This window comes from Rhipicephalus sanguineus, chromosome 3 (assembly GCF_013339695.2).
Source record: "Rhipicephalus sanguineus isolate Rsan-2018 chromosome 3, BIME_Rsan_1.4, whole genome shotgun sequence".
NCBI classification, from domain to species: domain Eukaryota; kingdom Metazoa; phylum Arthropoda; class Arachnida; order Ixodida; family Ixodidae; genus Rhipicephalus; species Rhipicephalus sanguineus.
Window position 1 is genome coordinate 27,163,307 of NC_051178.1, and position 72,089 is coordinate 27,235,395.

Genomic DNA, 72,089 nt, shown 5'->3' on the forward strand with positions numbered 1-72,089 from the left:
TAATACTCATAAAAACTGAACAACTTTTATTAGATTATAGTAAACCTTTTGATTGTGTGTGACATGCATAACTAACTGCGAAAATTAGAGCTGTGATTGGCAATGGACCCATGACGACATGAATGACAGCCTTCCTATCCCACCGATCACAATATGTCCCGAGCCCTCCTGGACTCCATCAGTTCTCCCACAGGTATCAGCAGTGTGTCCGCTGTTATTTTTTATTTTCATTTTTATTAATGACATTACAAATAACAAGGATTGCAAATTGAACTGTTTGCGGATGAGGGCATAATATGCAGAAAAATAGGTACTAACGAGGACCACGTTCTACTCAACAACACAGTAGCAAAAATATCCGAATGGTGCAATAACTCGCAAATGATCATTAGTACAAATAAGATCGTGATCGTCTGCATGAGAGGTTGCAAAAAACACATACCGATACCTTTTCGCCTGCACACTTAAGGGCAGCCTCGTAACTAGACCTCAACAGCAAGAGTATGTTGTTTTAACAACAGCGCCTGACCTTAACTGGACACCACCTATGAACAGTATTACCTCTCGACCGTTACGAAAAATTTTTAAGAGCGAAGCTCCTTAGGCCCGCACTCCTCCGCACCATCGAAGCTCCCTTCTCATCGCTTTAGGTTGCAGTGGCCGGTGATTTAAGAGGACATATTTAGGCCTTGAGCGATTTGGTTCTAGCGCACCAGAAATTCGAGGTTAAAAGAAATTAGCTCTGTGCACAACTGGTTATAATGGTCGTCTTCACTTTTACCACCTTTATCGTAGATTGTGAAATGGCAATCGTGATTCTAGCGCACTACGGGCGCTTTGTCAAAGGTAGTGGCAGACGCCCTCCCCATCCGGCAGCGGCGCGAAAATACAAGAGAGCGCGCGGCGTTCCGTCGCCACCGTCGAGGCTCCTCGCAGCATCACCGCTGGCACCACTCTCCTACATGTCTCCCTCTCCCTGTGCTGCGCGCGCCGCACACAGACTCGCTCGGTCGTTCCCGCCACCGAGCATAGCGGGCGCTCTCCCCACCTGCTCCCCACCGTACCGCCTTCATGAAAACCAGCAGCGAGATCCGGCGCATAGCCGTTTGCGTCCCATTTTTAAGGAGCTTCGCTCATCGGTTGTATTCGTACACGGAACAACTGCTGATTTTTGTCTCATATGCAATTGGAGGCTGGCGTCAACTTATGCGAAACTGTTAACTGACACAACATTTGTGAGACCACTTCTTGAATACGCAAATGTGTCACGGTTCCCGCACACTAATGCATATAAACTGGAAAGCATCCAAAGAAAGGCAATGGGATTCATTCCCAGAAAATGCCGGCGCAGCGATTCGCCTACTCATCTACTAGCACAGTCATGGCCTGCAACCTTGGCTCTTCGAGCAAGTCGCGCTCGTCTAAAACGTCTGCATCAAATAGTACACCACCGACTAAAGTGTATGCTTCTGCATACGCAACTTTCTCTCAATTTCGCATAGCTCGTCCTTATCATCCGTATGAACATAATAAATTCTTCGGTAATAGCGATACTTTCCAGTATTCCTTATCCCCCCTTCTGGTACGCGAATGGAATAACCTGGATGCACGTATAACTAACACATTAGAACAGTCTGCATGTGTTGAGTTATTGGAATACAAATTAAGTAGTTAGGAAAAAGGTTTTACTTCATATATAATTCTTAAATATTCCATTTTCTTAACTATGGCTAAAACAGACTTCTTTGTTTTCTTGCTTTCTTTTGCGACATTAACACCCCCATACTCAGTGTAACATGAATTGTACTATTGTTGTGAGTTGCCACTTCTCAATAACATTATTGTTGTCAATATGGCCTATAAACCCCTTTCTACTACTGGCATAAAGAGAAACTTGTTGATGCTTTAAATATCTGTTCTTTCTTTCGTACTTGTTCAAATTGAACACCCCGTTGTAACTTTAGTTTATTTTACTGTTGTTGATGCCTTAAATTTTTGTAATTGCTGTGCATGTGTACATTAAACATCGATTTCTATGCAATCTTATGGCCACCTGTTATCCTCTCGAAACGAGACTGGCAGTATTTTAAATAAATAAATAGAGAAATAAATAAATAAATAAATAATAAACAAATAAATAAATAAATAATATCATTGTTAAAAACAGCACATAACTAACGTGGACTAAACGACGAGGAAGAAACACAAGAAAAGGGCTGATTGTGTTTTTCCTCTTCGTTTTGTCCACGTTTAAAGTTCCATGGTGTCTTCACAACGTGACAGAGCAATGAATCGCCCAAATATGCAACCTTCTTTTTGTCGTTTATCGTTTATTTTTTGCGTATTCAAACACAGATTTTGTTAATACTTATGTCGCATAAACGCACGAATAGACGTCACACCAGACTTCAACACGTTACAGAAAACAAGCGTCAGATTACAATTACAATTATTTCCTTTAAAATGTAATATAGAACAGTCGTCAATTAAAGCCCCAGAAAAGTGACTGAGCAAGTACAGAAATGTAATCGATTAATTTTGCGTTACTTCAAAGTTTACACAAACTACAACGAACTCCTGCACTTGCATTGTAGCGAGAATGCTGGAAGGCATACTGTGGCTTCTACGATATAGTGTTGATAACTTTCAACAGGAGTCGTTTATCAAAGTTGTCGCCGCTGATTATTCTACGTTTCTTCATTATGAGGTCAGCTATTACACTGAACGCTGTCTGAATACATGCGCTGGAGAGAAGGGCGGTACTATCATCGTAGGAACACTTTGCGCACCAGGACGTAGTGGCGCAATGCTTCGACGCTAGTGTTCATGTCCTCTATGAAGCGTCGCCCTTTGTGGATACTGGCACACGGGTAAGGCGGTCTAGATAAGGCCAAACAGAAGGCGAAAGAATAGGCTCTGTAGGGACAACCCGTCTGACAGGACGGCGGTTCCCACAGAACGGTCGCATATATTTCGGGATGAGATCTGTCGTAGAAGATTGGTTACAACTTTATGTTGACAAAAAAAGGCAATTCATTACCGGTAATCAATAACATAAAAATATAATTGAATTATCCAGAACGTTAGTGTTTCGAAAACAAAATCGAATATATTAGAAAATTTCAAGAAAAATTCATTCATTACATGTAATCGATTACTTGCGACGCGTTACGTACAACTCTGCAACACCATACTTTTACAACCTACTTATCACCAGATACATTCCACAGCCTTTTAGTTAGGACGACAAGGTACATTTAAAGTAACAGCACCAATATGTCAGAGAGGGAATCACATTCAATATGATAACCTAAGATTTTGTTAGTGTATGCATTTTGAGCCTCGATGACAACCAATAAACATGCGGCTTTGCAATTTTCGTCAAACTTTGTAAATACATCTGGAGAGAGCAAAGGTGTTTAACCGTCGTGACAATTGCACTCTGTGGCATTTTCGCCACATGGTGCTGGAGCAACATGCATGAGTTACTTCCTCATTTTAACTCCATTACTGTGGCTGCTGCAAGTTGTTCGCTTCCAAACTTCTCTGCCACATTCACAGATTCTTGAGGTAAAGGAGAAAACGGGGAAAACGACAAGGGATGCCATCTCCTGCGTTTTTCTCCTTCCGAGAAAGAGACTTTGTTTACTAATTAATTATTTTTATAAGAATTTACTTACTTATTTTGTTAAGTATGCCCTTAGGCTGTACAAGGGGGAGAGCTCACATATACAAGCACGGAACAGATGATAATGTTCTATTCATTCGCGATGCCAACCTGTATGCAGGTGAGAGCCGCTGATGATAGTTGGCATCGTGAATCGGTACAACATTATGGGCTGTTACATCTTCTAGAAGTTTCTGCTGCACACAGTAGAAACTTCAAAAACATATTCTCTAAAACGGTGTAGGAGATGCTGAAAATGGCCGGCATTTGAAATCACACTTGCTCTCATGAGTGGGTGCCAGAAAAATATTTAAAGAAAGGCGCAGCTACGCCGCAAGGGCGAAGCGTGAATGCGACAGGAACAAATTGGAATGTCACACAAAGAATTAATGCGGAACGCGGTTCGCTCAACAAGCCTATACGTTTTAAAAGGCGTATTACTGATGCTGCAAAGAATACTTTATGCGTGATTGTAAAGGACATTGATTGGAAAAGCGTGTACAACGAACATAACGCTGATGCAGTTTATGACTTATTTTTTCGAATAATAAAGGAAAAGTATGACGAGGCATTACCATTACAGCAGATGCAGAAAAATAAGAATAAAAGGTACCGAAGACCTGTGATGAATGGAGCACTTCGCAAACGAATAAAGAAAACAAAAACTGGTATCATGATATCGTGCAATCACGAAAACCAGAGTTATTTGTCAAATATAGAAACTAACGAAACAATCTGAAGTCGGACCTACAGAAAGCGAAAAGTGAATATTAACAAAACACTTAAAAAAAGATTTATAATCATGAAAAAAGTCTGGGAGGTAGTGAACACCCTGACTCGCAGAAGCAAACAAACAAGTAATGAATTCAATACAGCTGCTCCAGACCTTTCAATTCTATCCGGAAAGGCTTTGGCAGATTCTGTGAACGATTTCTTTGTTAACACTGGTGCATATAGAGTTGTTAATGGAGATAGCTGTGCAAATTTTGCAGTGCATATTGTTCCACCTAAATCGTCTGGGTTTTTGCAACCGACTGACTCCGCAAAAGTTACACGGATTATAAATAAGTTGAAGAATAATGTGGCAGCTGGTGTGGATGATATAAGCCCTGTAAAAGTTAAATATATTCGCCATAATTATGTGGTGTTCTTGTCCACATTATAAATCTTACTCTTATAGTAAGAGTAACACCCATCTATAAAAGCGGTAGAAGGGATATGCTTACGAATTATCGCCCTGTGTCAGTCCTACCGACCATATCAAATGTCTTTGAAAGCATCATACTTAGTAGGCTAATATCTTTCGTAAATATAAGCACAACATATTTACCAAGAGTCAGTATGTTTTTCAGACGAACAAATCAACGGAGCAGGCACTGACATTTATTAAAGGTAAAATAATAACGACTATTGAGCACACAAAATACATGCTCGGTTTGCTTCTGGACTTTAAAAAAGGCGTTTGAGCGCATTCATCATGATACATTCTTTAACAAACTGTCAAGCCATGGCATACGGGGGATGGCGTTAAGCCTAGTTGAAAGTTACTAAAAAATCGTTTTCTAGTAGTCAAGGTAAATAAGACCACTTCTTCCAAACTAATGTTAAGACAAGGTGTTCCGGAAGGACCAATTCTAGGGCCCGTTTTATTCTTCCTTTATGTTAGCGATTTCGTAAATATCCGTGATTCTCCTGAATTAATCATGTTTGCGGACGACACAAACGTATTCTTCGAATCGAAAGAGCCAGAAACGCTCGAATGAAATGTTAACTATATTAATTGTCATCTATTTCATGCTGGTTAAGGGAAAATCGGATGCAGAAAGACGCAATAAAGACAACATACGTCATATTTCTTGCTGTGCATAAAATGATAATTAGCGAGCTGAGAATTACGTGTCAAGGGGAGTCTATTTGTAGAATCGCCGCACAAAAATTTCTCGGTGTAATACTTGAAGAGCACCTCAATTGGAATGCACATATCAGTAGTCTAGCATTGGAACTGGCAAAATGTGTGGGATGTTCATACATCTTATGTCCCTGTGCAGCTAATGATAACTATGCGCTGTTGCACTCAAAAGTATGCTACGGAATTTTAGTATGGGGAACGACAACACAAGGCAACTATAGTAAACCAGCAACATCAAAAAACGTGTGCTACGCTGCTTCGAACGATATATATGGGCAACCCACGGGACCTAAGAAGACCACCATTATTTCTAAAGTATAATATAGAAAGGTCTGAACAATATTTTATTTTAAAGCACATCAAATATTACATCGTGAAAAATCATACATTAATAACAGCAACAGTAAATCAACGTACTACTTTTGAGGTCAAAAGCGCCACGTGCCAATAACACGGACTAATTACGGAAAGCAATCTTTGAAATATTAAACCATGTCGCTTCTTAATAAATTCGAACAAGCTTTGGACCTCGACGTTAGTCAAAACCTTCTGAAGAAACAACTAAAAAGCGTGTTGATAAATAAAGCATTCGCTTTCAGGTTATCTTATTAAAATCCATGTTACTTCGATTATAGTGTATATGTATGCATTTTTTTTTGTGTTTGATGACCTGCCATGCATTTCTTTAGAAGCAGCATTAGAGACGTGACTTTGGCTAGTTGGTGCGTATTAACTGCAGACATAACTGATTAGCGCAAAAAAACAACAGACAAGGTAGAGATGATAGACAGGACGAAGAGGGCCCAATATACTAGAAAGCAACTATATGCGCTCCGTCCTGTCTGTCGTCTCTACCCCTCTGCAGTTATTGCGCACCAACTAGCCAAACTCACGTCTCTAATTCTGCTGCTTTCTAGTACATTCGGCCCTGTTCTTCCATATGCGCTCTGTCCTGTCTGTCGTCACTGTCTCCTCCGTTGTCTTTTTTTTTTCGCTGATCAGTTAAGTCTTGCATAGAATCACTTGTGATTTTGCTTTTCTTTGTTCTGAAATATTTATTTATTTATTTTCGACACAAATGTTGTATTAAACGAAGTCTACATAAGCATGCATTCTCTCGTTTTACGTATTGCTTGCTTCCTTCTGTTCAAAGGAACCATTTCTAGTTCTATCCCAAGGTATTCTTTCAAATTGTCGGTGAGCGGTAAACTTATCGATGTTTTTGCACGTCTTTGTATCCTACATATAAACATTTTTTATATGCTGCGAACAATCTACTGTGTGTTTGTTGTTTAATCTTTTTGTAAAACCGGTACAGAGGCCTTCTCTCAGGTATTGCTATACCATTAGCTTCTGTACCTTTCTTGGTGTAATTCAAGAAAAATAAAGCATCAGAATCTGAATCTGAATCAGAAAGGCGAGCACCTCAGTCCTTTACCAACACGGCTGCTGCAGCGAGCGAGGTGACCTTCGTGCGGTGTATGGCTTCAACGCTAACTTTGCGATGAACCATAACCTGTACGAAGCTATGAGCCATCTGTTGAACCCGTCTCAAGAGACAAGCGCGCGAGGACCGGCGAATCCACCTTTCAGGTCAAGGTACAGAGCCAGAGACCTGCGGCCTAACTTCGGCGAAGTATGTGCGGCGCGCGCGACGCACATTAACGCGAACGCTTTGGCCCTTTGCGCCCTCTAGCGGTTGATAGCGGACAAGCCTCTGTCACGCTGAAGAACCTCATAGATATGCGTACCACCAATGGTAAATGGTTTATATATATACCTAGTCGTTAGCATGTTTGAGGATGTACGCCTTCGTGGCCGAGTAGTTTAACGCATCGCGCCGCGGAGCGAGGTGACAAAGTACGAATCCCTATTGGCGCGCTTCAGAAAAACGTTCATTCGGATTATTTTTTTTGTGGGTATATAACAACTACACATATAGGGAATGGTACGGCAGCGCCGATGTCGATGGCGAAAACTCGCCGAGAGTGTTCATATAATTACGATCGCAATAAAATAGTAGCAACTTTCGATGACGAATAACCAACATGGCGCCAAACCAGCGCAAAGCGTCGGAACGGGAAAAGAGGTAAGTGTATAATTAGAGTAATTAACTGAAAATGCGCACGTTCTTGGTACAGGAAAAGTCCATTAAATCCACCCGTGCTAATTCGAAAAATCGGATAATTCGGACGTGTTCTCTGGTCCTGGCAAGCATATGCACAGTTTATGGCATCATATACACGCAAATTCGGTCACATTTCGCTGCAACTCGGATAATTCTGACCATCTCCTCAGCGCGCCAGGCACGAAGTGCCGCAAATGCCGATGCAGAGAAGCGAAAACGGCGTTCGCGAACAACCGAAACAGTCACAGGCCTTAGGAAAGGCGCGCTTGCGATCCACAATCTTACCACTATGAGGTTGTAGGCGAGCGTTTCGTTTTTGATTTTACTTGGCACGCACCAACTGCGTGAGCGCTATCTATGATCGCATCGATAGCGGCTGGGGTCAAAGTTGCGACAAGCACTAGTTTCGTTTTCTCCACGTGGATTCAGAAATGTCTAGTCGCCAGCCATGATTGTCAACTGTGCAGTAGCCATCCATGATTGTGAACTGTGTGGTCGCCATCCCTGACAGTCTTTCAGAGAGTCAGATTTATTCAGCAGTAACGTCGATGCACAGTAAACCAGTTTACAACTTTAAGGGAGTTTTTCCGTGTCTATAATCAACACTCTTATGCCTTAGGAAAAAGGCGTTTTCCTGAAACAAGGCACACCTACCGTGGGATGTTGCCAATCGTCTAAGCACCGCTATATCTGACAAACCGTGAAAAATAAAGCCCACTATTCAGGCAACATTTAAGTAGGGTAAGGCGGGGTAAAACGCAACAAAATATGAAAATATTGAATATATTTTTTTTATTTCATTCGTTACCATAAAATGTCAACACAGAAACTTGCTTTTGGGTACAAGGTATAAGATACTTAAATATGACCATGCTGCGACTGTTGAAAAAATTATTTTAAAAAGAAACAAAAAAATGCACCATATGTCTCATTTTGCCCCACCTGCGGGGCAAAACGAGACGCTGCGTGAGGCAAAACGAGACAGCGTGAAAAAATTTTATCCTTTCAGTTCTTGCAGTAGAAGCACTTCAAATTCTTTCCGTGGACCACCACGCTGTCTTCATGCGCCCATTCTTTGCCCTCCACGCATTTAATCCACACAGAACCCGGCGCCGTGCTGCTCTGAAACTCCTGAAAAGCATTCAGTGCTTTTTTCATGTCGTTTTCCTCGCAGGAAACTCTAGATGATATTCTCTTGTACGTCCGCACCATCCTTAACAAAAAAATATCATATATAATGAGCGTAAATAAATGGTTTACTTAACAAGACACTCTCTAAAGCAATTCAATGCCTTTTTGTCGCGTTTTGCCCCTCTCACATGCCGGAATTTCAAAAAAAAATTGCCCTTTTGCCCACGGCACCAAATGAACTAAACTTTTGGTGGCATGTAGCTAGTAGTATAAAGTAACAACATAAATACTTGCGTTGTTGTACTGATGCGTAGTAGCTTCGTGCACGGATCCGAAAATTTGGCCGAGCAGCATTTCGCCCCTTTTTGGAGGGTCACGAACACACTGACATCAGCCGCGCATTTTTTTCCCGCGCGAACGCCGTCAGCAATCATCAACATTTAGACATAAAATGCACCGATCCTTCTCCGGCAGCCCAAGGAGCCGCCAACCTTCCGCGGATCGTCATTCGAAGACACGGAAGGCTTGCCCTAAGCCTGCGACCGAGTGGCCGTTCTCACTGCCTGTACCAGCGAACACAAGCTACGGCATGTCTATTTCGCTTTGGAAGACGCCGCTCGGACCTGGTTCGAGAACCAAGAGCGAAGCCTGACAACGTGGGGCATTTTTCGCGCCAGGTTCCTTGCCACGTTCACGAGCGTCGTTCGTGAAAAGAGGGCTGAGGCTCTGCTCGGGACCCGCGCGCAGATGCCGAACGAAAACTTGGCACTCTTCACGCAAGAGATGACCAGGCTGTTCCGCCACGCAGGCCCTTCCATGCCCGAAGAAAAAAAAATTCACAGCGTATCCACGGGTGAATTGTGAACAGCTTGGGCGAAGCTGCTGAAGCAATCATGGTTACACCGTGAAATCTTCAGTGGTTTCGCCCAGCAGCGATCAAAGCGATAGCCCAGCACATCATCAAAGACGTGACAAACACTGTATATATTTAGACAAGAAATTTTATTAATCGTACCTGGTAGCTAGACGTGGCTTCCGTTCCCCTTCATTATAACGGCTTTATGGTCGCTGAAGTGATGGATCGGTGATGGGTCGTAGTGGGATGTTTGCAAAGACGAAGTAGTGGGCAGTTTGCAAAGGATCGATGATGGGTCGTAGTGGGATGTTTGCAAAGACGAAGTAGTGGGCAGTTTGCAAAGGTGGTTACGCCGGACAACGGAGAAGTGACAAGGTTAGAGTAAGAGGAGCTTCGCCCCTAAAAATGTTCGCCTTCTCATGCGAGGAGTCAAGCAGGAGCTCTTCGCTGGGTTGATGCGGAACCCACCCAAGACAGTCCAGGAATTCCTGTCGGAGGCAACGACGATCGAGAAGACTTTAAAAATGCGCACTGGCCATTACAATCACCGTTCAATCCAAGACAGCACAGCTGTTCACGCCCTTGGCTCTGACGGTTCGCGCGAATTGATCCGATCAATCGTGCAAGAAGAGCTGCTTAAGCTTGCACCTTTTCCTCATCCAGAAGTGACTTCGATCGCTGACGTTGTGACGGAGGAAATTCACCGGTCACTGGGTGTTCCTCAGCAAGCACCGCCGCAGCCACAAGCCTTGAGCTACGCTGCTGTATACCGACGCACCTCCCCCCTTCGCGCCCAGGTCAAGACGCCGCACAGCCACAGTTCGGCCGCCAGACGCCGCCGCCGCCACCATCACCGACGCCCTACCGTCCTCCTGTCGCCCAGCGCTATGCCCCGCGCTACGGGCCAAGCAATACCAACGTTTGGCGCGCCCCTGACAACCGACCGCTCTGCGACCACTACGGGGAGGCCGGCCACACGTACCGCCGCTGCGAGTACCGACAGATGGGGCTACGCCGATTCGCCGTCAACGCGCCGCGCTCGCAGCCAGGCAAACAGCCTCGCGACATCGACGACTGCCTCACGGGAACACAGTGGCAAGAACGGCGACTTTCCCGCTCGCCGTCGCCCGACCGCTACATGTCACCGCACTGCCGGCAGTACACTGGCCCAAACCGGGGCCTGTCGCCTAGCCCGTATCCGGGAAGCCAAGGGCAGCAACCGATGGAGGGGCGGTTGCTGTGCGACGAAATGCCGAAGATCCTCCGCGGCGCACAACGACGACAACCCGACAAGACCTGCAGTACACGACGCGAAGCAGGCGAAGATCTGCCGACGAGACGTCGCGGACCGCAGAAGACCTGAAGACGCAGCATGGAAGCACCGCAACAAATCGATGCAGCCGTGATCTGACGCCGCGACCTAACCGCAAGGCAAGGCGATGGACTAGCGACTTCCACGTTCTCATCGACGGCCACAGCGCTCTCGTTGACACTGGGGCCGACTATTCCGTCGCCAGTGGGCCATTCGCCACCAAGCTGAAGAAAGTAAACACCGCTTGGAGTGCACGCAAAATCCAGACAGCTGGCGGCCACCTGATAACGCCGATTGGTGTTTTCATGGCGAGAGTCACCATCAATAAGCGGACTTTTCCTGCGAGCTTTGTAATCCTACAAAACTGCTCCAGGGATATGACAGTTGAAATGGACTTCCTAAGTGACCACGTCGCCGTCATCGACCTGAGGTCTGAGTCGATAACACTAACCCCAGACACAGCGCTCCCGCCCCACGCGATGCCAGGGAACCATGCATTGAATGCGATAGAAGTGCAGGCGACCGTTCCGCCGCGCTCCAGCGTCATTATTTTCGTCGGCACCGAAAAACCTGCGAACCTTGAAGGCGTCATCGAGCGCGATCAGCACCTACTCCTGAACCGTCGAATTTGCGTCGCAAGAGGTATAGCCGAGCTCCATGACAGTAAAGGAAGGGTACTGCTGACAAACTTGAGCCACGAATATAGGCACCTCAACATTGGTACGACGGTCGCATACATCGACGAATGTGTGGCCGCCAGCAATGCTTTCCCCCTCTTCGATGTTGCCGAACGTGCTTCGACGAATCGAGGTCCCGAACCAGATTTCGACGTCAACCCCAGCCTTCCGAAGGTCAAGCAAGGCCACCTCAAAACCCTGCTCCTGCAATACAAGGACTGCATCTCGTCGTCGTCAAGAATTCGACAGACCCCAGTTGCGAAATATCGCATCATAACAGAAGAAAGTGCCCGACCAATCGGTGAGCGCCCGTATCGAGTTTCGACGCGAGAACAGGAGGCCGTAAAGAAACAGGTCGAGGAAATGCTACGCGACGACTTCATCGAGCCGTCCAAGAGTCCGTGAGCGTCACCTGTGGTGTTAGTGAGGAAGAAGGATGGGACACTACGTCTCTAAGTCGATTATGGTCGCCTGAACAAAATCACGAAAAAGGACGTGTACTCTCTCCCAGGTATAGACGACGCCCTAGATCGACTCCACAACGCGAAGTGCTTTTCGACAAGACAAGAGAGACCGAGAAAAGACTGCCTTCATAACACCGGTCGGCCTGTTCGAGTTCACGGTCATGCCCTTCGGTTTTTGCTCGGCACCGGCGACTTTCCAACGAGTCATGGATAAAGTATTAGCTGGCTTGAAGTGGTAAACTTGCCTTGTTTACTTGGACGACGTCGTTGTGTTTTCCTCGAACTTCGACGAACACCTCCAGCGCCTTGAATCCGTACTGCAAGCAATCAAGAACTCCAGGCTTACCCTGAAGACAGAAAAGTGCGGCTTCGCGTACTAGGAGCTCTTGTTTTTGGGTCACGTGATCAGCAAGATTGGAGTGCGCCCAGACCCGTAGTAAACAGCTGCCATCGCTGCTTTCCCGCCACCGACCGACAAGGCGGCCGTGCGCCGATTTCTCGGCTAGTGTGCCAATTACAGACGCTTTGTCAAAGACTTTTCACGGATCGCCGAGCCACTAAAGCAGCTCACTAAGACCGACTTCGAATTCGGGTGGCAAACAGCGCAAGTCGAAGCATTTCATGAACTGAAACGACGCCTGCAGACGTCTCCGACAGTTGCGCATTTCGACGAATACGCCGATACGATACGGAGATTCACACCGATGCAAACAGCGTTGGACTCGGTGCCGTCCTTGTGCAGCGGACGGACGGACTGGGAAGGATTATCAGTTATGCTAGCCGGTCGCTTTCTAAGGCAGAGGCCAACTATTGCACAACAGCAAAGGAGTGCTTCGCCATCATCTGGGCTACGTCATAGTTTCCCCCTACCTCTACGGCAGGTCCTTCAAAGTTTTGAGCGACCATCACTCCTTGTGTTGGCTAGCTAACTTGAAGGAACCTTCAGGTCGCCTCGCACGGTGGAGCCTAAGACTCTCGACATTACCGTCGTGTACAAGCCCGGAAGGAAACACTCCGACGCCGACTGCTCGTCTCGTGCCCCCTTTGACCCACCACCGCCCGACTACGAGGATGATGACAGCTTCTTGGGATCCTTAAGTGCCCACGGCTTCGCCGAACGACAGCGAGCCGACCCGGAACAATGTGGTTTAGTGGAATACCTAAAGGGCAGGACCATCGCTGTCCCGAAAGTATTCAGGCGAGGATTGGCGTCATTTTCTTCGAAAAACAACGTCCTCGTAAAGAGGAACTTCTCTCTTACCCGAGCCAGTTACCTTACTGTTGTACCTTCGGGACTGCGACCAGAAATTCTGCATGTCCTGCACGACGAGTACAGGAAAAGTACTACTGGCCGCAACTTGCCGCCGACGTCACTCGCTACGTAAGGACGAGCCGAGAGTGTCAGCGACGGAAGACATCGCCCACAAGATCAGCAGGCTTCCTTCAGCCGATCAAGCCTCCTCGGCGAACCATTCCAGCAGATCGGGATGCACCTTCTGGGGCCGTTTCCGACTTCAATTTGCTGAAATAAATGGATCGTCGTGACTATCGACTACCTCACCCGCTACGCCGAAACAAAAGCCCTGCCCAAAGGCAGTGCCGCTGAGGTAGCCAAGTTCTTCATTGAGAGTATCGTGCTTCGACACGGCGCCCCAGAGGCTCTCATCACCGAGAGATGTGCGGCGTTTACGGCTGACCTAACTCAGGCGATCTTGGAATACAGCCACACAAGCCACCGCCGGAGCACCGCGTACCACCCACAGCTCAACGGCCTGACCGACCGTCTAAATAAGACCATCGCCGACATGCTGGCTATGTACGTCGACGTCGAAAACAAGACGTGGGACGTCATCCTTCCGTACGTGACCTTCGCGTAAAACACGGCCGTACAAGAAACGACGCAGCTGACGCCATACAAGTTGGTCTAAGGACGGAGCCCGGCAACGACGCTCGACGCCATGTTACCAAAAGTGACCGACGAGGAAAACATCGATGTGACCACCTACCTACAGCGCGCCGCAGAAGCACGACAGCTCGCCCACCTACGCATCATGAACCAGCAGAAGACTGACAGCCGCCTCTACAACCTTCCATGACGCCACATGGAATACCAACACGGTGCCCGTGTATGAGTATGGACGCCAGTACGCAGACGGGACTTCGTGAGAAGCTTCTTCGACAATACTTCGGACCATAAAGGGTACTTCGACGCCTCGGCGCACTCAACTACGAGGTTGTCCCTGACGGCATTACGAACTCTCAGCGGCGCCGTGCGCGACCTGAAGTCGTCCATGTCGTGCGCCTCAAGCCATATTGCGCGCGTTAGTAAATCTGAGGACTGTACTTTTGCTTTAATATTGTACTGCCTTGCTTGTGCTTATTGTTTTATGTACTATCTTGCTTGTGCTTATTGTTTCTTGTACTTTCTTGCTTTATTGTTGTTATGTATTATTGCATGCATTGCCCCCCCCCCCCCCGTCTTCTGTTTTAAGCATCGGGACGATGCTTTTTCAGAGGGGGGCATTGCGACGTGCGTTTCTTATTATCACTTTTGCTGTATTCGGTTTGCGCCCACAAAGACTGCCAGCAACGCTCAGCGCAAACCGCGCCTCATTGTTCGAGAAGCTTCGCGATTATTGTAGATAGTCGCGATTCGTAGATAATCTGCAAAGCCAAGCTACAATAATCGCTTCGCGATTATTGTAGCTTGGGTTTGCAGAGTCTAGAAATGCGCATGTTGACAGCTTGAGAGCAGGGAGTACATTGACGATCTCTTTATAAGAAGACACAAGGCTCGCGCAGTGCGGCGGCAACGGCACTCAAGTATTGGGGCCATCACGTCCATACGAAAGGAGAGTGACGGCAGGTGAAATACAACGCCCCAAAAGCTTCTGAATTGTGACAACAAAAAGGGGGGAAACTTCTGCTTAAATTGTCTATCGACACGGGCGGTAAGGGTGGACGAAATGGCCGCCAATCGGCTGCTTTAGGGATCTTGCTCATAACAGCTTACACATTTAGGATATTGACGATGCTGATGCGGTGTCGATTACGGCAAGCAGTTTCGACGATAAACAATAGGGAAATGCACCTTCAAGCGACGAGTTTGGAAAAATTCATTTCGCATACTTACGCTGTAATAAAGTGACTAACCTGCTGCTCTATTAGCTCCGGCCAGCCGTTCCGACAAGAAACAATGACGAAATGCATTTTTGAAAAAGGCGCTTGGTAAAATTTATTACACACATTTTTCTCAATGTCCATCGACAATCATGTAACAGGATACACTAAATAAATTCAACCATGCGACATCGCTCATATCTTCGGGTCACAGGAACTAAAAGCAAGATTTATGGCATGGTGAACAAGTGTGTCTTGTTTGAACAAAATGTGTATTCAGGATCAATGAATGTGCCAGCGATAACAACGGAAACGAATACAGGGTCTTGTCTTTAATAGTATAGATGTAAATGTATATTCTGCAAGTTATAATGCGAACAATACCTTTTCCGACATCTTGTTAGCTGCGCTGTTGCGAATAACTTCCATCTGCAGCTTCGCCAATAACTCTAGTGTTTATTTGAGGAGTGGAATGAATAGAAAGTAAAAGTAGTGCGAATGAAGTGGAGGGACACTGGCATGAATGATTGGGCTGTCGTGCTCTTCAAAAGTCTGTTTAGACAAAAGTGGGCTGCGGCAAGAATCATTCTTGTAGGAATTCATCATCCAAACAACGCGTCATGTAGGTCATATGACTGGAGGCTGAAAGTAAAAATTAGAGTAGTAAACTCTAGGGCTGCGAAGAAATGGGCTCTGTTCCGCGAGAAAGTACGCTGGATGTGGGGATTCACAGAAAGATGTGGTACATACGAAAGTGCAGGCGACGGAGCATCATCTGTTAAACTATGAATTGTGGCAGTTTAAATAGAATGCGTGGGGAAAAGGTCGGCGAGAAGGCAATAAAAGCATATTGTTTGACATTTTATAAGGGCGGGTGCAAGGGCGGCGAGCACGAGACGATGAGCATCGAGACACGACCGCCTCACCAAATCGGTTAGCCAAGCAATTTTTATGTGTTCTCAGAATCTCTAGAAAAGTGATATTTAGCGTTTATACAAGTGATGGGAGGAAATAATAAATACGAGACCGACATAGAGCAGTGGCAAATCACCGTGTTTGAAAACCATACCACGTGAACACCGACGCGGAATGAGCCACGAATAAAGTGCCGAAGAGCCCGTAAATGTCATTTGAACTGGTTCGAACGCTCACGAGCATGAATTACCAGCGCTCCGCACGTTCTGTCACCACGTGTCCGCAAATGGTGGAAATTTCATGGCCGCTCCACACCACGAGTTTTTGGTGCTGCTACCACGTGGACCTCTCGCTACCCGCAGACACCCGATATGCGATGGCTTCGTTAAAGGCAAAATGCGATGCAAATATGCTTGTCTAAATAAACAAATTTGTCGCTAATGGTGGTAAAACGAAAGGGGGTTACATGTGTTCTGGCCGCTCGCGAAACCCTAAGATGTCCCTCACGGAACCCCTGTGTTCCGTGGAAGCCAGTCTGAAAACCCATGCTCTACAGCATGCCACGTAGCTACGCGTTCCAGAGCTTCTGTTAATATCGATATTCAATATTTTTATTTGACTACAGACAGCCGATTGAATTAGTAGGTAAGCTTGCTTCACATATGCGAGTACGCAAACAGCGGTGATCAGGCAGATTTGTCGATAATAAATATACATTTATAGATTTAGGTTCTGCTTTAGGTCACCCTCAAACTTCAAACGACCCCAGCTTCCTATAGGTATGATGTGAGCTAACCACTCAGATGCGCTTCGGATATTCTTATGGCGGCGTATTTGAAGCTGCGAGTTTTTATATTGTGCAAGTGGAAGATCCAGTAGTCAGTTTCGATTAGCCATCTGCAATTTGTGTGAAAACTATAAATTTTCATGTAATGTAATAAGCTCACCGGCTCTCATTTCATACTCAGCGCTTCTTCAATTAATCTTCATCTTTCCCAGGTTTTGTAATAGATGAGGAGCGCCAGCAGTGTTTAGTGTATGGTGCACGAATGGTAATAATAACTGAGAACACGCGTTTGAAAATTTGTGAGAGGCGATGCAGGAAATCAAGGTGGGGAGGCTTCATAAGCTGTATTGGTTGATGTCGGAAAAGGGCACATGTCTGTGTGATGCCACGGAGGACGGTTGTGGTTTTTTTTGAAGTTGCAGCATGTCTCAACTTGCTTTACAGCATACATATTTCGCGATTGCCTTGCCGAGAAGACGGTTCGAGATTGAAGGTGACGATCAAGGGCAGCTTCAGTGCGCGGATCTTGTGGTTCGAAAGCTAAAAATCGAAAGGGAAGAGCAGATGTATATATAGAGAAAATATTGTTGGAACGTGCTAAGTGTACCATTTTTAATGTGTTTTTTCAAGGCCTTTCAAACGGATATATTTTTAGTTACTTCAGAACCAACTAAATAGTTACATTAGCGTACATAATTTGAAAGAAATGGTAACGCAAGTAATTTGCTTTACATAAGAATTACGGCAACTCACATCGTGGAAAGCCTTATGTCACTTGTTTCACTTCATGAATGAAGACGATATTCGTACAAGTTTCTTACGAGGTTCTACATCTCATGTTCAGCAATTTAACGTGGCGCCTAAAGGCAGTAACCGGCATTAGTTGCGGATAATAAGGTGGAGGTGCGAGAAGAGTTGTAATGTGTACCAGACGCCTCTGGCGCTACTATCTGTGAAATTTGATTACCGGCATCGCATATATAGTGCAGCTTCTGGTGTAAGTCACCTGTGAACTAACGCAGCACCATAACGATGCTTTGCCATTTTGCACAACAAAGTGGTATCCCGAGTCTGCTACTGAAATTAAAAGTCGTGTAGATTTATGATTAAAACAACATTGAGGAAAGCAGATGTGCGACGGCTGGACCACTTTGCGCAATGTACCTACGCACACATTTTCTACGATCGCTAACAACCACTAGGCCGAATCGAGTCTCGACGCGCTTGTGAAGAATTTATTTTGTTTGGAACTGAAGATACTGGGGCAGGGCCAAAGAGAAGACACATTGATGTCTTGGATTTAACGCTACAGACTGCATTTGAAACGTTATTGCAAAATGATACCGCTCTCTAGGAGGCATGATCAGGGTTGCCAGGTTTGACTACCTTGCGCCAATTTGGCTACTTTTTTTAGGCCGGTGGCGGCACAAAAATAGTATTGGCCGCTTTTTCTCCTTTTTGGCATACTTTCTGGTCCCCTCGATTACGTCAAGATTATCAATATCTGGTGACGTCGCAGCCGCTGGTGTTCGAGTATATTGTGCCAAACATGGCAGTCAAAGCGCACTTTCAGTACCGAAAATTGAATTTTGCACTTTGATTACGCAGATATCCTAATGAAAAGGATGGCGCAGAGGCCGAAGGAGGCGTAAGGCTCAATGATTGATCATAACATAAATACTAAAAACTTCACGTGTATAACCTGTCAGTCAAGCAGGCCTTTCGCACATACGCACACAAAAAGAATCTTTTGGATGTCTGGTCGGAACTCGGCGAGAAACGTTGCATAGGGCCTCATTTTGGAGATGGGCCATTGCTGAACGTGGCTTTAAACCACAATTGCAAGTCACCAGGAATCGAAAGCGCTCCGCATCTAGGGCGCTCTGCACTCATCAACATTAGATATCGGATGTTCGACATTTCCAGTGAGCACTGAAAAACCAGGACAGAGGAGACAAACGCGCTTACTAGCGACAGTTGTTTCTGCGCACTTGTGTAGCCGCCTTTGCTTCTTGTGCCCTGGTTTTTTTAGTGCTGTCTTTAGAATGTCGCACCAAGTCCCCTAACAAGCAATTCTTCTAGGATATCCGACGAACTGCTTGAATTTTTCTGAAGCTTAGGCACATACTGCGACTCTGGATTTGCCATCACGGAAGGTATCTTTGCGAAGGTGGCTTCAATTTATGCTTCAATGCAGTAACTGAGATTTCGAGAGCACTCATCATGCCATAGATTTATTTTTATTGTCGCAACTTATAGTCATTTCGAGAAAAGTCATGCAAGGCGCGTGGAGAGACCTATTTTTTGAACAGCGCGAACACTACGTCGTCATGAATGAAATTATTCTCAAAGCCTGAAATTTTTGCTGGAATCTCAGGAATTATGCTTTTGAATTGTTCATGCAGCACATATTTACATTTTCGCCGAAAGTCCTTTGCATTTAGCCATTTAGATAAAAACGTGGAAGTGGTTTTCACACATGCGTGGCTACATTTGGCTACTTTTATTGCCCTTGGCTCAAGTTGGCTACATTCTTGCTAGTTTTTTCAAGTTTTATGGCTATTTGTTCTTTTAGACTTAGCATCCCTGGGTATGATTACTAAATATAGCTAAGGATTTGGCGGGGCTCTGTTTAGTAGAAGGGTTTATGGTTGAGTGATGAAGGACGAAATGAGTAAACGGGAAACGTGCAGGCACTATATTGCGGGTAGCATGGGGAAAGAAAAGCTGAGAATGGGGGAAGTGGGTTGTTACGTAGTACGAAGAACAGTTTCTAAAAGACATGCCGTCTAGACAGTTTCAAAGCGATGTTTACAATTTTCAAGGAAATAATTGGAATACCGTGAGGGCGATGGTTGGGAGGGGGAGCAAAGTTTGTGGCTACGGGATGAGTGGAGAGGACGTGGTTAGTCTAAGGGCAAGTTGTAGAGCCTATTTTGTGGGAAGTTTTCGAGCGCACCGAAAGGTTTCTAAAAACTATGTCTTCTAGATAAATGTGGAAAATTATACTGCTATTGCCACGAAGGATTGGGACGGCATTCTGTAACAGGGGTACAGTGCGGGTACTCGTAGGGCACTCGTAGGGTACTCGAGGTGCTCGTAGTAAAAGGATGAGGCCAGGATACATGATCACCTTAACGGGACACGCAGCCATTTTTTTATCGAAACTTTTCTTTTGAGCCACAAAAAGCTTACAGGTCGCAGTGTCTGATCACTGAATGGTGACGCGGGAAACGCCCTAAAACATTTAAAGCGGAAATTTCCTATGTGCGGCGACTTTAATGTCGTACACACAATACCAGCTGTGAAGAGTGGGATGTGCCCACCACAGCGGTTCGTTTTCTGGGCTGCGACTTATTTCACATACGTGCACTCCGCGCGCATGTGCCACAACCCCACATGTTGCAGTTACCGCGGAGACAGCGCCGCTTAGTGCGAATCCTTTTTACCTATAGTCGGATACAACTTTAGAAGTCTGCGGCATTTACTCCTCAAAGGCGGATGCACACAAGCCTGCGCCAATGGGCGCCCACTCCGCACTGACGTCATGAGCCGGACGGCCGGTAACCCCGCCTTCCAGAACATTGTCTAGTGTATAAACGGGAATATTTCTTTAGTCGCGAATGCTATCGGCTGCCGCGCTTCGGTCATCTAGGCGGGGCCTCTCCAGGCTTCTTAAGTTGTATCCCACTATAGTAAGCAGCACAGCGTGCAGGTGGTATGGAAAAATATTATACATACTTTAATTTTGAGCAATAATTATGGTGCGCGTAAATGCAACAGAGTACGTACAGCAAACCGACCTCCGTAGTACAACATCAAGATTGTTCCGCTAGGCTATGTGACAAACCGACTTTTTGCAACCTTTAAATGCAAACAAAAATACAATCATGCTAAAATCGCGAAAATTTCATTTCCACCAAAATCTAATCGCACGTTCTCGCCTGTACTGAGTCCCTTTGAAGACAAAGTTGGAAATACAACTTTGCGAGTGGTTTACGGAAGGCAAAGCTCGGAGGTAGAGGGGAGTAGAGAACTTTTGCTCAGAGACATGCCAGCTAGCCAAATGCTGAAAACTATGTTGGCCATGTCGTACGAAGAATGGTGATAAAATTTTGCAATGAGGCCAGGTGTAAAAGAGATATTTAAGGTTAAATGATGAGGATATAGGGCTTTATTCATTTACAGGAATGTGTGTAGACACTATCTTGTTGTTTCTGTGAAGAAAACGAAGGTCGAAGTGGGAGGGATATAATTCAGGACGGCGTTTGGGTTTAAGGAACGAGAATAGAGGGCGTGATTTGTTTTACGGGAACGCGCTCACACTATTTTAGAAATGGTGTGCAGAAAGAAAATCGCCTGGGATGGTGGAGAGGGGAGGACATCAGCGAACGGTGTTTGTGGGTAAGGGATATAGGCACAGGTTTGTTTGGTTTAAAGGGAGGGGTAGAATGCTATAGTGCAGGTGATGTGAGGATGTCAAAATCGTATGGGAACGGAGAGGCGGGTGCGGGGTGGAAGGGGCGATCAGGCGTTCAGCACGGTTGCTAAGAGGCATGGGGTGTCGGTCAAGGCTGAAAACTGTTAACCATGTCCAGGGAAGGATTGAGATAGAATTGTGCTGTGTTGGGAGGGGGGCGGCGTTCTGAGGGACAGTGTTGAAATGGCAGTGAAGGTGGGATGAGAAATGAGGATTTCGCGCTTATGTTAAAGAATTAGCGTACTGTATTTCTGGAAATGCGTTTCCCAAGATATAGGTATGTAGTGGCCAAGCGAGGGGAAGGTGGAGGCCAGTGTTTATCACCAGCATTGAGGACTAGCCGCGAATACCTCTAAGTGCACTCTGCTGGTGCGCACACCTTCGTGATCTACAGAAGTCTCGGTACGCACGCGCGAACCCCATGTGGGGGTGGTCAGTTAGCAGTCAATGGAGGGCGAGCTGCTCGAACATGCTCGATCTCCCTGGCTCGTAGAGGAGCACGTGTAAGCACTTTTTATGTCTTTACAATTTTTTTCTTTTGATGTGAACATGAATATGCTTCGATGGCATTTCGATTTTAACACAGGCAATTGTTGAATTAAAACTCCGCCCGCAAACAAACGATTAGCGCTTTCGTTGCGAGCCCGTTTCAGCTGCTGCTAAGGTGGTGCTGTAATAAAAACACATCTGTTCGCATTATTTCTACATAAATGTCTACTAGTGGAGAACACATGCATGAAACATGTTAACCAGCCCAGGGTAACGGCCCACTAAAACCTCCAAAGGCTGCGCCTGCAGGTGCGTGCGCGCGGTGGGCATAGTGTCCAGAGGCTGCTCCCTGGATCAGTGCAGCCGATGCAGCGGGTGGCTTGGCGTCAAACACGGCGTCGGCGCTGGCTCCAGGCGCTGTTCCCGGTTCATTGGTCTGTACGTTGGCACGAAAACCATTCGCGTCGGCCACGTAGTCGACGCGTCGGAACATGCCGAAGGCATCCCGGTACCCGTACGAGCCTTGCTTGGCGTTGCTAGCGTCGCCTTTCTCCTTGCGGAAGGTTTGCGTGCCGAACTCATCGACGCTATCGTAGCCAAAGTTGTACGGTTGGGGGGGCTGCGCGATCAATAGGATAAAAAGACATGTTATTGTGAGAGGAAGTTGTACTAAGCGATAACCCTTATAAAAGGGTATGGCTAAAATGCCTAAGAGCGATATTGCTTGAGATGACCGCTTAGCATTCGACTTCGTCTTGCCCACTTCATGTAAGTGCAACCCAACTCGTATCACTGCCCAAACAAACAGCACAAATTCATATATATATATATATATATACATATATATATATATACACACACACACACATATATATATATATATATATATATATATATATATATATATATATATATATATATATATATATATATATATAGCTAGCGAGGCAGAAATGAGAAGAAAACATCCGCGCATGCCTGCTGACGTGCAAGTTACTGATTCCCAGCTTGTGGATAATGTTCGGGAGGCCCGCACTCTGGTGTCCGTCATTATTACTTTGTAGTTTTTGTCCTTAAAACTTGAGGACATATTAATATTATTACTATTATTAATATTATTGTTCTTAACACAAAAAAAACGCTTTATGTCGAGGTCCATCGAGAGTTCACTGACGTATGTCTGTCACGGATATGACGTCGGTAAAATGCACTTACAAATGACAAAGATAGAAGAAAAACATCCGTCACCGGGCATCGAACCAACGACTTCTCGTTCCGCAACAGAAGGTGCGCGGCGCACTACCCACTACGCCGTCGACGCATATGCTCGAGCTTTTACAAGCGCGCCTTATATCTCTCACACATTTTGCTCTTTGACAGTGACCTTCGTTCGCGTTGGGTGGTGTCGCCGTCCTGGAGAGTTCAAGTGACGTACTGCATCATGACAGTAACGAGCGCCGACAGGACGCGCTTCGGTAGTCTCAACCCATCGGAGGCTGGCTCCTCGATTTCCAAGCCATTTTGTTTCAATGCAGTTTGAGTAAGTGCTTTCTTGCATTAAGAGGAACGCCAGCGATCTACGGGACGCCTTCACGTGTTCACGGCTCCAGGTGCACGCTCTACCTCTCGCGTTCCCGAAACACTGTGTGGTAGTGTATGCGCATAAGCAGAAATGTAGGTTACCCACTTGCTGGAGAGCGCGCACCTTGCCGTTTCTCTTTATTACCCGAATTTCTCAGTACCGCGTAATTTGGATATTGTTCACCAAAGGACTCCTGCTCTTGGCACTAATACAGCGAATTCTTCTCTAATGTCATTTAGTCTTCCTTTCCTGGCATTGTGAATTCCCAAACTTGGCATGCCAGTCAAATTTCCTCACCGGACCTTTTTCCCCTGAACCTGTGCAGTTTGTTTGTATAATTAGGATATAAATGTGAAGAAAGTAAAGTGGACGGTCTCTGCCTCTGGCAAGTTACCTTTTCGTCCACTTTACTTCCTTCATATTTATATCCTAATTACAACAAATAACACCCCCTATACTTTCCTTGGCATTATTGTCTGGTAGTTCTCATTAATATTTTGTCTAACAAAGAAAAACGAGCCCTTAAAGTCATGTTTTTTTCCTTCATTCATAGCGAGGGTCTCGGTCTGGCAGACTTGATGCCTTCAGGTAGTATGCGAGGGATTATTGGTCAGCTGCCAGCTCGCAAAAAGATCACGTGTTACGTGACGCCAACAGGCAGAAAAAGAGTGTTCCACACTCGCCGCCATGGCTGCGATCGGCGCTAACACTTCTAGGTTTAAATGCACATATTTACCCCGTAAAGTGGACGGGAGGATGACCGCCACCGTAGATCAGTAGTGGAGCATCGGACGCGTTATTCCAAGGTCGCAGGTTCGGTCCCTGCCGGCGGCAAGTTATATCTTCGTCCACTGTACTTTCTTCACATTTATATCCTAAATACTACAAATAACACCCCCTAAATTTTCCTTGCCATTATTGTCTGTCAGTTCTCATTAATATCGTGTCTAACAAAGAAAAACGAGCCCTTAAAATTCGTGTTCTTTCCTTCGTACATAATAACAAATGTTGCATGTAGTTGACAGAGTGCGACGAAGTTGTAGGGGTAAACAAACGCATCAGTCATGTCAGTAATGCACGTGGTTCTTCGATTAACACGTCTACGTAGGGATGCGCGAGGGGAGGTGGCCGCCAATCACATCCTCAGGTATCGGTTGTTTTCTCCAACGTCAGAAGTGTGCTAAAGAGATATAACCCTTTATCATCATCTATTGACACATATAGCGCCAAGATAGTTGCTTTGACTGAAACGTGGATCCACGCGCATGTCCTTGATCAAGAAATCTTTGATGACGGAAACCGCTTTCACATGCACCGTTGTGATCGGACAATGCGCAAGGGATGCGGCGTTCTTCTTGTGGTTTCAAGGGACATTCCTTCTTCCTGTATTCATAATGCATGATCAACTAAAGATTGATAAGCTCAAATATTTACACGCTCCAGGCAAAAGAAACCCCGAACTAACCACGATTGCGTCCTAAAACCACACTGAACTCATACTGACACACTTTGATATTCTTTCTTCCCTGGTGTCTTGGAAATTTGGAACAAACTACCAAACGTTATTGCTGTTTTAAAAGATAGTACCGACTTCGAAAATACTGTCGAGGCATATTTAGGAGACTGTTCAACTTATATTTTTCAGTGTCAAGTGATGTAATTGACTTCATGTTCATTGTATATATCTTGAAAAATGTCAGTCATTTTGAATTCTTATTTTGCATTCTCAACCGTTATTTAAGGGAACATCTGAGTCATTGTGAAGTGCCAAATAATACGCAACTTTGTGTACCTGGTAGTTTTTTTATGTATGTAATTGTATTGTCCTCTCTGTTATGACCCTCCATGAGGGTTGACAGTATTAATAAATAAACAAAAATACCGAAGATATAAATAACACTGAACTAGCTTGGGCCGTAGTAACCGTCGGCTACGACAGGATCGTATTAGGAATATGCTATCGTTCTCCCTCTCCACCTTCAACATTTGTCGATGTGCTGCACGACGCAATTAATATAGTTTGTACACGATTTCCCTCGCATCCTCTGTTTCTGCTCCGAGATTTTAAGTTACCTAGTAAAATATGGAAGGCAAACGCGTCTTACTCATTGTCGTTTTCACCACAGCCGAGTGAATGTATTAACTTCAGTATTTTCTCTCACACAACTAGTAACGCTGTCAACAAGGACATCCACTAGCAGTGCTAGCATTCTCGATCTACTTTTAATAAGTCGACCAGACTTTGCTACCGCTATAACCTATACACTAGGCATCAGATATCAATCATTACTATCGTTTTCATTTATTGCGTCCTGTCCTAAAGGAGACAAAAAAAAGAAAACAATACGGGCCTACAAAACAGCAAACTTTGACATGATTAACCGTGAACAAGTAAATTTCTTAGACATATTTTTAAGCAGTCTTGATACCCCTTCAGTGCAGTCGACCTGGGATATGTTTGCAGGTGAACTAGATCGACTAGCAAATCAGTATATTCCTTGCCGCATCGTCACATCTAACAAACGTGCGCCATGGCAGAATGCTTACATCAAACGTTTATGTAACCGAAAGAAACGTTTTTATCGCCCCGCAAGACGTTTACCTGCTAACCACGCGCGCTAGGTTTCTTACAAATCTGCATCGTCCATCTACGTACCTGCATTGAAATTCGCTAAGGATAACTTTCTAACTAACGTTTTGCCGTCTATGTTACAAACTAGCGCAAAAAAGAAAAAAATTGGCGTGTCATTAATATCCTATTCAACAACCATATTTTCTTGATAGGCTCATCCGGTAAACAAACTGGTGAAGCCCATTGCGCTTCCCCGACCCCTCCGTGTAGGGTAGCCAACCGGAAGTGTTTCTGGTTAACCTCCCTGCCTTCTCCTTTTTCTGTTTCCTTCCTTCCCATTGCGCTGCTGTTCTTATCGAATCTTTCCTCGAAAACTTTTCCGTAGATAGCCGTAATGAATTACCTAGCACGAGTTCACACAATTATTCACCCATCTCATCAGTGATTATTGTACCTCTTGGAGTTGTTCGACTCATTCAAGCTGTTAAGAATGATTCTTCTCCCGGTTATGAAGCTATTAACACAAAAATGTTAACACGAAAGTGTTTTATGCCGGGGTCCACTACGGCTCCACTGACGTATTTCCGTCACAGATATGACGTTGTAAAATATTAAGACTAACAGTTGGCAAATAAAAAACCAGAAGAAGAAGTTCCGTCACCGAGAGTCAAACTTACGACACCTCGCTCCGCAGCGCGGGGCGCGAAATGATTCGGCCACAGACGGCACGTTCTCTGCCATGCTAACGGCGAGCTATTTGAATACACCATTTGCTGGTGGCGGTACTCGGAGATCGGTGGTACGTCAGCGTGTTTTCGTTATCACTAGAGAGATGACGCGAAGGGTTCGAAGAGCGCGCTTTAAAGGTCGTCGCCCCACGCGGATGAGCGCGCTCCTCGATAGGGCGCGGTCGCTCGTGCGCGGGCTTATATCTTGATGGCGGGGGTTTGCACGCCTCGTGCTCTCACCGCAAGTTTGCGCCGAGAGCGCGAAGGTCACTTCGGTCACTGCAGCGGCCACTTTTGTGAAAGGAGCGCACTGCTCATACCGAAATAATTTACAACTGTGACAGGTCGCACTCATGCTGTGTATGTTCGTTCCGTGCGCCCTTTCTGATTGTGCAGCGCGTTGCAAGTTTCGAGCTTCTTGCCGTTCTTCGCGTGACATTACAATTTGTTGCTGTAGCATTCATCCCTTCGCACTTGGGGCGAACGAATGCACAACAAACGCTCAACTACGTCTTGGAAGACACGTTTCACTTTCGTGTTATAACGATTCCTATGACAGAGGGATCAGCCGTGTTTTTTTTAATTACTAGCGGTTAAAGTTCCACTATATTAACTAAAATTTTTCAACAGTCACTGGATACTTCTTTTCTTCCTAGTGAATGGAAAATCGGGAAAGTCGTTTTACGTCATAAATCGTCTGATACAAAATGTTATCGTCATATTTCTCTAACTAGAATTTGTTATAAACTCCTCGGCCATATAATATTTACTAACATAGTAAATTTTTAGAATCAAATTCATTCTCCACGTCAGCACGACATGGCTTCCGCAAAACATATTCATGGGAAACGCAGTCAAAATCCTTCACTCATCATTTGCTGCACACTCAGATGCGGACTGCATTTTTCTAGATTTTTCATAAGCTTTTGACAAGGTTTTCCATACAATGCTACCTTACAAACTACAGCACCTAAATCTTGACAGTAACATTTTAAAGCGGATTGAATGTTTTCTCAATAACAGATCACAATTTGTTAGTGCAAACGGTAACAATTCTTCTTTTCGCGAAGTTAATTCCGGCGTTCCGCAAGGCTCTGTCTTAGGCCCCCTGTTCTTTCTCATTTATATTATTGACCTCTCATCAGTTATCTCGTCTAACATTTATCTCTTCGCGACGACTCTGTTATTTTTCGAGAAATTACTAATGATAATGTCATTAACATATTGCAGTCTGGCCTAAACGCTATATCTAATTGGTGTGAAAAATGGCTAACGCACCTAGACATTAAAAAGTGCAAAAACATGCGTGTATTCTGAAGCTCCCACTACCTCACCTCTTTACTGTCTTAATAATAATCCTCTGGTTTCTGTTAATTCTAAAAAGTATATCGGAGTTCCCATCATGTCTAATCTAAACTGGTCACCACATGAATACATTATTAACTATGCTACCCTCGTGTTTGGTTATTTATGACGTAACATCTTCAATGCTCCATGAGGCTTACAACTGCAGGTATATAAGGCACTATTGCGTTCTAAACTAGAATATGCTACAGCCGCGTGGGACCCCAGCTATGATCATCTAGTAGTTTCCCTTGAACTTGTCCAGAATAATTCTGTTCGTTTTATATTGTCTAATTATAAAAAAACCGCGATCATCTAAGCCATGAAAACTTCCCTTGCACACCCTTCTTTAACAGCTCGTAGAAAAGTTTCCAGTTTAACACTATTTCACAAGATGTATCAGCACTGCGTCCTACATGACCAACTACTTCGCCCACAGCACATATCCCGTCGCATTGATCACCATCACAAAGTTAGGCATCCCTTCATGCAGCACAAAAACTTTCTTCAATTCATTTTGCCCTCGCACACCAAAGGAGTGGAACAGGCTTCTGCGTGACATTGTTAGTATTAATGATAACCACTTGTTCCGGGGCGCATTAGCTTACATTGAATAATTACATTCTGCGATGCTAACATGTATTAGTATGTAAATCTATTATCTAACATTGCATTATACGAGATTTATCTGTACGATCTAACAGTATTCACTGCATTTTGTTCGATTACTTCTTTTGTAACAACACCCCCCCCCCCCCCTGTCTGTAATGATATGAGGTAAACTCGAAAAAAAAACATTGTTAGAGCAGCAGTCAATGGACGTCAGGAGAAAGTGCACCTGCGTCGTCGCCGCTAGCTGTCGGCAGAATTTCACTTCTTTTTAAACTCTCTGTAAACGCCATTACGAGCAGAGTCACAGCTGATACACTTCAATCATAGCAGAAGGCGTCTTTCACTGACCGGCTGAGTTTTGAAGGTATATACGAGAACAGCTTAGCAAAAATTGACAGTCTTTCAGACTACTGGATTCAAATGAAGTAGAAGACGAAGCTGTCACTGACTCTGGCTACAGATTTCTCGTCTGTTTCCGAAGTTGCAGACTCCAGTACTTGTATCAGTCTACAGACAAAGACAATTACTGCGTCTAGTAGTGCTGTTCCGCTACATCAAAGGACCAGATGTGAATGTATCAAGCACATGAAGCTGTCCTTATCATTTGGCCGAGATGTCATCCCATCAATATTACTAAAAGCTTATCGCAGTATATCTTCACGGGGTCGTGAAGTCGACGAAGGCAGCAGTCGGCATATCCAAGATGAAACTTTTTATTTGGCCGAACATTTCGCCGGGAAAAGGAAAGTCAAACTACGGCAATACACAGTGTACACTGATAGCGGCGAACAGAGCGTCTGCCGCCGATAAACTGAACATCGCTGAAATGCGCCGTCTTTTATATATCACGCATCGAACTTTCCAGCCTTATCGCTGCTGGTCGCGGAAGCTCTGGAATAATCTTGATAATTCGCGTCATGTGCACCATCTTAACAAAATGATCTACTACAATCTGGAATCTTCCCAGATAATATGGCGCGCTTTGCTCAAAGCAGCAGCTACCAGTGCAATGGGCCGGTAACAGAAAACATAGAAAGAAAGAATAATAATAATATCTGGGGTTTAACGTCCCAAAACCACGATATGATTATGAGAGACGCCGTAGTGGAGGGCGCCGGAAATTTAGACCACCTGGGGTTCTTTAACGTGCACCTAAATCTAAGTACACGGGCCTCAAACATTTTCGCCTCCATCGAAAATGCGTAGAAAGAAAGGAGCGTGTGTGGCAATATTTGTCCCAGTACTGACTATGATAATTAAAAACTGTCTAATACCTCCCCATTAAGCCTGAATAGCGCGACCGAACGCGGACAGTGCAGAAATAGCCCGCAAGTGCACTTTGACCTCTACATTCTCTAGTATGTGGAAAACTGCTCGTATTCTCCTGTGTTTAAGGCTAAGCTATAAAACCGACCTCTGAAATCATCACCCCATTTCGCTTCTCTGGGTCATGTCAAAAAAAGTAAAAATTAGCTAGCTCTTACAACAAACACCTCAGGGTCTCGCTTTTTCGGCGTGTCATGTCGTCATCACTGTCCATCATAAATGGGTATGCGCCACGAAAATTGGTTAAATCCCACTGCTCGCTACCGGTCCATACTATCCATATTATGAGTTAAAGGTTCGTCGTTACTGCCTAAAACATTATGTTTGGCTTAGCAGCGGTGTCAGAATCCCCAACGAAATTTATCAAGGCGCTCAAGATTCTTATCTAAAACCAGAGAGACAAACGTGCATGTCGACGGCTAAGTAGACGCAGACTCCAGGCAATCCAGGCTCTAGACGATCAATTTACTAAGCTATGTAGCTTACGACCAGTGGTACAAAGCTCGCTCTATCAGGGACGAATGGTCCCGGCCGCGTGTATTCGAAATATATCCCCTAGGATGACTGGGGTCTATACTGCGCCGCTATTGGCTGGAGATGGTCACGTGACCTACGCGCACTTCCGGGATTTCTTTTTGTTTTTTGTTTGTTTTCAAGCAGCATGGCGGCGTCTATGTTCGCGTTTTGCGCTGAAGCCGACGAGACCTTCTGAAGCCGTGCCCGCCGTAGAGATGACGCCGATATGTTTGGGCTTTTGGGACGGCGGCGTTTATGTCCGCTGTCGGCGGGCGTCGAAGGCGCGGCACTTGTGCGCCTTCGGATGTTAGCTGTTTTAAGGTAAGTAGTCGTCTCACCTGTGGTATTTACGCTGCGGTCTTCTGTTCAGCGCGTAAGCTACATGTGAATTTGTTTCAAAGTTGCAGTCCTTTTGTGACGGGGTGCTGCTTCTTGCTATACCGCGCGTTCACCCAAGAGTCCTTTGTCATATTTTTCTTATGACGCGATGCACCGCCTTCCAGCTTTCGCGCTGTGTAGCACCACTGCTTATGAAACGCATAGTAGCTGTTGGAGCCTCGGCGTTCGCTAGATACAAGTATGCGCATTTAGGAAAGACACTGAAATGCGCATAGCGGGTCCCCCCCCCTTTTTTTTTAACACAGACTAGTGGGATGCTGTCAACATTTAGCAGTAAAAAATACACGGTGAGATAAATCGTCTTTCGAAAATAGTAACTTAGCCTGTCCGATTATCTCATCGCCATGCCGTAAAATTTCAAAGCCTTTGATCACTCTGTCGCATTAAAAGTAGGGAGCGCAGTTCTCCTTCTCATAGAATGATAGTTAAACTAACATCCAAAAAAGTTTTGTGCTGTTTTGAAAAATTGAAATAAGAAGCAGTAAGCGGTGCATGCCAGCTTCAATGCATATCTCTGTCCTGTTGAATCAGACATGCAGTGCAAGTTGTAGTGTCCACTGTTGCCCATGCAACATGAATATTGAGAAAAAAAAGTGTATTATTGTGAAACAAAATTTGGTTATTGAATTCAGACACAGTTAATAGAAATATTGTACACATTCCTTTTATTACTGTCACTGAATATATTACACATGAGTGCTGCTGATACAGATATGACAAATGAACTGCAAATATGTTTTGCATGAAAAAAAAAAGAACTGGGAGGAAGCATAGTGAAATGATAGACAGTATGAAAAGACACAGACAAAAGGGGACAGACATGTGCACTCGTAAAAAAAGAAATGAAACGCTCTATATTTCTTGCACTTCTGAAAATGAAATCATTTGCGAGTCAGTGCACATGCCTGTCTCCTTCTGTCTGTGCCATTTCTCGCCGTTTATGATTTCGCTGCGCGTCAAAACCAAGTAGCCCGCAAACAAGCATTAACTGCAGGAAGCTTTCCTAGACTGTGACATGTTTTGAAAGAAATGACTGTGAGAGAAGAGTACTTCACAGTGCATGTTATCCAAGACATGTGATGACCACATTGAAAGGACACTTCCGGGACCCTATTTAAAATACTATGTTAGACGACAAGGTCGAAGGTCTTTTACTTGAAGCAGGATTAGAACACCACAATAGGTGAAGCGGTGTTAAATTTTCGGACAAACTGTGTGTTCTAATACCTTGCAGAGATGCCATAAAATTGCGCCAGAACACCATTCACAGAAACAGATGTGCTCTTACCCTTTTCTTAAATAGTGTGTTCCCTCATCCGGTTGATGCAAATGCATGGTCCACCCGATATAGCTTTCTTTGTGATCTGTCTGCAGCTTAGAGTTAGTCTTAATCTTTCTCCTAGCGATTTTCTGCATGGTATCATGTTGTTCAGCAAGCATCAACTCCCCCAAGAAAATGTTTTTGAACATCAGTCTTGCCTTGGAGGTAGCACTAGGCATACAATACAGCTTGGTAAGCACAGATTTGAACCTGAAAATCTGAGTTTTTTATTGATTGATTTGTTTGTTTGTTTGTTTTAGTTATCTCGTGCGTACTGCCGGTCATGGGCAGGAGTGAATATGAAACGATGCAAGAATAAATGAAACAACATGAGGATACATAAGAGAAATTGTCGTGTACGGAACCTTACTGGTGCATGTTACAGCACTCGGCACTGCACACGACAAAGTAAATGTTGAATGGCATAGCTAGTTTATCAAAAGCAAGCAAATAATACTATTAAACACCTAGTTGATCAGAAACAAGAAAAAAAAGACATGAGAGGAGAAATCACAGCAAACAGTATGAGATTGTATCTGAAAAAATCACATACACAGCATCTTAATGTCGTCGCGTATGAAAAGTAAGGAGTAAAAAAACACAGCTACTTAAAACAAACAAAAAAGAATTACCGCATATCAAAGGTGTATGACAGGTGTAAGGAAGGCTGCGAAAACTATTAACGTGAACAATCGAATGCACTCAAGAAAAACCAACTAATTCCGCATTGAAACACCTCGGCAGGCACAACCTTTGAAATATGGGTACTACTGCGAATGAACATGTTTTGCGCTGGTATTCGCTGACCTTCATTAAATGAAAGGCCCACATTTGCCACTTCTGCACTGTTGGAAAGCATTGTTTCTTATCTGCTCCTTGTTCTGTTGATTTATTCCTACTATCTATGTCAACCGTTATAACTCTGGATTTCAGTAGGCTGGCGACTAAAATTTCAAAAAGATTGGGCAGGATCTGCAGTATAATATAATTCACTTTTATTGCTTGTCAATAAAAATGAAATTACCAACAGGGATATGCCCAGCACGCGGTCCTTTCAAATGGCGTGGTCTAATGTGTACTTAGGGATGTGATCAATTGTAACCAATTTGCCGCAGCTTCTGGAGCAACTAAAACCTCACTTTCGAGCAGAAAAGCAGCCTTTTGGAGCAGTAGCCAGTCACGCATTCTCGAACACACATTTTGTCGCTGAACACTAGTAGTTTACCATGTTTAACAAAATATATATATGCACATTAGCATGTATACTTGTCTATGATGACCCAAAAGGTGAAATAACCCACAGCGTCTCGACTTTCTGCTGAAAGTCCTAGATTTCTATATATCCATGACATCAGGCTCCCTGACATTTCCTTGTGATACACATCTCCTTTGCTAATCAGTAAGGCTTTCCCTGATGCTTCAAGATGCACAAGTTTTCCACTCATATACTGTTTAATATCAGAAAGGACCAGCCTTGTGATGACGCCTGTGCTTTCAATGCAGCCTAGGCATTCTAGTTAAGTGGAGAAGTACATGCTGTCGCACTTTATGGCCAGACTCGTTAGGCTTTTGGTTCTCTTGCAGTTAATAAATAATTGGTATATTATAAATTTAAACAATGAGCAACATGAAATTTGCTAGAATGAAAGGCTTCGCATTTTATTTAAACAGGTTTTCTTAACTTGCACTTTTGCTGAAAGGTATTTGTATTGTATTTCACCGTGCTATCCCAGCAAAATCCCGCCGCCCACTGCAGTAGGCTGACATTGTTTATAAATTTTGTCCATTGTATGATATTAAAACATCAGTGACCTGTATAAATCCGTTAAAAGTCAGAAGAAATAGCAATCAAAATCAATTTTTTTCTAAAATTACCGAACTCGAACACCACGTTCTAATCACATGTGCATACTTCTTACTGTAGTTAATACAGTCAGTCCTCACATAAAAGACTAGAGTCACACAAAAACTTGTAAGTCTGCGCTTGTTTGTCTCACTTCCATCTTAGTGTCCTGCCCCAACGGTCAATTCAACTAAGATGAACGCTCACCAACAAGCCCAAATTTCTAGACTGCTTACTCATCATACATAGCAACTTCAGCTTCCACCTCCCCCTTCGCAGTGTTGCGGTCTGGGTCAGTACAACAAACTCTCATACAACCTTCCAGGTTGCATGAGATGGCGACAAGCACTGTGTTCATGTCTTTGCTGCTCAAGGTCGTCGCAATGGGCAAATTTGTAGCGCAAATGACGGTTAGGTATGAACATTATTGCTGCGATTTACTTGCTCATCACCATTAACTCAATTTAATACATATGCAGACCCTCGGTGGTGTTCACCCAGCCGTACGTACTTTGCTTTGAGTAACAGCCACCCTACTGCTCGTTCACCGTCACCCCAACCACACCGCTATTCCATGCTGACCAACTAAGTATCATCTCGGACGGAAACCAATATCATGCAGCTCCTGGAGGTAGTGCTGCATCATTTTCGACTGATCCCAATCATCCGTTGACACTCCCTACGAACAAGAACCTAATAGAAGTGCATGTTGTCAGTATTTCTTTGACGGCATTAGTCGATACTGGAGCTCAGGAGTCCATAATAAGTGCTCTCTCTGTCGCCGACTCAAAAAAGTACTCATGCCTGCTATAACTAAAGCCGCACACGTCACCGATGGTGGAACTGTTGCCGTCACTGGAATGTATACAGGTTGAATAAGCATTGCCGGCAACCACGATCCCGTCTATTTACGGTGCTCAACATTTGCTCTCACGACCTAATAATTTTGCTTTTGTGTAAAAATGTTTGAAGAGGAAGACCTTACAAAGTTTTTGGTACTGGGAAAGCATTGAAAGACCCTGCAGTCTGCTGTACGCAGTTTTTTCAATTGCCTTTTTCTTGCTCCTATTTTTACTTTCAGCAGAGAGCCAGAAGTCTGCACTGGAAATTCCATTCAACACCATATTGCAGAACATACCATGATGTGAACCGAAGGCCCCCGACTATTTTCTGACATTGTTCCCACTATTGCAATAAATGATGAGATCACGCACAATTTTCATTCTACTAGAATAAATGCAGTTGTCGTGTGCTTACAGCAAATAAACTTCTTCAAAGTCTAATTTGTTTTGTGACTCATTTATGTTGCTTCCCCAACACCCACCAATATTCACAGCCAGGATACTAATTACCAGATGGACTGGTCCCACCCATGAAAATGTCATAGCTATTTAGCAACCATAGGAGATATACTTTTGTAATTAGAGCACATGGTTTACGAAAGGACACAGTACATGGGTCTGCAATTGAAAATACACTATGTGACCTTGGAGTCATGAAAAGTAAGTAGTGTCTGTGGCCCAATCTAGAATGAGACATGGGACAACTTAGTTACAAGATTCCTTGAGCAAATTCATTCTGTATGTGAATCTAGCTGTACGAATAAAAATGAGGCTTAATAGAGCTTTGTTCCTTTAATAAAATATGCTTAGCATAATGCTTTACATTTCACATGGTAAGGGCTCCGAAGAAAGGTAGAAAGTTGCGAATTCCTTGTAATTCTCTGCAAATGTTTCATAAGAGATGCTTTCATATGGCAAGGTTTTTGAGAAAAAAGGACTTGAACAGTATTTTGGCAATGAACCAATGCAGATATAGCAAAGTGCTTGAATCGAACTGAAGATGTACAGATTAGAACCTCTACCACAAAGTAGTGCTCATAGTTAAAAGACGTGACGTGCAAACATAGACACACGAGAGAAGACATTGCAATCACCGCCTAACAACTGAAAAGGCGCACAGTGGCTGAAAAGAAGGTACCTAGACACGAAACTTATCTGCGCATGCCCAGGCAAGATGTAGTACCTATCAGCCCGCACATGTGGTGGTACACGTCAGAGATAACTGTTCAGGCATTTAATTTCTTTATGCGCGTTAACTGGCGGCTGGCTCACACGTGCACTACCGTTATTATTTATATGCCATGCCTCAACTATTAGACGTGTTTCTTCATTCCTGTGCCTGTAGAAAACTGCGCATTCATCGAATTTCGTCGTGCATTTACACTCTCGACAATATCAAGATAGATGCATGCATCATTAAATTGCATAAAGCAGAAATAAAAATGCTGAACAGTTATCGATAGGTATCACCTCTTGCCTGGGCATGCGCAGGCAAGTTTTTATGTCTACTTTCTTTTCCCCTGCTATGTGTCCTTTCAGTTGTTAGTCGGCATTTGTGGTGTCTTCATTTCTCTCTCGTGCACGTGTCTGCACGCCCTTTCTTTTAACATGAATGCGAACTAGCTCAGCTCTCTCTTATTGTAGTGCTCATGCCGATTTGTCTCTTCCTGAAATAATGTCATCCAATTCATTATAGGTAACATAGCATCAAATCTGGAAGCATTCTTAATCTGTATTTCACGCCTGTCATGTCATGACAATTATAAAGCGCCTTGTTATCCGTAATAAAAAAACACAACGGCCTTTTAGGAAGCGTAACACGAGTAATGCATATTTCTTCACAAATAGAAGTGATGCATATTTCAAACCAGGACTGTACCCAGGAATTTTTTTTCGGAGAGTGTTCGTGTGTAGAACGGCTAACTTTGGCAACTGGTGGTCGCTGTGAAGGCATGGAAGTATTTTAGTGTCACACGAAAAGTTAAAGCACGAAAAAAATTTGGGGGGTGTCAGAACCCCTTAAACTTCTCCTTAGTTACGGCCCTGTTTCAAACCTCCTTTCATATATATGTCTAATAAATACACTAGTGCCAAATAATGCCAAATGTCTTATATTTATTCAAATAAGAGCTTACTTGACCTGTTAACCATCCTTGTCTATTTCGTTCAAAATTTGTCATGCTTTTTCCCAGCAAAACTCTTATAGCGTCCATATAACTTGTAACCTACTTTGAAAACACACACCTATTTTGTAACAATAGTCGGTATTTTAGAATAACAGAGAGCTGAGCTAGTTGGTACGTATTCATTCTAAAAAGACAGCGCGTGCAAACACGGACACAAGAAAGAAGTCAGGACACCACAAAGCACAAACGGCGTTTGTGGTGTCCTGACTTCTTTCTTGTGTCCGTGTTTGCACGCCCTGTCTTTTTAGAATGAAGATTTGGTAATAGTTCATTGAAGCGCTTTCACAGATATTTTCGCTTGCATCAAGAACCTGCTATATATTATACTTTTACTATTAAAACATCAAATCGTTAAAGAAGTATTGAGCCTTAGCAAACAATGTATTGTACTAGCAATCTACTTACTGATGTGATAAGCAAGCTTGATAAAAAACTAGGCACAATATACAATTGAGTGGAAAGTCGCAGTCAGTGTAAAATGATAATATACAGGAAAATAGCAGCATGGTTTACAAGTTGAAGAGGTTCCAGCTGGCATTTGGTTTCTAGTTAAAAATACTGTAACGGGCTGAAAAGGACAACGAAGAAGACAAGAAAGAGAACGACGTTGACGGACCCTGCAAGCTCGGCGCCATCTTGCCAGCCGCTGAGTTGATTCTCTGTATATATATTGTAAATATATTCTCCCCGTAACATCTTATGTGCTGTTCGGCAGGTAATGATGTATACATCAGAATAAACAGTGCACTGTTCTGTTAGACAAGTGGAAAGGGAAAACAAACACTTTTTAAGGATGGGATTTTGCGTGCTATTTTGATGTTATTAGTGAACCTTGAACATAACATTAATAAAGAAGTCTGTGCTCCAATTTCACAACATATGTCGTTATTTCTGTACTTCATATTCAAGTGGTATGTGCATTCATTTACTGGTGTAATTACTGGAGGGCAGCGGGCGGGGGCTAGTTCTAGGGGTGCTGTATATTTTGTCTTTGCATATTTCTTACAGTAAACATGTTCCTACTATAATGTACTAGGTTGAGAGTTCGCAAAATATAGGTATATTCTCCAAGTACATCATTTCTTGAATCGACTTCTGCTTTCTTCTGTTCGTGCTCTTTTTTTTGTTATCATGTCGTTAAGTTTGTTAACCGTTCTTCATTTCAATGTATGTCCTGTTTTGGTTTCGATATTTGGGCCCTGATTGGAAATCAATTGGCGTTACTACTTGGTTCTGCGTGTCCAATTCACTGTAATGGATGCATTGCATGCTGACATGTACATAACATGTTCCATTACATATTGAAGTAGTAGTTCAACGCAGCAGAGCACCCATTGACATTACATTAGTTCACATAAAAGAGTATGCTTTGGTCCCTGCGTTTTTCAAAATGAGGTACACTTACCAGAAGCTTGGAAGTTTATCATTAGGAAACACAATTCCCGAAACACATTTTTTTTTACTTTTATATTGCGATAAATTTAATTTTAACGGCATCGAGCCGTGTTGTGAAGAATGAACAAATATCCGCAAAGTGCCTTTTCTTTCTCTTTTTTTTTCACCGTAACCGAATAAGAATGCACTCATACGTGAGCAAAATTAAGTTATAGGGTTTCTTGCGTCGTGTCAATTGTTATTGTTGTTATCATTATTATTATTAGGTTTTAATACATAGAGAACACGAAGAGACAGAGGAAACAGAGAGGGTACAGGCTGACAACTGCCACCTAAAGGGGCACAACGCCTGCCTGCTCCTTGAACCGGTAGGGGGAGCAAAGGAAATGAAGATAGGGGGGAAAGAAAGAGGGGAAAAAACAAATAACACAGACGTAAAAACAAATAAGCAGTGCTCGCTGCATAACGAATGCGGGACACTAAAAATTGCGCTCTAATGTCTCACATGACCCACATGACGGACTGTCTACACGTTCTTGACGGAATAATATCCCACGCACTGATACAGAGCCAACCTTTTAGCTTATATAAGTGGGCTCCGTCACGACGAGGCAGATCCGCGACCACGAATACGGGGAGGGAACAATCCGCTTGCTACACGCTGGTCAGGGTGCTGCTTCAGAAGATGTCAGCGGATCAACAGACGAGCGTTGTCAAACAGGCATGAAATTTCTTGGCAGTCACATTCGTTGTGGGTACAACTTGAAGCTAGGTGATCGGCGTCTTCGTTGTCATCAATACCCGCATGCGTAAGTATCCAGTGGCAAATGAGGGACAACCCCACGTGAAATAACACACGATCGCGTTATAAAGCACGCCAAAGGGGGCGACGCCGTGTACGCGCTCCCGGATTAATGTTGTTCACCACTTCGTCCATCGTAAAACGAACGGCGTATGAGCGCTTGTCAGCGAAAAGCGCAAACATTTCGGTGTCATCTCTACGGCGGGCACGGCTTCAGCGCAAAACAAAACGCGGACGTGGGCGCCGCCATGTTGATTGAAAACAAAAAAAAAATACCGGAAGCGCGCGTAGGTCACGTGACCATCTCCAGCCAATAGCGGCGCAGTATGGGCCCCAGCCATCCTAGGGGATATGTTTCGGATACACGCGTCCCGGCCATTTTCGCCTTTTCAATTGCATTCTCCCGCCATCTCTCGCTTCCCGTACATTGGACTGTTTTATTACGCATCCTCAAATGGTCTCATGATGGTTGTCTTCGGTTTGTATATACTGCAAATAGGGATACGTGCGTGTCCACTTTAGCGTGATACAACCAACGGCGAAGCCATGGCCCCTGAGATAGCTACGGCAATCGCAGAGGCCACGGGAAAAACAAACCTGAAGGTGGTTACGACCAACATTTTGCGATGTACTTGTATGGCGCACGTATTAGCTAGTTAGAACCAGAACCACATAGGTGTTCTGTGCCGGAACTCGGAGCCTTCAAAACGTACGTGCGCGATGCTGTGCGGTGACGACCAACTCAGATTACAGGATGTCACCGCGTACGTATCACGCGTCTTCAGTCTGCCTCTAGCTGCTCACTCCGTGTTACACGGCACGTACCGCGGTCAGAGCCTCTGCTGAGCTTCATAATCAAGGTTACCGGCTCTCTGTCAGGGCTACGCAAAAAAACAGCAGAGTCACATTAGAGAGTTTGACAATTGGGGCCCCAAGGAGCTTGGGGACGCAAGAAACACGCGAGCCGCCAGGGCGCATGTGCAGAACCCAAGCTACTCTGGGGCTATTGCGCTCGCGTTGACCCAAGACCCAAAAATCGAAAATTAGCGTGGGGCCCCAAGGCCTCTTCGGTCACAAGAGAAACCACGCAAACGCAGCGTGGGCCACGACGAAGTGTGGCCCGGGTCTCGCATGATTTTAACGCGATAGCGTTAGAGAGCTTGTTTCGCAGAAATTCCGCCGTCGGTGTCGGCGTCGCTTGTGAGCGAAAAATCATCCGTGACCGAAAAATAGAGATCAATGCAAATGAAATAATAAATAAAAGTCTTCGGTTCCGTTGAGGATCGAACCCGGGCCGTCTGCGGGGCAAGCAGGTGTCCTACCACAAAACCACAATGTTACTTGCAACTGCTTGGGAAAGAAACACTACATAAATGCCATGTAGTGGAAAGAGTCGTCCCAACGCATTTTGTTCGGCAGGTGTCACGACGAAAATGAGCCCATTCAGCGATTTGTAGGCGCATTGGCGAGGCCATAAAACTACGTTTTTCGCGCGACGCCATGCGTCGAAATAAAGCCTGCATAGTGCACCCATGGCCGCTAAAAACACACACAAACTTGCAAACAGCTCCCAAAAAGAACAGTTATGTCCATCTAGCGGAAAACCTATCAAGAAATCATGAGTCCATGTGCTGCCATCTTTGAGGCATTGTAAAAACATGTCTAGACTCTAGCACAGGGAAGTGCTTTAGATCGAAAAAGCGTATCATTACTATGGATACATCGATCGCACGTGTGTGTGTGTGTCTGTATGCGTGTGTGTGTGTGTGTGTGTGTGTGTGTGTGTGTGTGTGTGTGTGTGTGTGTGTGTGTGTGTGTGTGTGTGTGTGTGTGTGTGTGTGTGTGTGTGTGTGTGTGTGTGTGTGTGTGTGTGTGTGTGTGTGTGTGTGTGTGTGTGTGTGTGTGTGTGTAACAACACACATTAAGAAGTACGCACTCAGTGGTTGACGTGCGCACTAGGGGCCGAATTTCGCTATCGCGTTCAACTCTTAAATGCGAAGCATTTAAGAGTTGGGTAGACTGCTAAGATTGGGTAGGCTGCTCGCCCGAACGCAAGAGCAGCCTACCCAATGCAGCTTGGGGACCCACTGTTGTGGGTCCCCAATTCTCAAACTCTCTATTATCACACTTGATCATGCGACCGGCTCTGGAGAACGCGGGTACTTGGCTTAGCCAACGCGCTCGCAACGGCCCGTATCCAGCGCTCTCACTTTTCTGCTTCGTACAACTATGGAAATTCTAAAACCGAGTATTATAATTCAGTCCTTTACGTCTGTGGCAATTCACGACGCAACAACAGTGCCACGTACGTTTCTTTATGACTTTTGCTATATTCAGTTTTCGGCCACAAAGACTGTCGGCAACGCTCAGCGCGAACCGCGCCTCATTGTTCGAGAACCGTCGCGATCATTGTAGATCGTTTTGTTAAGATTGCACGCAAGACGCGCACACTCGAGCTTATTCTAGAATTTGCACGACAGCCAGCGATAGCGCTGGAATATTCGACGGCACATGTTTAAATGCCGACGCGCTTCACCGCTTGTCAGTTGATCGACGGACGCGCCCTGTTCGCCGCTATCATTGTACAGCGTGTATTGCATGCTGTAGTTCTAGTTCTCATTTTCCGGCCACAAGTTCGGCCAAATAAACAGTTTCATCATGCAAACGCCGACTGCTGTCTTCGTCGACGTCACGACCACGTGACAATAGCGTCAATTGCAGCGTTTCTTCGTAGTGTTCGGAGCGGTGTCGTCTGCTGCAGTTTTCGCCGTCGTTCTGGCGAGTGCTCAAGCAACGGTTCGGTGGTGCGTCCTACTAGTGGAGAGAAATTCACAGCTCTCTTTCTGAGTGTAAAATGCACAAACGCACGCAATATTGAGCTCAATCGTTGTTTCGCACTCGCTAGTTGAACATGGTCCCACAGCAAACTGTGCGAGGGAGTCGGTCTTCGTACTACCCAATACTGCTCCGACAGGTGGTGCCACGCGTCTTGCGAAACTCCAGAGTCTGACGTCTATTCCCCTCCGCAAACTATACATCGCAATACGTTTCCTTCCCCGACTTGAACATGCGTCTGTGATCTGGAATAGCCTTCCTATTTCCAGCAGTAACACCATAGAGCGAGTTGGGAAAAAATCGGTAAGCCTCTAAAATCGGTAAGCCTATATTGCGCTTACCAGGTTTTACCTTCAAGTATGAACCAACTCGCCGAATTACAAGTTTTATTGAGCCTATATAACCATCACTTCACTAGCATCATTTCGCGAGCAGGCAAAAGAAGAGTGTTCCACGCGCCGTCATGGTTGCGACCGGCGCTGACCGACTCTCTCAGACTCAGATCGGGCCGTGAGTCTGGGTTTGAGTTAGTCCGGGTGAGTAACATTTTGGTGAGATTCAGTCCGAGTGAATCCGGATGAGAAAAAATTTAGTGAGCCTGAGTCCGAGCGAGTTCGGTTAAAGAAAATTTTCGTGAGTCTAAGTCCGCGTGACCCCTAAGCGCAAAATATAGCTCTTGAGCGAGCCTTAGTGAGCTCGACCTTTTCTTGCCGCCCTGTGATCCTATCTACTTATCTTCAGCATTACTACCAGCCTTATATCGGCTTACGTTTATACTCAAGTCTATTCCCATATATATCACCGCATTGTGTTCATGCATCACCTGTATATTTCTTGAGCAGAGGCGTGAGTTAGGGAAGCGAGGGGGGGGGGGGGTGCTATGTCCTTCCCCGAAAACTATTTCACGGGAAGTTCTTGTTAAAATATCTCATGTGAGTCGCGAACTTCATAAAGATGCTTTTACTGGACTGAAACAAGTGGTAACTTGTATTTGGAGGTACAAAATCAAAAGGCGTATTGTAAAGCACCTATTATTCGAGATATTGGCGTTAAAGAGCATCGACACCGTGATCTAAAAAGCTAATTTTGCGCTAACGAACACGTGAATCGACTCGCTCTGGCTAACGCAGACTCAGGTCAAGCGGTGGGTCTGAGTCTAAACCGCGAGGCTGATTAATATGTTGGTGAGTTTGAGTGCGAGTGAGCCCTCGGCGCAAAATATATTCCTTGAGTGAGTCTGAGTCAGCTCCAATTTTTTTGACGAGCTACGGAACTGACTATCGCACTAACTCCAGGGTTTAAATGCACTGATTTACCCGATAAAAGGTACGGGCGGACGGCAATTTCCGTAGCTCAAGTCGTAGAGCGTCCGACGCGTAATTCGCAGGTTGCAGGTTTGGTGCCTGTCGGCGTCAAGTTGTCTTTTCATGCAGTTTAATTTGTTCACATTTATGTCACAGTTACCAGAAACAACGTCGCGTATACTTTCCTTGATTTGATTCTCTGTTGGCGTCATTAATAATCTCATTGATCTGTTAGATGTACCAGGTCAGGTAATTTTCCACGAAATGCTGGAGGATGTTTACACCTTCTGTTTTGTGAAAAGATACTCATCACTGTCAAAGAATGAAAAAAAGATGGACTGTCTTCTTAAACACAAGTGTGCATAAAAGTCATAAACGGCACCCCTACCAAGCTCTTCCATCACTATAGCTGCAAGTAGTATTGTGTGATCACATATTGTGCGTCAGACAAATACAGGGTGTTTCAAGAAATGTGTCCAACCTTTTCAAAAAATCAGGAAAATGCGATACTTGATTGCTGCCTTCAGAATTGATTTTTCTGTAGTGGCAAGAATCTTAAGATGGTTAAAGAAATTATTTGGGACTGTAATTAAAAAAGTTAAATTAATTAACTCTTTAATTAGCGGAGTCAGGTGGTTTTGTCAAATAGGAGAATTGAAGTTCTTCATGCCAGAAACCCAACCCAACTTTGGGATTTCGAAAAAGTGGCATCTAGTAATAATTACGAAGTTATGAAATTCAACCAAATTCAATGGCGAAACCTAAACAGAAACATGGAAGAACGCAACTTCCATATTCTTCTGAGACGTCCAAAATGAGTGAATGAATTTTTCTGTAGCGCTAGCAAGTAATTAAGAAAGTTAAATTATTTACTTTTTAATTATTGGAATTAGGTGACTGTGTCAAATTGGGGAATTGAACCTATTCGTGCGATAAACCCATCCCAACATTGAGATTTCGATAAAGCGGCCTCTAGTAATAATTACGAAGTAATGAAATTCAACCAAATTCGATGGCTTTCGCTGTTGAAAGCCTTTGCATTTCACTGAATTTTATTACGCCACAACAATCACTAGAGGACGCTTTTTCAAAATCTCAAAGCTCGCATGGGTTCCTCGCATGAAGAACTTCTATTCTCCCATTTGACACAATCACCCAACTCCACTAATTAAAAAGTTAATTAACGTAACTTTCTTAATTACTGTCCTAAATGATGTCCTTAACTACCTTAACATTCCTGCCGCTACACAAAAAGCAATTCTGAAAGCCCCGAGCAAATATCGCACTTCCTTGATTTTTTGAGAAGGTTGGACACATTTCTTGAAACACCCTGTATAATTCAGCGCCAGTTCTTTCTACGTGAAATTGTGTCTACATTATTCGCGAGTATATTATAGGAGTGAAATAGCTGAGGTCATTTGCCACAACTTACAAAATTTCATTCAGTCCGCTATTGAAACGTAATATTTTAGGAGCTGGCTCGCCAGGTTCTTAAGCTGGGGCGAAGTCCCGCGCTATAACCTGCATCCATCCATTCAAAGCGTCGTGGAACGCGAAGAGGAACGCTACGCGCGTCCTGTCTTCCCTCTAGCCTGGCCGCTATTTCTCACTAGTCGAGCGGGGAACGCGGTCGACAGGAACGCGAGCATCGGACAGCAATTTTAGGGCCACTTTGTCGTGCGCGTCTCGAGGGCAATCTTCAAGCTGAAAGATTATTAGGAGCGTTGCGTCTGCAAGTGTCGACATTGGAGAATCAGACGCACTTAGATATTTCTTGTATATATGCTTCATCAACGTGCATATAATTGTATATTGTGCATAAAGTTCATCAAAATTGTAAATTAATAAAACATTGTGTATACATGTATATATAACAACGTGTGTCACGTCTTGATATGATGGTAGAGGACTTGTATGGAAAATTCACAGGTTTTCCCGATCTTCTCCGAACCAGCTCCTCAATCATCATTCACTTCGTGGATACGGCGTGATTTTTTAACGAAATTTTTCTCCTCAGTCCCAAGAATGCATTATGCAGAGAAACATTTTTGAAACTGTTTTATTTCGCTTCCTGCCCATGGAAAAAAACGGAGAAAAATTGCGAACACGAAAAATTAAAAGGTTCTATCAAAATTTGATGGCGCCCATTTTGGTACTCTGGGTCTCAACGAGTGTGAAACGTGAAGAATCAGTGGCGGTTCTACGAACTTAGAAAAATATCATACTTCAATAGTGTCACTGCTGATTTGCGACCGCATCCTGGGTAGAGGCACTTCATTTAAGATGTGAGCATTTCATGCTGCGGGAAGTGTCCAACCTGGTAGTACCGCACCTCATCAGGTGGAAGTAGTATTATCTTGCTCCGCTTCACAGTGCTCGGTGAAGGTTGCTCATCTGTCTTTGAACTGAGGCTTGATCTTACCCCTTGTTCAGTGTCAACTTTGAGGAGCACATTCGCTATGTTGGATTTGAAAAACAGAAGATCTAGTCTGTCTGTATATCTTTGCACCCAGAAGCTTTTCGCAATCTCTCTGGTATTCAATCCAGCTGTTGCAGCAAGCAAGACCCAAAATATGTTCAAAAACTCTTAGTGTCCATTTGCTCGTCCGGAGGGAAATTCTGTAGTAGGAGATGCAGCGATCAATTAGGTCCACTCCATGCATGTACTTGCTGACCACGTGAGGCTGCGTGACTAGTCAGGTACTGGTCAGCCAGTGATGTCAGGTATTAGTAGCTACTAGTAGTCAGCTAGTGATGTCGGGTAATATTAGCTACTGGTACCAGTGGCGTAGACAGAAACTTGTTTTGTTTTTTTTTTGGATGGGGGCACACCCTTGATGCGTCATGGTGTCCGTGCAGGTAAGTGTGGTCGAGCATCATTTTGCGCTCTATATCCCATAGGTGAAAAAAAATTTCGGTGAAGGCACGGGCCCGTTGTGCCACCCCCTGCCTACGCCACTGACTGGTACTAGTAGTCAAATACTAGTACCTAGCGTGAATAGTCAGCTAGTCAGGTACCTAGCTCAAAAGGGTTAGAAACACAACTGAGACCCACAGTACCCAAATGGTTATCCTGAACTTCTGAAGCCTCTGTGACTGCGTGCAACTGAACCATAAGAGCGAAATTCCTTCCAATACATGGTCTTTCGGGCGTCTATAGTTAAAGGAATGTACTATTGATGGTGTCGTTTAGGCTTCAACGAAGAAAGAAAGCTTTTATTTACCACGAGGACGCACCCGAGCGCTCGTGCAGCGCGCAGCCTTCTTTGTTTACTCGTTTCTCGAACATGACTGGACACACGGCGCCACTTCTCGGGCCTTAGGGAAGCAACATGTCTCCTGTGGCAAGACGAATTTGAACACGCGAATACCGAATTGTCGTGATCTGTAGTCTCTATAACAACGGTACCCATGTGGGTACTCCAGGACCGAGGAGGATAACGCAACTTACATAGAATCGCTCGGCGGCCGCAAAATTGCCTCCCGCTGCAGAAGCCAGCAGGGGGTCCCCGTAGTAGCCGCCATAGCCTTGAAGCCCAAACTGGCCTCCAGCGCTGACGCAGCCAGCAAGAGTGACAATAATAATCTGCAAATTAAAAAAAAAGCGCAGCGTACTCGATTACTCGTAAGCGCCATATCTGACTCTAACTCATTCTTCATATGCGTGTGCGACATAACCGTTTCAGCTACCGTACGCAACATTCATATTTGGGTCTAAATTGTGCTATAGTCTAGTAGATCAACGTCCAGTGCCTCTGCGACCGCTAGAGCAATGCCGTGCTGACCGCTGATGTGACAAGAAGGAGGGAAAGGCCAGTTTTGTTTGTATTTTTCTTATTTTAAAGCCGATAACCTTTCCTGGGATACATGAACGCAGAAAGTTTGGTCTGTCTGTCTGTCACACGACTCAGCCACTCTGCCAAAGTTTAAGCACTTACTGAACACCCAGCCATCTTAACTCGTAGCTGCGTTCATGCTTGTGAACATTGTCGATCAGAAAGCAAATATTACGCATATCTGAGGCGCAACGTCAGTACGCAAGTATTAGGTGGTGCGTTTCTTTACTAGAAAATACATAGATACGTAATTCTAAAGACCCTAGTGTTTCTTAGCCTGCGCTGAAAATGCGACGCTATGCACGAAATAGCCCTCTGCCGACAATATGGTGCTGCCACCTGGCAGTTGCCCTGGAAACAGCATCACGGGTGGCCGCGGATGAGACCAGGAGTCATGTAATACGGCCGGCAAAAGACATCTTTCGACGACAATTGCAGCGAAGAACGCAGATACGCGGCCAATTTTTTTTTAGTGGCTTTGACACACGATTTTCATTCGACGTCACGTTTGCGAATGCGCTCGTATTACACACTACTTTTCTGCTGTATTTGCTTAGGTCTCATTTTGATAGATTACGATAGCCAGCGAGATGCTGCTTGGGTCAACGTCTCTGCCAGCTCCTTTTTATTTGCTCTCGTATTCTCATTATCACGACTTTTATTGAAATTTCCCGGCAATCTTTAGTAATGCCAGCTTTTACCGACCACTACACTTTCTGGTACCAATAAAAAATTACACCATCTCCCGCTAAAGGGAACCATGTGTGGATGCGAAGCAGCGGGGAGATGGTTAGCTTGAGAGGGATATCGTGTAATTTTTTTTTTCTTGCGTTCTAGAGCATGTGTCTTCCTCTGGCGTAGAATCAGCACTGTCTTCCAGTCTCCATCCAGCTCCCGCTTCGTGAAACTGTGGCGTCCGAGGTATTCGACTTCCGCAAAGTCGCAAGATAATGTGCGTCTGCCTCTCTGCAGTCCATGCCATTGGTGTCATCGCGGGATTCTTCAGCGAGGGAAGCAGAGCACGAGCGCCCCGCGTCGAGAGCCACAGAAGCAGAGGCGGCCATTTGGCCGCTCGTGCCACGTCAAGACACCGGAGGCGTCGTTGCTGCCTACTCGTAACTAAAGTCCCTGGATATTTTAACACGAAAGTGTTTTATGCCGGGGTCCACCAAGATTTCAGTGACGTATTTCCGTCACGAAAATGATGTCCAAAAATTTACACGATCGGATTGCAAAGAAAGAAGGTTCTATCAAGTGGCGTCGAACCCACGGCCGCTCTGTCCGCAACAACAGATGCCGGGAACGCTATACACTGCGCCACGGTCACAGACTATAGAGGCTTTACAAACGCGATTTTAGGGGCGAAGCTCCTTAAGGCGGCACCCGTTCGTCCCTCGTAGTCGCAGTAGTAGTCGTAGTGCGTAACCATTCTTACGCTTTGACCTCCAAGGTGGTGCCGGTGGGAGATTTTTCCTGTGCGTTGTCGAACAATAAAAAATTCGCAGCGTGCGCGTTAACTAAAAGCCGAATTCTTCTGTCTCTCATTCCCCATAAGCAGCCATTGGCATGTTCCAGTAGGAAACGTTAGTAGAAGTAGAAGTGTAAGTGTTAGCTAAAAGCCGACTTCTTCTGTCTCTCATTCCCATTAGCAGCCATTGTTTACCTCCAAGGTAGTGCCTGGTGAGATTTCTCCTGTGCGTCATTAAACAATAAAAATTTTGTTCAAAACGCCGTTGATTGATGAAATAAACCAACGAAAGACGCCAGATGTTTTGTAAAAGCAAAACGAAAGAACGCCAGATGTTTCTAAAGCAAAATGAAAAGACGCCAGCTGCTTAACGAAAGACGCCAGATGTTTTCTAAAGCAATGGTTTTCTAAACAATGAAAATTCACAGCGTACATGTAAAATTAAAGTGAGCTGCAAGTCGTCATAACTCATCGAACCTTTAGTATAAACGCGCCCGATCTCACGTCGGTGATGATGTACTGGGCAGAATTCACGGAAGATTCACGGTTTACCGATGAACCTCCGCAGCTTCGCCCACTCATCATCATTCACTCCGTGGTTATGCTGTTTTTTTATATCTACCACTCTCCCGGTTGGTGGGGTGGTGTTGCCCTCTGGGAGCGGTAAAGTAATTCGTCATTACTGTGGCCTCCGCGATTAGCACCTGCAACGCGTTACACGTCCATCCCATTCGGCGCGTTTTCAATAGAAGTTCAATTTTGTCAATGCCTTTACACATCGCGAGGTGTCAATCTCAGCCCAAGCGTCGTAAAAGCGTCGGCCTCGCTCATAGCATCACGCTAATCCAAACGAAAAATAGCTCTGCGACGCGCACCTGCCACACCTGGCTGTATCACCGCGTTCCTCGCTCACGCGCTCGACCCGAGAAAAATCGTGGCTGGGCTACCGGGGCGGCACGACGCGCTTTGCGTTTCCTTCTAGTCCGGCCGTGGCGTTCAATCATATTTTAGCATGCTGCGGGATGGCGACCAAGTTCTGCGTCCAACGTGCGACGCTCTTCTGGCTATCACACCTCGTACTCTGATCACACCATTAACTGCTACAGCTACCACAAGGGATTGTTCAATAATTCACCATGGACCTTAGTCGTCGGGATGGAGATGTACCACCAATCATCAAAGTGGGTACATGCACGTTAAACGGTGTCATAGCTGCCAGACATCAATATACATTGTGCAAACTTTCTTATATCAATGTGCAGTAAAAATTCAGTTACCTCTGTAAGGGCACGCTTTACTTTCGTGGTATTCCGATTCCTATGACGGAGGGATCAACCATGTTTTTTTAGGGGCGAAGCTCCTTTTGGTGTGGGTCTGTCCCTCCTTTGTAGTATGCAGTAGTAGTAGTAGTAGTAGTAGTAGTAGTAGTAGTAGTAGTAGGTAGTTTACGTAACAAGGATTCGATAACAGAATTCAAAGCCGTTGCGTTGGATAGCATGTGGCGTGACGCTATATGCTATGCTTTAGGGTCTCGCCTCCTCCTCGTATTCCTCCTTAGCCTCAAATCGCTCCTCTCACTCTTGCTTCGCTTTCCCGCCTCCTTGCTATAAATATATTTTCCTATACATGGTTATGACTACGTCACGCGAAGCGACGACATCAGAGGATAGCATACGACAGCACACGACAGCCTGGGTCCCTAACGTGCTCAGCAGCCCCACCACGGTGGTCTAGTGGTTTTGGCGCTCGACTGCTGACCTGAAGGTCGGGGATCGAATACTGGCCGCGGCGGCTGCATTTGCGACGGGGGCTAAAATGTTTGAGGCCTATGTACTTAGATTTGGGTGCCCCAGGTGGTCGAAATTTCCGGAGCCCTCCACTACGGCGTCCCTCATATTCATATCGTGGTTTTTGCACGTTAAACCCCAGATATTATTATTATTATTATTATTCAAGTGATCCGTACTTAAAAGAAAGATATGACACGCTTCAGCATTCTCGTTCTGGCAGCACCGGTTAAGTTCGCCTTAACATTACCTCTAGCCACCACAATACCACCAATATTGGGCGATGTCGGACCCAGAACGCCTTTTGCTGCGCATAATAGTTTTTCACAAACACACGCGGTAAAAAATGCCACAGGTGGCTAAAGATGTAGGTCTAGCTAAATTCTCCCTTCATGACAGCGGTTACGCGTGAAGATGACGCACGATCCTAATACAGTTAGTTTTCTGGGCATCCTAAACAGCACCTGCAAAGTTCCGTAATTCTCCCAAAATTTCATTCTGAATAAATGTCGTTTCCTCTCCTATCTAAGAAAATAAATATTCCAATCTGATGCACCCTTTTTCTAAAGCTTCAAGATACTCGTGCGGATAAGAGGCAGATACTAATTCGTAAGGAAAGCTTCGCCAGCTGCCAAATGGTCATGTCTGAGTTGCATCGATGTTTAAATTACTCTGGTATATATGGTCTTTGAAAGGTTTTACCCAATTCTAGTCAATCCAAAATAAGAAAAAGAGTTTAATAAATCTACCTACACTTTCGGCTCGGCATACCACCGCCACACATTATTGATTGCATCCCGTGTTCGATTTACAAACTGCGTAATCTTTCGAATAAAGGCATATATTTTAAAATTGACGTTTCTTTATACCCAACTGTGATAATCTGTGCAGCACGTATTGTCTAAAAGGCAATCTTATTTGAACTCTCGTGTTATGAGGTGAAAGGAGAACACCTATGCTGTACCCCTTTACGCGTGTAATAATCCGTAGTACCCGTAGCAGGAATCAAACCTGAGTCTCGTACACATCCTTCTCAGATTTGAACCGAAATTACGATTAAGAAATACCAAACAATGAAAAATTAGCTCCGTGTAGCCTGGTTTTAGTTTACTTATTTTAGTTTACTCGTGGTAAATATTTATTTGCGAATCATCAGGCTAGACAATAATGCGTGGCTAAGCTTTCTTAGCACTCAAGAATCGCTTGCGCGCCTTTAAGTTTGTGTGCAAGGGCATTTATTTGCTGTGAACTCCTGAACTGGCAACAGGGAGCACTGCCTGGCACAGGATATAACGAGAATGAGACACACACGTACACTTCTGTGATTTTCTAATGTCAGCTGCTTCAGCACGCCCGTTAGAGCCATTTCTCGAACATTAAAGATACTGAATGCAACGTCGCCAACTACGTAGGACTAAGGACTCACCTTGCAGAACATGGTATTCGATTGCAGTGAAGCCGCGGGAGTAGCTGCGATGTTGCTTGTGTGCTTGAAGAGTGTACTGTCTCGTGAGTGTAAGAAGCGAGAGCTCATGGTGAGTTTTATATAAATGCGTCCGTGTCACGTGCTTCACTTCCATTCTCTTTTTTTTTCCCTCCTCACAATGGTGACACTACAGAGAAGACACCATTTGCCAAGAGGGGTGACAAGGAGCTCGGGTGAGAGGAGCACGCGAGAAAGGTTGCGGAATCGGTGACACTGCAGCTCACAGGGTTACGCGGCGGGCCACTAGAAAGCAGACCGTGGCTGATCCACTTGCGACCTCGAGCAGCCATGGCGCGGCCAAGCAGGAAGAGAAAGGACGCGGAATTGTCCGTGGTTTCCGAGGAGTAGCGTCCAAAATGGGAGCACCGGCATGGCCCTAATATTTAAAACATATATCGACCTTATGTGGTCAGCTTTCCTTCCCAATGTAACCCCGAAAATAATGTTTGCAAGACATTTCCTGCTGAGCCTGTTTAACACAGCTTCCGCAGTCAATCTACAGCAATCGTGTCAAAATGCACGCCTGCAAGGCACTGAGGGACAAGAAGAACATGAGGTCAGCTGAAAATTTTGTGAGTGTAAGTAACATACAAGCCGTAAACATTCCTCCCTCTCTCCACACACACACACACACACACACACACACACACACACACACACACACACGCACACACACACACACACACACACACACACACACACACACACACACACGCGCGCGCGCGCGCGCGCACGCACAACTGTGTGTGTTTTAAAACAGACAGCAGCGAAAGCTTCACGTTGCCATGTTCGAACATCTGGTCGTCTATTTTCATGGGCAAACAAGTGGATCAATTTCATCGCGGGATCTCTGGTATCGCCACTGCCTCACGCGATATCGCGTCAAACTAGGCGCTTAAAACTGTAGCCGGCCGCGTTCAGCGTTTAAGGCTGTATCTATGACTACTCCCTGCAGACACACTAATTAGCGCAAAAGAAACCACGGACAAGGTAAAAACAGCAGACAGGACGCGGCGCTAGCGCTCCGCCCTGCCTGTTGTTTACCTTGTCGGTGCTTTTTTTGCGTTAGATATGTCTGCAGTTTCAATACGCACCTACACTCTTTAATACTGTGAGTATTCCGTTTCTATTAGAGCGAACGTGTGCTTTCCTGAGCGGCGTCGCAGACCTATAACACGTAAAAGAAGTCGCTACATTTGCCATTTGACCTGTTATTAAAATAACGCGTTCCAGCTCTTGGCGCACCAATCGCGTCGTATGCCTCCTAATTAGTGACACTACGACGCAAAATTTTCGCTTTGCGTTTCAGTAAATTTTATTATGCTTTCGTTATATCTCAAACACGTGCTTTGGCATCCCCCTGCACGTGTAAACGCTAGCTGCAATTGAACTTGTTGGTGGGTACACTGTACTGATATTCCGTTATCATTTTACCTTAAGTGGCCAATTATAATTCACGCATTGAATGTTTTAGTAGACTTCGTTTGAAGAATAAATACCTGATTTGACGGGCATGTTACATATAATAATAATAATAATAATAATAATAATAATAATAATAATAATAATAATAATAATAATAATAATAATAATAATAATAATAATAATAATAATAATAATCAAACGTTTATTTAATGTGCCCAGGAACAACCGTAAGGTCTTTGTACTGGCGCACGAAAAAAAACACAAAAAAACAAACAAAAAACAAAGGAAACATTCATAACAAAATATCAGGGATAAAAAACGTTATAAAATTGCACATATACAACTATGCGCAGGAAGAAAAAAAATATCAACAGTGTACGAGGCTATGTAAGTACAGTGCAAAGCTCGGAGCAGAATAACGACTGGGAGCTGTGAAAAACATCGAGCTCCAAAAAGTAAGCATTGTAAAGACGTTGTATCCTGCCAATGGTCGAATGTTCACAGAGGCAGGCGGTTACATGAAAAGGTCTATTCTCTCTGGTCAGCTTACGTGGAATTCGGAAATTAAGACAGTTGAGCAGAACAGGGCAGGATATGATACCATGCACAAGCTTGTAATAATAATAATAATAATCAATCAATCAATCAATCAATCAATCAATCAATCAATCAATCAATCAATCAATTATTTAACGTGCCCAGGAACAACCGTAAGGTCATTGTGCTGGCGCACGCAAAGAAAACAATAAAAATAAACAATACAATACAGACAGTTTTCAGAAATAAAAAGAGCAAAAACACGTAGACAAAGAGAAATGAACACAAAAGGGGAGGAGTAAAATGAGACAACACGAGAAATATTGACGGGGAATAAAAAATTAGATTGCATATGTACAACTATGTGGAAAGACTGAGAAGGGAAGACTTTGTACATTGTGCCACACTATGTCAAAACAGTGCAAAGCTCGGATAAAAACAATGATTGTGGGCTATGAAAAACGTCAAGATCAAGAAAATTAACATTGCAGAGACTTTGTATTCTGTGGACGGTAGACTGTTGGAAGAAGCAGGCGGGTACTTGAAACGGTCTGTTCTCTCTGGTTAACTTACGCGGAATTCGAAAATTTACACAATTGAGAAGTACAGGGCAGGATATGATACCATGGACTAGCTTGTAAAGAAATAAGAGATCAGAGCGATTTCGTCGGCAGTGAAGTGATGGCAGTGATAATAATTCAGCAGTATTTGAACGAGATCCAGAGTCATTTTTAGCAAAGCGATGGTTATATATGCTGAGGAATTTTTTCTGGACTCGTTCAATGGTGTTACCGCTGGATTGAGCAATGCAATTCCATATCACGGACGCATACTCAAGTTGCGGAAGACATATTGCCCTGTACAATTTGTGTAGGGCCATGGGAGACCTGAATTCTCGAGATATTCTACAAACACATCCGAGAGAACGAAGGCCCCGCATAGCAGCACGCTTAACGTGAGAAGAAAAGTTTAACGCGCTGTCAACAACAACACCAGGATCACTGATTTCATAAACCTTGCATAACGGCACAGAATTGACAGAGTATTGAAATGACACGCTAGATGTTTTGCTAGTGACAGACATGAATTTTGTCTTCCAGGTATTCAGAGAAAGGTTATTACCGTTGCACCATTCGGAAAAAGAGCGCAAGTCTGACTGCAGCAAGCGACAGTCGTTAACTGAATGAATTTCCTTAACAATCTTGATGTCATCGGCATACAAGAGGAAAGAAGAATTACGAATGGCAAAAGAAACATCATTAACGTAAATTAAAAATAGGAGTGGGCCTAATACCGACCCTTGAGGGACCCCACTAGTCACTTTATACAAATAAGACGTTTGGCTATTTACGGCTACATAACAATATCTACTGAGTAGATAGCTCTGCAGGAGATTTACAACCGACAAGTCAACATTAAAGTGCGCAAGTTTAACCATAATCAGTTTGTTACTGACTACCTCAAAAGCCTTGCTCAGGTCACAGTAAATTACGTCAACCTGTCCTCTCTGAGATATAGGTGTGGAGATCTGCGTCATGAAACTAGCGAGATTTGTGGTAGTTGATCGGCCAGCGAGAAAACCATGTTGATTAGGAATCAATGAGTTTTTCACACTGAAAGACAATATGTTGTGAAGAGCCAGCTCGAAGATCTTTTATGTGGCACATAGTAGAGAAATCGGGCGATAATTAGAAGCATCTGTTTTAGAGCCCGACCTAAATACTGGAAAAACACGAGCAGTTTTTCACATGCTAGGAAATGTGGAAGTGTCCAGGCAGTTATTAAATATCGTAGTCAGTACTGGGACAAATATGCTACCATAAGCTTTTAGTATGGCGGAAGGGATGCCATCTGGGCCACATGATAATGATGGTTTTAAGCGCTTAATGCACTGGATGAGCTAACTGCCTTGAGCTGTTGTCTGATATCAGTGCTGGAGTCTAAGGCCTTACAAACGGATGAGAAATGTGTGGCAAAACAGTCAGCGACGGCATGCACTTCTACCCCATTTGAATCTAGTAGTCTGAAGGACTCTCCGCTTTTGCTAGACCGTTTACGTACATACTTGCAAAACTCAGCCGGCCTGTCAGAGGCGCTTTTTTCTAAGAATTCAATGTACGAACTATGATCCCGTTTAAATAGGCGTTTAGAGAGAGTTCGAAAAAAGCTGAACTCTTCCTTCCACTCGCTGGATGGAGAACATTTAGATTTCCTGTGTGCGTGATCTTTATGCTTCAGTGCACTTATAAGTTCAGATGAGAACCAGTGGGGATATTTACATTGTTTAGGTGTATACTGGGGAATAAAATTAAGCATGCTGCTCAGTACAAGCTCCGTAAACCGATCAACCTTGTCATCAACATTAGGTTTGTCAGTAACCTGTGACCACTCAACGGTGGACAAGTGATGATAGAGGCCCGTGTAATCACCTCGCTTGAACGCAAATCTTGGAGATTTGTTTACGTAACTGCTGTAGCTCGTTGTTTCGGCTGATGCAGATAATCTTACGTTAAGTGGTGGGTGGAATTTGTCCGGACGTACAAGAGAGATGTTGGAGCGGGAAACTTCAAGGGGTTGATCGTTTGACACACACAGGTCTAAGACGTTGCCACTGGAATTGACGACTGAATTATGTTGCACTAGGAAATTAAACGCCAGAAAGTCCAAGAGCAGGCTGCACTTTTTCTCTGTGAAATGATTGTAATGAGAAAAGGTAAGCGTGCTCCAGTCAATTCCAGGTGCTTTGAAATCCCCAAGAACAATAATTCTGTGCCCACTATGAGAAGATATCACAAGTTCAATAGAAGACATGACATCGTGAGCGAGGCAGGGGAAATGCTGGGCGGTAAATAGAAGCATCCAATCAACAATTTTTCACGGCGCTCAAGGTTGTTTTCTAGCCAGATCGATTCTTCGATAGTTTCTAGGTCTTTCCGTCTAACGGATTTCAGTGAATTGTCAATGGCAATCAGCACGCCACCGCCTTTCTGTTTGGTTTCACTGAAATCTCGGTCACGGCGGAAGGTGGTGTAGGTCGGGGGAAAAAAGTCCGATGAGGGAATTTCAGTGCCGAGCCAGGTTTCAGAAATAGCGATAATAGGAAAAGAAGACGAAAGAACATTAGAGAAAAACTCGAGTGTCTTGGTACGCAGACCCCGAGCATTTTGGTAGAATATGTCTACGTTACACGGCACTTTCGATTCCAGGCACTAGCTCAGAGGGATGAAGCATGTCATTGCGCAGCTCCCCACGAAATGGCTTGAAGAGGCATTCGAAGGGCCACATCGAAGGGTCATTCAGGCGTTGTAGCGTGTCCTCGTCAACTTCGATATAGAATGAAGAATATGACTGGAATCTTGTTTGAAGTCGCTGGCAGGAAATGGGAGACATATCGAATGAAGCAATATGTTTTTTGATGTCAGCAGCAGTGGTGTCCGGGCTCAGCTTCGTAACAAAAATGGCCTTTGGCCGTTGTGGCCGCTGAGCTACAGATATAGTGGATGTCTGCAATGCTCCAAACGAGGCGGGTTTCTTCTTTCTTACACCCTCAGTTACCGCTGCAGAAGAGGCTGTCGCAGGCATCACACTGACACGCTCGGACGTGTCTACGTCACCTGGCGGCGAATTCGAAGATGAAAGAAATTTGGACAGAGGTTGTTCAGAGTACGCAGGTTGCTTGGAGGTCACCGATCGGCCAACGGTCACCTGCTCTGGATGGATCACAGGTGCCTTCACTGACACGGCGGCCGTGTGGCGCGTCAGCTCTTCACGCAGGAAGTGGACCTCTGCACGAAGGGAGGCGACCACACGGGCTTGTTGTTCAACACCGCGGGAATGATCCTTACGGAGGCGCTCGTTTTCTTCGCGTAGTTGGGATACCTCGTCGCTAAGGAACGAGATTCCCTCCAACGCGTCGAGGAGGAGGCGGCGCAGCCCGGCGAGGTCACCACCCGGAGGGGCACACGTGGAGAGGGAACCGGTTTGAGAGCTGCAGTGCTCATCGCCGCACGCCGCTGAGTTGTCTTCGTTAGGCGTACCAGAAGAACTGCTCAGATCACATAAATTGCAGCAAAATGAGCTCGATCCAGACTTCAGATGTTGCAGCTCTTCATCAGGCCAGGTTACACACTTCGCATGAACACGTTTAGAACAACTTTCACACCGGAAGAACTGCTGCTTACCGAAAAACGGGCAGGAGCATAGCAAGCATGCATCCCGACTGGGAGCCATAATAATAATTTTTATTTCTGCCTCAAGAAAATACACTGACAGGGGAGCTGCAGAAAAAGCTGTAATAGAGAGCTTGACCGAGCCACAGCCCCTAAGTACGAGGCCACTGCAATAGGCAGTTGAAAGCAAAAACCGTCCAAAAAAAATCAAACAAGACACTCCATAGCAAAGGAGACTAGAAACGAACAGAGTGTTACCTACACTTTCTAGAAACAGCATCAATTGCTTCCTCAAAATAATAATAATAATAATAATATTAATAATAATAATAATAATAATAATAATAATAATAATAATAATAATATAATAATAATAATAATAATAAGAAGAAGAAGAAGAAGAAGAAGAAGAAGAAGAAATCTTTATTGTCATCTTGAGTTGTACAAAACAAATAACAGGCCTGTCAAAGCCAGACGGCGGCTTGGAGGACTAGGCCCGGCACATCGGCAAACGAGAGATGACATACATATTGAAGAGCTTGTGGCGTAAAATAATCAGAAAGAAGACATGTAACTCAATTACGCTACATTGAAACACAATAACAAACAAGAATCAAATTAGCGGAAGGAATATTACCTAAACAACAGAAATGTGAAGATAAGGATTGAATAACTTTAAACAGATTATACGTGGCATGCAAGAAAATAGAAACAATAGTAATGCGATAAACGGTGCACCCTTAAAGCGACTTTAGGCTGTTTTGTAGACTGCGTTTCTTCGTTGCAGAAAAAACACTGTCGGGGAGGTCATTAAAAACAGTAGGGACATAGACCTTTCTAATAGCTTTGCCATATCGTGTTTTAACGAATGGTACAGAAAAGCGGGAAGTTTTTCTTAATATACGAGGGGCAATGCATTCTTTTTTGAACTGAGAGCCCCAGAAATGCCGTAATACAACAGTTTGATTGAAGGACGCTTTGAAAGACGGCAGGCGAAGTAGAGAAAATAAATTTGCATTGTCTGTTGAGGAACGATTGTATACAATGGATTTCAACATGCTTTTTAAAATACTGTCAACCCGGCACTGCCATCGCGAAGAACAGAAAGCAAATAATGTGATGCCGTATCGCAGGATACTGTAGGGAAGGGCAAGCATGATGGTCACTTTAATATTGGTGGGTGCAATTGATATGATATTGAAAAGTAAGCATGAGGTTTTTCGTAGTCTGCCACAAATGTAAGCCAAATGATCATTCCAGGACAGGTTGCTATCAAAGAACACACCAAGATATTTTATAGAAATAACATATTCAATGGAAATACACTTACAGGAGGCACAATCACGGGCATGAATAAGTAGGGGGGGTTGCATTTATCACCATTGCTTTCAATGGATTTTTAAAGCAAGTTAATTTCGTTTTTTTTCTGATTAACCACCAAACAATTATTCGTAAACCATGGCGCAGCCTCATAAACACTGTCTTGTAGTAGTGACATCGCTTTATGGTAACATACATGTTTTGTTAACAGAACAGTCTCGTCTGCATACTGAAATTCAAGAGATTTTTGAACAGCAGCCGTAAAACCATTTATGAATAAATTGAATAAAAGAGGAGATAAAATGGATCTCTGTGGTACATCAGCTTTCAAGGGAAGTCTATTACTGAAAGGTAACTGAGTGTCTAAGCGCACTACTTGGGAAAGATCAGAAAGGTAATCTTTAAGAAAGTTGTAGAACGGGCCCCTGAAGCCAAGAAGGTATATTTCTTCAAGCAATATAGAGTGGTTTACGGTGTCAAATGCTTTAGAGATATCAAAAAATAAAGCACAGGCAAACATGTTATGTTCCGAAGCATCATGCAGTTCATCGGAAAATTCTTCAAGTAGATCAGTAGTGCCACGGCCTGCGACAAAACCAAACTCGCGACTTGAAATAAGCGAAAATTTATCCAGAAAAGAAGTCATGCATTGCAATAAGAATTTCTCAATTATTGGGGATAAGATAGGTAAAACTGAAATAGGTCGATAACTGTCCACGCTGTATTTTGGTCCACCTTTAAATAGGGGCTTTACAATTGCTGTTTTTAAGTCTGATGGCAGAGAAGCTGTCTCTAGGAATTCATTAAGCATGAAAAGCAGAATCTCTGATAGTGCGTCCAGATTCCGCTGCAGTAAAGATATAGAGATACCATCAATACCTGCTGGTTTCTGCCTTATAAAGCCGGAAACTATTCTAGCGAGTTCGTCTATTGTTAAAGTCGGAAGAAAGGCGGAGGCAGGTGTTGAATTATTTAAACTAGAACGGCCTTTCGGCGCCGAAGAAAGTCCACTTGACCCATTTGCTAAGTGGCGATTGAAAATATCAGCTATATGTGCAGGGTAACCAGTAAACGCATCAGTAGGTTTAGCATCGCTATTTTCTTTAGCGCGAAAGTGGTTTATCAGTGCCCACATCCGCGCCGGGTTTCTGGCAGATAACTGAAACTGATGATGGAAGTATCGTCGTTTTGCGGATAGGATAAGGGCAACCACTTTATTCCTTGCGATTCTGTAGTTGATACCAAGTTCTGCTTTACCAGGGGAGCGTTTAAACCGTTTCGAAAGCAAGTCTCTGTCAGCGGTTGCTTCCAAAATATCTGGCGACAGCCAGTTGTGACTACGTCTTTGCTTAGCCCTAGCAATACGAGTACAAGAATGTTGCAGACTACACATTTTCGAGCAAAACCTATCATATACTTCCCCAGGAGAACCAGAAACAATAAGAGAAGACGAATCGAACTCTTTAATTAACGAGTCCAATTTGCGTTGATCAATAACTGACACACGCATTTCTTCACGGAAGCTATCCGCTTTCAAACAGCAAGAGGCAGAAGGCAGTATATTTGAAGAAAAACGGCAGGAAGTAAAATAATGATCTGCTAGGCGTTGCGCTATGACACAGGAGCTCGGAGTGTGATTCGGCGCTCGTACTGCTATATGGTCCAAACAAGAACGTTTTATTTGACCGCTTACGACTTGTTCTCGTGTAAAAGCTGTAATTGTGTTTTCCAGGCCGAAAGCTGACAGAGATGAAAGATAATCAGACAATTGGATTTTTCCTGGCCATAAAATATCAATGTTCAAGTCACCCGTGATGCAAAATGTTTCTTGACAACTAAAACGCTTCAAGACAGCTTCGACAGCTTGTAGTTCTAGAATAAAGCGACTGACACTGCTATTAGGGGGGCGGTAGATTACTAACAGAGTAAGACATATATGGAAGGAACACAACTTTAAAGACTTCAGCATGGGTGAAACTAACATTAAATTCAGAAGCAGTATACTTATCATTCACAAAAACAGCAATACCACCACCTCTACGGAGCTCTCGAGTCAAGAATTTAGCGGTGAAACCTTTCAGCACAAATAAATGCAGGATTATCTGGAACGTTAATTTCAGTGAGCACAAAAACATCCACGTATGTGTTTGCGTGTTCTGCCAACCTTTTGAACTCCTAATAATAATAATAATAATAATAATAATAATAATAATAATAATAATAATAATAATAATAATAATAACAATAATAATAATAATAGTAATAATAATAATAATAATAATAATAATAATAATAATAATAATAATAATAATAAAAATAATCAATCAATCAATGATTTATTTAACGTGCCCAGGAACAACCGTAAGGTCTCTGTGCTGGCGCACGCAAAAAAAAAAACAATAAAAATAAACAATACAATACAGACAGTTTTCAGAAATAAAAAGAGCAAAAACACGTAGACAAAGAGAAATGAACACAAAAGGGGAGGAGTAAAATAAGACAACACGAGAATATTGACGGGGAATAAAAAATTAGATTGCATATATACAACTATGTGGAAAGACTGAGAAGGCAAGACTTTGTACATTGTGCCACACTATGTCAAAACAGTGCAAAGCTCGGATAAAAACAATGATTGTGGGCTATGAAAAACGTCAAGATCAAGAAAATTAACATTATAGAGACTTTGTATTCTGTGAATGGTAGAGTGTTGGAAGAAGCAGGCGGGTACATGAAACGGTCTGTTCTCTCTGGTTAACTTACGCGGAATTCGAAAATTTACACAATTGAGAAGTACAGGGCAGGATATGATACCGTGGACTAGCTTGTAAAGAAATAAGAGATCAGAGCGATTTCGTCGGCAGTGAAGTGATGGCAGTGATAATAATTCAGCAGTATTTGAACGAGATCCAGAGTCATTTTTAGCAAAGCGATGGTTATATATGTTGAGGAATTTTTTCTGGACTCGTTCAATGGTGTTACCGCTGGATTGAGCAATGCCATTCCATATCACGGACGCATACTCAAGTTGCGGAAGACATATTGCCGTGTACAATTTGTGTAGGGCCATGGGAGACCTGAATTCTCGAGATATTCTACAAACACATCCGAGAGAACGAAGGCCCCGCATAGCAGCACGCTTAACGTGAGAAGAAAAGTTTAAGGCGCTGTCAACAACAACACCAAGATCACTGATTTCATAAACCTTGCATAACGGCACAGAATTGACAGAGTATTGAAATGACACGCTAGATGTTTTGCGAGTGATAGACATGAATTTTGTCTTCCAGGTATTCAGAGAAAGGTTATTACCGTCGCACCATTCGGAAAAAGAGCGCAAGTCTGACTGCAGCAAGCGACAGTCGTTAACTGAATGAATTTCCTTTAAAATCTTGATGTCATCGGCATACAAGAGGAAAGAAGAATTACGAATGGCAAAAGAAACATCATTAACGTAAACTAAAAATAGGAGTGGGCCTAATACCGACCCTTGAGGGACCCCACTAGTCACTTTATACAAAGAAGACGTTTGACCATTTACGGCTACATAACAATATCTATTGAGCAGATAGCTCTGCAGGAGATTCACAACTGACAAGTCAATATCAAAGTGCACAAGTTTAACCATAATCAGCGTGTGGCTGACTACGTCAAAAGCCTTGCTCAGGTCACAGTAAATTACGTCAACCTGTCCTCTCTGAGAAATAGGTGTGGAGATCTGCGTCATGAAACTAGCAAGATTTGTGGTAGTTGAGCGCCCAGCAAGAAAACCATGTTGATTAGGAATCAATGAGTTTTTCACACTAAAAGACAATATGTCGTGAAGAGCCAGCTCGAAGATCTTTGATGTGGCACATAGTAGAGAAATCGGGCGATAATTAGAAGCATCTGTTTTAGAGCCCGACTTAAATACTGGAAAAACACGAGCAATTTTCCACATGCTTGGAAATGTGGAAGTGTCCAGGCATTTAATAAATATCGTAGTTAGTACTGGGACAAATATACTACCATAAGCTTTTAGTATGGCGGAGGGGATGCCATCTGGCCCACATGATAAGGATGGTTTTAAGCGCTTAATGCATTCGCAGATAAGATTTTCATCCAGCGACAAAGCACTGGATGAGCTAACCGCCTTGGGCTGTTGTCTGATATCAGTGCTAGAGTCTGAGGCCTTATAAACGGATGAGAAATGCGTGGCAAAACAGTCAGCGACGGCATGCACTTCTACCCCATTTAAGTCCAGTAGTCTGAAGGACTCTCCGCTTTTGCTGGACCGTTTACGTACATACTTCCAAAACTCAGCCGGCCTGTCAGAGGCGCTTTTTTCTAAGAATTCAATATACGAACTATGATCCCGTATATATAGGCGTTTAGAGAGAGTTCGAAGGAAGCTGAACTCTTCCTTCCACTCGCTGGATGGAGAACATTTAGATTTCCTGTGTGCGTGATCTTTATGCTTCAGTGCACTGATAAGTTCAGATGAGAACCAGTGGGGATATTTACGTTGTTTAGGTGTATATTGGGGAATAAAATTACGCATGCTGCTCAGTACAAGCTCCGTAAACCGATCAACCTGCTCATCAACATTTGGTTTGTCAGTAACCTGTGACCAGTCAACGGTGGACAAGTGATGATAGAGGCCCGTGTAATCACCTCGCTTGAAGGCAAATCTCGGAGATTTGTTTACGTAACTGCTGAAGCTCGTTGTTTCGGCTGTGCGGATAATCTTACGTTAAGTGGTGGGTGGAATTTGTCCGGACGCACAATAATAATAATAATAATAATAATAATAATAATAATAATAATAATAATAATAATAATAATAATAATAATAATAATAATAATAATAATAACAATAATAATAATAATAATAATAATAATAATAATAATAATAATCAATCAATCAATCATTCAATCAATCAATCATTTATATAACGTGCCCAGGAACAACCGTAAGGTCTTTGTGCTGGCGCACGCAAAAAACAACAATAAAAATAAACAATACAATAGAGACAGTTTTCAGAAATAAAATGAGCATAAACACGTAGACAGAGAGAAATGAACACAAAAGGGGAGGAGTAAAATAAGACAACACGAGAAATATTGACGGGGAATAAAAAATTAGATTGCATATGTACAACTATGTGGAATGACTGAGAAGGGAAGACTTTGTACATTGTGCCACACTATGTCAAAACAGTGCAAAGCTCGGATAAAAACAATGATTGTGGGCTATGAAAAACGTCAAGATCAAGAAAATTAACATTATAGAGACTTTGTATTCTGTGAATGGTAGAGTGTTGGAAGAAGCAGGCGGGTACATGAAACGGTCTGTTCTCTCTGGTTAACTTACGCGGAATTCGAAAATTTACACAATTGAGAAGTACAGGGCAGGATATGATACCATGGACTAGCTTGTAAAGAAATAAGAGATCAGAGCGATTTCGTCGGCAGTGAAGCGATGGCAGTGATAATAATTCAGCAGTATTTGAACGAGATCTAGAGTCATTTTTAGCAAAGCGATGGTTATATATGCTGAGGAATTTTTTCTGGACTCGTTCAGTGGTGTTACCGCTGGATTGAGCAATGCCATTCCATATCACGGACGCATACTCAAGTTGCGGAAGACATATTGCCGCGTACAATTTGTGTAGGGCCATGGGAGACCTGAATTCTCGAGATATTCTACAAACACATCCGAGAGAACGAAGGCCCCGCATAGCAACACGCTTAACGTGAGAAGAAAAGTTTAACGCGCTGTCAATAACAACACCAAGATCACTGATTTCATAAACCTTGCAAAGCGGCACAGAATTGACAGAGTATTGAAATGACACGCTAGATGTTTTGCTAGTGACAGACATGAATTTTGTCTTCCAGGTATTCAGAGAAAGGTTATTACCGTTGCACCATTCGGAAAAAGAGCGCAAGTCTGACTGCAGCAAGCGACAGTCGTTAACTGAATGAATTTCCTTAAAAATCTTGATGTCATCGGCATACAAGAGGAAAGAAGAATTACGAATCGCAAAACAAACATCATTAACGTAAACTAAAAATAGGAGTGGGCCTAATACCGACCCTTGAGGGACCCCACTAGTCACTTTATAAAAAGAAGACGTTTGACCATTTACGGCTACATAACAATATCTATTGAGCAGATTCACATTTTCTCTCGCCGCTCATTGCCACGAATGCGGCTGTGCACCCTTCTTCTGTGACACAATGATTTTATCGCATCATAAAGAACAGGTAGCAAGGGAAGTGATCGAGGCGTTCCACATTAGAAGAAAATGAGATATGTGTGTTAGCATGCCATCGATTTCGCTGAGTGACTCAGAATTTTCATACCTTTGCAGCAGCTGCAGAGTATGATACCTGCTTTGTTTGCTTTTACTTGCCTGAGACTTGTTTGGGTCTTTTTCGCTTCTGGTGTTTTTTAGTTGTTGTTTTGTTGTTGCACATCACCTGCGTGTCTTTCCTAATAAACTTTAGTTGCGAGTCAGCGCCTGTCCTGTGCCTTCTTTCTTCGTCGTCGTCTAGTGAGCGCTGTTCCACAAAAATGAATCGATTTGTTTTTTTCGGAATTCATACTGACACGGCGTCAGCAAGTTGTATTTGTCTATAAATTTGGTGAACCTACACTGGATAATGTTTTCTAGAGCTTTGGATAAGACAGGGAGTACGGACACAGGCCCGTAATTGCGCATATCATATTGATCACCTTTTTAAATAAAGCAGTTACTTTTGCCATCTGCATTCTTTCTGGAAATACTGATGTAGCTAAAGAAAGGTTAAAAATATGTATGATGGTTGGCGGGTAGGTTACATAGGTTAAAATATGTGATTTGACGGGTGGGTTACATATTACATATCAGTAACATGAACGCGCATTATTACATGTTCCACAGACAAGCGGTGCCTCAATTACGCATGCGCCCTCACAGACTTTTTTTTGCGGTGAACGCAATGATCAATGTTTATTCTTGTCGCCTTGACTAATATATATATATATATATATATATATATATATATATATATATATATATATATATATATATATATAGTGAGGTTCCTGAAAGGCAGAAATTGTCATCCGCCCGTTTGTTGCACAAATCTTCTAAACAAATCACAACAGATATGCGAGGATTCAAATCTTTGTTTAAAGTAACTGCGGGATGGTCGGTATAAAGTCTGAGCTAACCAGAACATCGTGGAACGAGGTCGATTGAACCGAACACCCAAAGCACAGGGAGTTCGTGTAGCGGTTGAGTGACGCAGAAACACGCAAGGAGGATCATAGGCGCAGGAGGATCAAACACGCAGGAGGATCATAGGCGATCATAGGCGTATACCCTCGTCAGATCTTGTGTTCTGTTGCCGCCACCGCCTCTGTCTGATGTAAAGGGGGGTGAGAGCGTAGTCAAGCGGACAGTCGCTTTTATTCTCACCCCCTCCATCAACTTTGTATTGGTGGAAATAAACGTTATTATTATTATTATTATTATCTACCGGGGGGCAAGGGGGGCGATACACCCCCACTGAGAAAAGTTAGAGGGGCGGAGCCCCCCCGCCCCGCACTTTCGACGGCAATGGTCATTGTCGGCTGTAGACTGGGAAACTAGCAAGCGAGGAAAAGTTTTACTTAAACGCAGCAATCACGTAATTATGTAATAAAACTTGACACACAAATCTGCTGTGACGACTATCCTCTATGGTTTATAACCGCTCACTGTAGGCTTTCTGTGGTTGGGGTTGCCCATACGATGCCTTCGCACCTTCCGCTCGAGCATTGCAGAGAAGGCTACCGCTCAGCAGGGGCTCTATAACGTTAGGGCAATCTGTTATTATTTTATTTTGTTGTTCCTGGCCAGAATTTTACGTAATTGGTGAGGCAAATACGAGCGGAAACCAGTAGACGTTTTACAGCCCAATCAAATGCTCTTCCTGATTCAGAAAATGTAGTTTCTTTTTTTTTGAAAAGGAATAGCATCGCTGCTGCTCCCTATCCAAGCTGCTGTCAGTTGACGACTGTGCCGATGTATCGAGTATTTTAGTTGTGCCGAGGCAGGACAGCTAAAAAAGGTTCTTGCTTTAGTCACCGATTGTTCAGCATAGTAATGCCCTGTTTATTGTGCACACTTCATTTTAACGCCGCGAGTTTTCGCAGGCCTGTGACGTCACGTAAATGCACTAAGAACTTTTTAAGTAGTAACTGCAAGTAAAAAAAAAAGAAATAGGTGATCCTAGAACCACAGGCCACGAGAAATGGTTAGTACTGCGATGGCGCACAACTCATGAGAAATTATCACTGGCTATCAATGTACCGTATCTTTTAAACAAATGTTAGAAGCAGGGCATTGATCTTAAAATGTTTCAAAAAAGAGTTGCGTGAATATTTAATGTCTGAACTTACTAAACAGTAATATCTGTTCTTACCGCTACACGCCTCTTTCATTGAACAATGAACTAAATTTTTAAAATATTTGTGCTGTAACAATATATCGATATAAACCGGTTAAGGGCAACAGGCCTAAATGTACGTATCAGGATCCGACGTCATCACTTTTAAATGCGAAACATTTCTTAGCGAACATCAGGCGCTTTGGCCGTTTTTATCTATCTATCTATCTATCTATCTATCTATCTATCTATCTATCTATCTATCTATCTATCTATCTATCTATCTATCTATCTATCTATCTATCTATCTATCTATCTATCTATCTATCTATCTGCCTACGTCGGGGCGCTCTCTAATTCGTTTCCATAACTTATACCAAAATTGGTGTAGCAGGGGATCAGTGTATGACGAACACGATTCACTGGTCATGACATGAATAACGCAAAATACCTGAATAAGAGGCTGGGTCCGAGCTAGTTGGTACACTGACATTATGAAACCGTTAAGCGCACAAAGACGGGAACAAGAAGACGACACACAGAGCGCTTGTCGCGTATGTCACCTGTCGCGTATGTCATGAAACCCTTTCTCTCAGTCACGTGTGGCCCATACCCGTAAAGCAGAGAGAGAGAATGCTCTTTAATGAAAAACAGAGAAAACAGAGATAATGTTATGCGGGTATGTGCCACAGGTGATACAGAGTCTCAACAAACACAGTAATCGCGAACACACACATTGACACGCAAGGAAAGTGATAATAATAATAATAATTGTTGGGGTTTTATGTCCGAAAACCACGATATAATATGAGAGACGCCGTAGCGAAGGGCTCCGGAAATTTTAACCATTGGGTATTCTTTAACATGTACCGAGATCGCTCAAAACACGGGCATCTAGCATTTTGCCTCCATCGAAATGCGACCGCCGCGGCCGGGATCAAACCCGCGACATTCGGGTCAGCAGCCGAGCACTTTAACCGCTACACCACCGCGGCGGACACAAGGAAAGTGAGGAAACTGACGACAGAACACCCCTGGAAGACGCTCAACTACCAACCAATCGTCCACGTAGTCCGCAACGTGGGCCACATGGATTACGCAAAAGCCAGCGTCAATGCTTCCTACAATAAATGTTCTAAGAGAACCAGGCCTCTCGTCATTACCAGTGACTTCAACATTGATTTATCAAGGCCCAACAACGCTTGGTCCTTATGCTGCGTGAAAGACGATTGGGTGTGGAGAGGGAATCAAAAGACCTCGCTGCCACGACCAGGACAGGAGGCATCATGGATCATTTATTGTAAGAGGCATCCAGGATTTCCACCAGCTGCACTATACCTCGCACTTCACTGCACTTGATCACTACATGCGGTTACGAACGGATCCGATTAACAAGTACGGTCCAGCTGCTGGTGCTGACTAATCACGGTGATGGCGACCTTGTTCAAGAACTATCTAGAACTGCTTCCACACATGCACACGGGTGCGTAAAACGTGCGTGCGTTCTCCGTCATAACGGACAAGTATAAGCATAACAACTTTAACTGTGACTGCAACGTACGTGCAGTGCGCCTGCGCGTGCCACTAGGCTGTGTATATATCTAGGGAAACTTTCCTGAAAGAAGCTTAGTTACGAGTAACACCTGTCCTGTGCATGTGTGTTCTTTCTTTGTCCTGTTCGGATTCGCGCTATCCAGTATTGAAGAATGTAAGCACTACATACAAGCTTACCGCGTCTGGTGTTGCTAACACCCATGTTGCTGTTGCCATCGTTACGCAACTGTAAACAAATGGTTATATAATAGATATTTGACTGTTCGACATATGAGTGTGGGTATGCCACTTCTGTATTTCTCAAGCATCATTCCGTAACGTTTCGCTCAATGTGAAAATTTACGCTAGAGTCACCATCCCGCGCATGCTTTGCATAACATAGACTGCCACGGTACGCGGGATCTGCCAAATGTTTTAGTATACTTCTCTTTCCGTTTATGTATGCGCTTGTATACAGTGTATATATATGTCTGCAATATGTTTAGCAATATTCCATGTCTTTACTTTGTTTTTTACTACTTTAAATATCCTTCATTATGTATGCTCATGCTGCCTAGAAATGTATGTGTACGCTGCCTTCTGTATGGGCCTCCAGGCACCTCCAAGCTGCATTTCGCCGCTTTCCCCATGGGTTGACCTCCAACTATTATGTTGGAAATAAACTTTCTTGATTTTTGAAGGAGGCGATTTTATGGCACACCGAAAAGTTTTAAACGAATGGCGAACAACAAATGACCAACAATATGCAGTTTTAACTGCTCTCGGAGCAAGACGTGTTGTTGGGCTAGTCGGTTCATTTTTGAAAAAGGTTTTAAACTGCGCGATGAAGACGGGACGACAACAGGAATATATGCACACACGAGCGCAGATTATCTGAGCATGTGTGTGTGTATGTGTTCCTGTTGTCGTCCCGTCTTCATTGTGCTGTTTAAAACGTTTTTAACTGCCATCGTGGACTGTGCAGGGCTCATTCACACTGGTAAATCACCGCGTATACTCGACTTCATGGATGCTCTTCTGCTTGCCTTGATCTAATTGACGCATCTTCATCATTCCTCTCTCGGGAACGTTGCTGCGACACTGAACGAGTTTCATTTTCAGACGACTGTATTATTATTGCATAAATTGTTGGAAACCGCCGAGATCATTTCCAAACACAGTGGGCACTTTCGAAAGTGAACTCAGATCTCCAAAGCGATCAGGAATTGAATACTCGGGTTAAAGAGGCACTGATCAATTCCTTTCCAAAGGATTTCATATATTCGCTGCGTAGGAGCTTTTTAAGCGAGAGGTTCATGCAATATTGATAGAGATTGGACCTGCCAAATTGTACTATAGAAAGAACTAGCAAAGGCGACTACTTAAGCATCTGTAACCTTTACATCATTGAGTGAGAAAAGCCAGGCGCGTGCAATAATGAGATTGAAAACATTAAGTGCCAACTACAAATTATGACGCTTCTCGCTACAGAGGTGCGCGTATGCGGTCTCGGAACAGGACGACTCTACATTTTGAGCAACCGAACCGTCAAGCTTTACTTGATGAGTGGCGCCATGCAGTGGGCAAGGTTATTCCAAGCCTGCATTCTAACACATACAACAGACATTGTTTTGCATTTCGAAAGGTACTAAGAAGTTCTTTTTTGTGCTCTTCCCGATGACCGTGATGTCGAACACAAAGCAAATTTTGTTTCTCCGTTAATACCTCTGAATGGTGATTACTGTGTGGTCATTAGTGTAGTCCCCTTGCGTTCCAGGAAATTGAGCAGGCCATTGATCAACTACCTTTGCCAATGCCTGGCCTTACGGAATTTCCGTAGGATGTTGGCCTAAACTGGGCTAGCCTATTCCTTTCTGTTTCGTTTTGAGCCACCGAGGCTGTGCCTTAAGTTCCTTTAGTCACTTACCACAGGTCAATGAAAAACATTCGTAAACAGGGATACCCCCTGTTTACGAATTTGCCCGAGCCGACGTTTCGACAAGTGGACTTGTCTTCTAGGCCGGAACTGATTTCCTCAGCACGTGTGTGCATGTGCTTTGTACCCTCTCCTCCAATACAATCAAAGGAGGAGGCGAGGACAACTGTGAAAGCGGAAGCGGGGTTGGGGAGAGGCTACCGGGACTAATTGGGCTAGTCAAAAGGAAAGGGGGGCATAGCGTGAAAAAAATAGCGGGCAGTGTAGACGTTTCACTGATTTATGGCTGTCACAGAAAGCACCACTTAACAAGGTTAGGTTAGAAATTCCTAGAAAAAGGGCTTAACTCATTGCTTTTCGTTGTGTATATGCCGGATCGTATGAATTCAAGAGCCCGCTTAGAAACCTTTATACCTGCTGTATGCCTGCTTAAACGTTTATACCTGCTGGATTCAAGAAACCCATAGCACAGCCAAACCCCGTCACCAATCATTTATAGCCAAAAACTCAACTGAGCTCTCAAACATAAATAATATGCTCCGTAAGTGTTATCTAATACTGGCAAGCAGCGAGCGCATTAGAAAAGCGTTTCACCAAGTACCAAAGCTCGTGTATCACCGCAATAAGAACTTTAAGGACGTGTTAGTGCA

General features: G+C 44.0%; 1 protein-coding gene across 1 annotated transcript; it reads right to left on the reverse strand.

Moving 5' to 3' along the window:
• Window positions 1-22,191: 22,191 nt before the first annotated feature.
• LOC119385337 (adult-specific rigid cuticular protein 15.7) lies at window positions 22,192-52,409 on the reverse strand. The gene is made up of 3 exons (XM_037652796.1): window positions 52,344-52,409; window positions 46,994-47,128; window positions 22,192-22,554 (listed from the first exon to the last, which is right to left on the reverse strand). Exons 1-3 carry the CDS (start codon window positions 52,407-52,409, stop codon window positions 22,192-22,194), a joined length of 564 nt encoding a protein of 187 aa, XP_037508724.1.
• Between the last annotated feature and the right edge of the window lie 19,680 nt (window positions 52,410-72,089).

Excerpts from the sequence above, each read along its gene's own strand:
- LOC119385337 (XM_037652796.1), bottom strand. The coding sequence starts at position 52,409 with ATGGCTGCTCGAGGTCGCAAGTGGATCAGCCACGGTCTGCTTTCTAGT. Across the intron at positions 47,129-52,343 it reads GTGGCCCGCCGCGTAACCCT|ATTATTATTGTCACTCTTGC; the intron begins GTGAGCTGCAGT and ends TTTAATTTGCAG. Across the intron at positions 22,555-46,993 it reads CGGCCGCCGAGCGATTCTAT|CCCCCCCAACCGTACAACTT; the intron begins GTAAGTTGCGTT and ends TTGATCGCGCAG.